The following is a 63,771-nucleotide window of genomic DNA, read 5'->3' as shown; positions in this document are numbered from 1 at the left end:
AAAATTTTAAAAGAACTTACGGTATCGTGAATTAAATCCCAAATAGTACTAAAAGTTCTATCAAGTCCAAATGTATGAAATTCTGATTGAAATCAAGTGGTATTCCAGATAAGTACCAATTATGAATGTTTTGATGTGCCTGTAGTCTCGAATGTGCTAATGAGCCTGTGGCCTGGATTGTGGTGATGTGCTAAGTCTTTTGATGTATCACAAAAATATAATCCAAAATGTTCTTGTTTAAATTCACTATCTTTCCAAACTAATGTTCCAGTCCATGAATATTATTGATGAGCACTTTTTATTTCCAGCAAATAATTTGAGGAAAGAAATCCACCTAATTGACAAACTGAACAAAACAATAAGACTGGTTCTACTTACATGTTAAGGCAAGAATGAGTAATTTCTCCAGTAAACAGCATTATATAAAAAACTAATATGCAATAAGACAGCATGGATATATTTCAGCCTTTTCTTTGAAAACATTCAAAGTTGTCAAAAAGTTTAGAAATTTCGAAGTAGAAATCTGAAGACTTAGACCAAGATCTTAATAAACATGTTTGCTTATACTGTGATCTGAATATATAATCCATACTCGTTGAGAAGTATTAGCGACGTATTATGTTGTGCACAAAATAAATGTCTCTGGTCTGAGTAAACACAATGAACTTGATTTTGGACAAGGTCAAGTACAAAATATAAATATATATAACATAATCATTAAGAGAAGTCAATAAGTAATACAAATTAAATATATATAACACTGGGCATCGGTCACCAGACATGGGCAGGGGTCTTCGGAGCTCTTGTGGTACAGATATAGAGGTTGGGACAACAAAAGAAAGAAAAAACATTTCCAGACTACCATTTCATCCCTTGGAGAAATGGGAACCGGCTTACAGATTCCAGATTATAACAAGGGATGGGTTGGCATCCCCAGCTTCTCCTTTATTCCTCTATCCTTATGGGATGTGAGGTCTTCTGCTACAGGTGAGTGATTGCTTCTTTCCCTTCATTCAATCATAAATTTCTGGACCTTGGTCGCCTAGTAGTGAGGTCATGTCTGTAGGCCATGGACTTTATTGAGGTTGGGTCTAAAATGAGGGAGGGGATAGACCTTCTACTCCAAATGCTCAAGGCAGGCTTTGAATTTCCCTAAACCAGAGGCTGCTGCTATGAACAGTCCTTTAACTCCATGGGCAGAATTAACTGGTTCAGGTTTCACCTTCCCTGAAGTCTCCATGGAACAGTGAGACATTGGGTCTTGTAGTTTTTCCTCCCAGATGTGAGTATCAAGATGTTCTTTCAGTCGTCATTGAAGCGAAAGAGTTTGATGGGCAGTGGACACTATCAGCATTAAGAGGGATCATCTGATTGCTTATGCCTTCCCACAACATGGGCTATCTCCTACACAAAATCCCACAGATTCTCCAACTTCATGATTGGTTCATCTATAACAATCTCTCCACTAAGAAAAGTTTCCAATCAAAGTTGCCAAGTGCATTATTCAGTCCAGGAGAAGATCAATGTCTCAAGTGTATGATTCCAAATGGAGAATCTTTTGTGACTGATGTAGTAGAAAACATGTCAATATTAGTTGCCCGTATATAATTTTCATTTTCTTCCTTTTAAATAGGAACAATGTTAGGTTTCTGCTTTTAAGGGCTATCCAACAACCCTTTCCGACGCTCTCAAATTTCCTAAAGGTTTCTGTCATCGGATGGATTCTCACTTAGCAGACATGATGAGGTATTTCAAATTGCTCTTTAATGGCTAAATGGAATCCCTCATGTGTCTTGTGGTCTCTAACTTACCCCACTTTTGAACCTATGGGTGAAGTTTCCTTTGAAAACCTTGCCCTGATGAGGGCATAGATCTTCTATTCCAACTGATCCTTTGTGTCTTCTGAAGATGTGAGGGTGGGGGCATAGACACTGAGGATGTTGACAGGACCTGAAGCAGTGTTGAGGCGGGTGTATAAGAGATGCTCAGTGCCCCCTGTGGGAGGCTCAACCAAGGCCAGGGGGTTGTTTTTGATGGCAAAGCCCACTCCATGCAGGCAGGGATACTCAGGTTCTCAACCCTTCCAGAAGAAGGTGTAGTTTTCCTCTCTGAGGGCGCTGCTAGAGGCAAGCCTGGTTTTCTGGAGGGCAGATATGCTAATATTTAATCTGGTGAGTTATCTATCGATAATGGCCATCGTCCTGGTGTCATCCACCTCCCTGAGGTCGTCAGAGATGCCTGTGCACATGGTGCATATGTTCCATCTTGCGAATCTTCTTTATTGGTTTCTTGCTTCTTTTGTCTGGTGTGGAATTTTCGTCTGCTTGTCATGCTGAGCAACACACTGAGCTCCAGACACACACTGGAGCAGGCAGACGATGGCGGGTCAACACCTTACTGACCGGGGACTGCCCGGTTTGAGGCAGGCAGTTGTTGGCCAGTGGGACATGATGATCCCTCACACCTTTGAAGCTGACCCGTGACGCCTCTTCCCTACGTCAGTTGGGTGGGACTTATAACCCGTAAACTGCCAGCTTCCATGTTGTTTCCTAACTCAGTAGCGAGACTGGAGTGGCCTTTCCAGGGCGCAAGCCAGGGCATGGAGTACGGGGATCCTGGGCTGCCCAGACATCAGGATCCCCTTATTGTCCTTACTGGTGGGGTCCAAAGGAATGATGAGCATGCCATTTGGCACCAGGTCGGATGCAGGAGCTGCCGGAAGGAAATCGTAGTTGATACCCAGCTGCTTTAGGGGCTCCACTCCAGACTTTCTGTCTGGGTTTACTCCTGTAGCCTTTTCTTCCCCCAAAGATATCCACAAGTCAGTGGAATCATGGGTTTGGAATTAGAGTTTCCTTCTCCTAGATGAACTGCCCGACAAGACTAACGAGTTCCATTTGCCCTGGTTAGGAGTCAAGGTTTTTCTTCTCTTAGACAGGCTGCCTGCCAAGGCTAACGATACTGCCAGGCACTCGGTCATGTCACACAGCAGGCTCTGTGTAAACAGGGAGCCCCGCGTGAAGGTGCTGCTGTGGACACAATAGTGTAGGAGAGGCCATATGTAAGTAACCTCCTGCCCAGCAGAGCCAGACAGTGGTCCCATGGCGATCACTACACCTGGAAAGGATAGGCTGTGAGAGACGCTTCACTTTCCTTTGGCGAGCGGAATTTCAGGCCCAGGACTACTGGCATATCAGTGCATTAGAAGATCAGAATTTAGAACACCACTGAAATTCATCCAGAACACTTTATACTTTTGGACTCATGATAGAAATTTTAGCACTATTTGGGATTTAATTCACAATACTGTAAACTCCTTTTAAAGTTTCACTTTGTGTTCATAGTGAATAAATTATTTGTTTACTTTTGTCAAACTTATTGGTTTTGCTTTTTCTGTTACTTTGTTTAAGACATTAGAGTCATAACACAATCTATCTTTAATGTAGTGGAGGTAACATTTTTTTTAATATGACACCAATTTTTAAACTGTACAAAGTTAAAACATTAAAAGATTTTTTTCTTCTTTTATTTCACTTGTCCTACGCACTGAACCGTTCATCCGAGATTTTAATTTAATAATAGCTTTTCTGCATCTGCACCGATTAATCCAACCAATCCCATCAAAACTTTGAAGCGTAATGGCGGGAAGGTGACTGAGAATAGATTCAGCTAATTAAAAATTATTACAGTAAGTATGAAAGTGACAACTAAACATACATATCGGACGATTACCTCTTTTTATGAAGAAATATCTTGGTTTTTGTGTATTCAAAAGTTCTTGAGGAAACACCTATTAGGTTGTCCGATATTGTCCATTGTTTGAATGGTGTTTCACGATCCCATTTCTGTGGAAAGGGAGACATATCGGTAACGTTTGTTTTTGCAGCGTTGTCGTCCAGGGTTTTGTTTGAAATTTTTCAGTTGCATATATTTCCTAAACACCCAGATAGTAGTTTGGCCAAGTTCACTTTTTTCTGACCTAACTATCTATATACAAGTACGTTGTCACCGTCGCACTTGGCTATTAAGCAAGGGGGGGGGGGGGAGGTCGTGGTCGAGCGTAAAATAATGAAGGTAGCGATAGGACAGACAAAATAGTAATGATAGGAAAGGCGAAAATAAGAAAGGGTCAGTTTACGTTTTCGTCCTTTCATCGCATGGAACATTGTAATTAACGCGGTACTTAATGTTCTTATCGATTCATATTGAAACTGTTTTGCTATTGCTGTTTATAATTTGTAGTTTCTATGACTTTCCCCCTTTATATATCTAAAAAAGAAAAATCTTTGTCAGCGGAAGTGCATAAATGTAAATTCAACAGCATATGGTGGCTGACCCATGGTGGAACAACTGTATTATCACGGTATTTGCCTAACTTAGGTATGGCAGCATGCACGTATTAATAATAAACATAACTTGCAACTTAGCTATGTGAAGCAATGTCCACGCTGGAGCTAAGAAACTCCCAAATCCACCGAAATTGACAAGATATTGACATGACAGTTTTTCTCTTCGGCATTAATAAAATTTCATCATCTGCATTAATATCCTTTCTTAAGTAAGGTGTCTGCAATATTAGCATGATTCAAGTTCAACTTAGCGATGATACATCAAGAGTAAAACACTGAAAGTATGTTTGCCCAAGTACAACATTTCTATAAATAAATATAATATTAAATGCTACCATGCATTATGGTTTGTGTATTTGTGTTGTTTACCAAGTTCACTTCTATGAGTTAGAAGACAGTGAGATAAGACTTTGAATGAGAATCGTAACAGACATTTGCAATATATTGTACATCCATAGGAAGCTAGATAATGCTCTTTTGGAAAACATGGTGAATAACCAAGTTCTATTTCAGTCATCTGTGGCCTAATTTTGGTAATTAGGAATTTTATATGGAAAGAATTTTGATTTATTCTTTGAAAATACATATTTATGTTCAATTCAAAACCAATGTTTTCGTAAGTCTGCTGATTGGATTGAAACATATTTATAAAGTAATGCATGCAAACTATAAAGTAAGTTATAAAAGAACAATTTATGAGAGAAAAATATGTACTTAGTGAATAAACATACAAATATGTTAGCATATTAATTCCTACAATTTGTCATTGATAATAATTCTTAGTCCTTTCTGATGCTGGCCATTTTTGCTGGCCCAGTTTTTCCCCAAAATTATCGGAATCCTCTGGACACTTAAAATTTAGGTTTCTGGTGCTGGTAAATCTTGATTTTAATGGTGGTGGTGGTTTTGCCAGCATAAATTTATGTACATGTCTTTATCCATTTGTGGCATAACATGCCATATTAGTTGTGGAATGGCATGTTGCTCATATTGAAGGCACTAGATGCCAATCTCATTTACTGTAAATGGCACATTAAAGATGCAGAATTTGATTTTTTATTATATTTCCGATCTCTTCAATAAGTTCAGGGAACTTGTTTCTGTCCCAATTAACAGCTGCCTTTAACTTATGGTCCATGGACTTGCTGTTGTTGTTTGTCCATGGTGCACTGATTAATCTGTTGTGTAATGGATGGTAAATGTAAATAATAATTTTTTCCAACATGAACCTTTGACAGTATGCTTTGAATACTTCAGATTGCTGGAAATAAGGTTCCAAATTCTGAGGTCTTTGTTATGTGGGTTCCACACGGTTGAGCAGTGTCTAGGCCTGGTGAACAAGTGAGAAATATGCTGCACTTTTTACTTCATTTTTGTTGATTTGGAGATTGTGGCAGAGGAAACCAGGGTTACTGTTCCCTTTTTTATATCTTGTCTATGTGCCTTTCCAAGAGAGTTCTCTGGACAATTCCACCGTGAGATATTTTGTTACCCACTTAATAGCTAGCTTGTGCCCCATAGAGTATAATTGGACAAGATTGGTGATGTCTTACTGTAAACTGTTAGGATGTACATAATTTTTTGGTATATTTTGTTTGTATTCTGGTTCTAATCCATATGGATTTTACCCTTTGTGACAAGAATTTTGACCAGCTGCAGAACCAGGTTAGTAGCAAAAATAGATGTATTTTTTTTCATAAATGCTGTGATTCTGGCATGTAATACACCTCTCCCTTGATAACTTGTGCATATTGTGGTCCAGAAACACAGACCGCACTATAAGTGAGGGCATGAGTTACAGAGGGACCTTAAAAAAAGTCCACTAGACATCCAGAGAACCGCAAGGGGGGGGGGGAATGGAGTGGGCTGTTTAATGACTAAATCCTCGTTTTATAATCGCATAGAAAATACTAGCCAATAAAGCGCTTTTTTATGAAGTTCGTTAGTCACTTTAAAATGCCCAACATCTGACAAATCGATAACATGATTCCAACTGGTTTCAACATCCAACACGGTATGCAAAAACATTTGTATATTACATCATGGCCTTTTGTTTTGTTGGTTGGTCTGGTTCCCGGAGTGATGTTTAATAGGTTTTGCGAAACAAGGAGATTACAAAGCAGGAACCAGACTAACTGTTGATATACTACCAAAAAAGTTTCCTTTTTATAAAAAGAGCACACAACATCTATTTTGTGAGACAATTGTCTACTTCGAAACTCAATTTTAGTATTGTTCAAATAGTAGAATGTTGATGCCATGATTTCATTCCAAGTAATAGTAAGACTTCTTATCATGCTTGATGATATCTGTATGTGTGAATTCAGGAATTCTCTGAAACTTGTTTTCCCCACAATAGTCTGTTTCTGTGAAACAAAGCTCTTTATTTTGCAAAGTACTCATTTCACTTGATTGCCTCGCTGTCTTTAATCACAGTTATGATTGAGTAGTTAACTTTAGGTAGTTTAATTAGATTACTTACACAATAACATTTATAACGGTGTTCGATTGATCAACTGAAATGAGTTACCCGACGTACGGTTCTTAAGCATGTAGGAGTTGCATGCCTTGTAACTTTTTTTTAATTCCACCTCTTTATTAGATTCAAAAGATGTAATTAATGTGATAATGGAAAAGGTGACCTGCTTTTTATTTAGTGCAACAATACAACAAATGCATCTGCTAGTCTGATATCAAAACTCAGTGGGAACTTAATTAGGTTCTCAGAGAAACATTTGCAGGCAAAGTTGTTGAAGTAGATTCAACATTTCACATTTAATTACAAGAGGACACATTGCATTTATGATGATTACACTTAAAAGGAACTAAAATATTGAATTAGAACAGAAATTTCACTTGATAAAAAATTTATTTAATTGGTATTTATTTATTAAAGTACTGCCTCTACTAGGAGTGACATTTTAATTGATTGAAATTTTCTTGAATATCGCTAATTGCGATGTACTATGAATGTTGTTTGGAAAGAAAATGTAACAAATTAGGTGACTTCTTATTAAAAGCAGGGTTCCCACGCTATCGGGAAAAAGTCGGGAGAAATTATAATTTTTTCTCGACCGTGAAAAGTCCTTGAATTTCGCAAATATTTATTTAGGCCAGATTGCTAGTTTTTGATATATAAAAAGTATCTGACTTTTATTTAATGTAATTGAATATCTGTAGATATCACATAACTATTGGACTTCCTATGTTGTCTTTCGAGATTTGTGAAGTTTTTTGACTAGTAATGGAAATGGCGATTACAGGGTCAGGTTTCGTTTATGCCATAGTTTTGTCTAGTCTGTCAGCAGATTAAAGACATAACGTTTATAATGTCATTTTTGAGAAAATAAATCATTTTCTAACGGTTTGATGTAGGTTTGAGTCGATATAACGTAAGTTTAAATTTGCTAGGCCCACTATTAAGCAACTACCATATGTTGCTATGCACGGTGGCAACAATTCCAAATTTTCGATGTGCAGTTGCAATGATCCCACACCCCAACCTAAATGTCCAAGTATGAAAAATGTGGTGGGAATATTCGGAGGAAACCCAGATCAGAAAATGGACTGCTATTCGTTTTAAGCCCAGTTTGTAGTCCAAATTGTTGAATCTCGGCTGAAATGAGAAATTGTCATCCCTTGTAATATATATTTAAAAACCTATACGAGCCCCTGTATCAATACAGGCTCACTGGTTTAATGAGTTACAAAAGGACAAGTTGATTCTACAGAATATTCAGTCCTTGTTTATATAACAGTACAATTTTGAAGGTCGTTTGTCAAATTTTATTTTATTTCAACCCGTTTGAAAATGTTTTTTTAAATGATTGATTTTTAAGCAGATCGTCTCAAGGAGATTATGTTGTTTGAAAAACCTAGTTTGGGATTTTATTGGTACAGATAAATTTAGGGTTAAACTCTTTCCGTTGCAAGACAAGATTTTAATTATTTGCTTCTTTGTTTTTTATATACTGTGATAGGAAATGTTTAATTTCTATAAGATGCACACACACACACACACACACACATATATATATATATATATATATATATATATATATATATATATATATATATACACACACACACACACACACACACACAGACTTCTTTAATATTAAAGGTTTGAAAGGAAACAAAACTAATTTATGGTCATTAAATTGTTCCCACTTGGCAACATAATGCAGGTCAGCAAAATAATGGTAGAATTTTTATTCTGTACATTGAAATGACTTTACATGCCAAGTTATAGGAATATAATCAAACTTGTTTTGTGTGTTACATTTTGTGGTTTTGTACATGATCATCTTTTCTGACTTAGATGTTTTGGAGAGTCTCGAAAGTGAAACATCTTTAGATTTAGAAAATACATGTTTTACCATCTAAAATGTTCTTTAATTCCATTCAGCAAAGGTCATATGTGAACTGTGAAAAAATTTATTTCATCCTGGAAATTTATCTTTAGAAAAGCATGGGAACCATGTGAAAGTCGATATTTCATAATGTTGAAAAGAATTCAATAAATAGGGATACATTTTTTGGTATTTTTTTGCTTAAAAATGGGATCCATGCTTGACCCCACATTATAAGTGGGTTTACAAGTTATCAGGGTGCGAGTTGTCGAGGGAGTGGTGTATATAGAATACACTTTTTATGCCCAAATTATGTTTTTTGCCACTTACAATAGTAATAATTATGCTTACACCTCTCTGGGAATTGGGGGAGGGGTTATCACAGGGGTGGGCAAACTATGGCCCGCAGGTCGCATGCGGCCCACCAAGGGTTTACATGCGGCCTAGGAACAAGTCATCATTCACACTGACTCTGTTTATGTTACTCTGTTTATCAAATAAATGTGCTTCTTTTGAAGTTTAAGTTTTCAAATATTAATAACATATTAACAACTGAAAATTAATTAGATGTTATTTAGAAAAACCTTTTGTTTTTGCTGTTTCAAATATTAATTATTTTACTTAATGAACTATGCGGCCTGTGACAAGGTGTAAATTTATGTATGCGGCACTTGCACTGGAAAGTTTGCCCACCTATGGGTTATCAGCAAGAAATCTGAATTACTCGTGCTATGTCAGTTGCCCGGTACTTGGTGAAGGAGAATATTGGTTCTCTAAAATTTGGTTTACTTCTGGATTTTGTTGACTTTCTGGGATGTTGTTGTTGGCATCATGTGATTGGTAGGAAATGCAATATGTTCATGAAGGGTTTCTGTAGAGGAAGTTCAAGACACTGTTTTAAGATTGGCCAGAGGAGTGACTATTTACAGTCCATGATTTGGTTCAGTAATGGTTAGTGTGTTGATAAAATACTTTTATCAGAAAACACAAGACCTTTATTTGAGTTTTATGTGTTATATTATAATAAAAAAGAAGACATGATATACTTTTAATGTACTTATTATACCTGCTCTTTTTTCAATTCATGGACGTTTTCTTAACACCATACTGGAAGGCCCCTTTTTTTTAATACAGATTTTGTGGGGGCAGGTACTCAGATTTATCAAATCCTAGATGCTGTTGTTGTTGTTGTTGTGGGGTTTAACGCCATTTTTCAGCACGATGGGCTATACATGGCGGCCAGTATTAATGGTGGAGGAAGAACCCGGAAAACCCCGGAAAGAACCACCGACCCACGAGAAGCTACTGGCAAGCTTTCTCACATGCCCACATTGGCTGAATCTTAGACTTGAACCGCCGCAGACAGAGGTGAGATGGCAGTGATCCGTAACGAAGAGCGCTTTAGACCACTCGGCCACTCGGGGCCCCAAATCCTAGATGCAGTCCAGTGAATGCAACTGTTATAGTCAGAAAACCACATCCAGTAAAACCTGTTATGAGAGACTGCCCCTTCTGCTAACAAAAAATGGTCTCAAGACAGGTGGTCTCTTGCAACGGTTTTTTACAAAAAGACCAGTTTCTAAGTCCAGTTTGAGAACAATTTAAAGAAAAATAACCACAATCACTGTACATATATTCTATTCTTTATTAATAGTTCTTAGTAAAATATTTTATGCATTCCATCTGAAAACAGTTCCATAGCAATAAGGATATACTTCTGTCATTAAACATGAACTCATATTTACATGTGAAGATCACATGTGTATGTATTAGCATATGAAATGGTTTTGATTTCCTCCTTTTCCTTTATAACACCCTAAATTTGTTTTTCTGATGTTTAAACCGCTTTTTTGCGAGTGCTCTGCTCTTTTTCACTTCTTTCTGGGAGATATTTTTGAAAATTTGGACTCCTGTCAATCCTGTTTGAAGAACTCCACAGTACTGTTTAAGGGGTCATGTTACCAGGTGAAGTGGGCAACACTAAGTTGCCTAGAAAATGAAAACTTCGCTTTATTCTGTTAGGAAGGTGAAAACGATTTTGCCTTGTTATCTTTTAGATGTACATGGGGTGACCATAGCTTTTGAGGTTATCCCTCACCTTTGCCAAGATTTCGTAGTTATGTGTTGTAGCTCAAGGCAAAGTGTAGGCATCAAGCTATGAAATAGCTGGTATTTATATAAATTGCGTCAATAAACAAATTCTTGCACATTCGTCGGCATGTGTTTTGATAGCTCATTTACTATTAATCCTTTCTGTGAACTGAATAAGGAAAATATTCAGTTTATAGAAAGCAAAGTCCAAATATTATTTTATTGAAGATTTAGCATAAAAATGCAATGCTGTGTTGTGGAATTTGAGAAGCACTGTAAGGTCAGAGTTGTTTAAACTCATTTTCATGAAAATCTGGAGAGAGAAAAGCAGCGAAACGAATACTGTTTAACCAATGCCTGATGTTGCAACATGTATGTAGACAAGTAATAAAACCATAAATTTGCAATCCTATCAGTGGACTGTTGTTGCGAAGCGAGAATAACATGGAAAAAAAACTTTCTAAAAATAGATGCACTCACATGTTGGCTGTTTCAGTTTGGTTGGAAAGAAGGTTTTAGTTCATTCATATGCAGACTTGTAATGCTTCACTGTTATCTATGAATAGTTTCAGTAATGTTTTATCAGCAACAAAGAAATTGGGATAAACAATATGGTGTGAAGACGTTTGCATTTGCTTTGATGTACATGTTACAGGGGTTGTTTCGAACTTGTTTACAAATTTTTCAACTACCATTTTATAATGAACTTTCATAAAGTAAAATAAAAATGAATTCTTGTTTAAGGGTGGTTGACGAAGCATTTTTGCTAGCTTGCAATTACAATACTATAATCTAACTACTCCTATCAGTTAAAATTCATCACACTGTATAGTTTATGCAGTGCACTTTTAAAGTCATAATGCCAAAATACAATGCATATGAATATGATAATTTTATAATGTACAAAATATGTTTATAATATACATTCAGTCAGGCCCAGCCCTAGGGCAAGGTGAATGAGGCAACTGCCTTGGGCCCCATGCTTTTAGGAAATCAACTCCGCAGTGCAAGTTATTTGCTTGGGGCCCCACTCATCGCTTACTGTCATGGGCCCTGCATGCTGCCTTGGGCCCAGCACATCCTAGAGCCGGGCCTGCTTTCAGCGATTTGAAAATAAAATATTGCTTAAAACCAGTGATAAATGCAGACATGCATACTGAGAAATACAGGGCATAATTCAAATAAGAAAACAAAAAAAGAAACATATTACATATCTTGCTTTTCTTCTGCTTGTCCCTGTTCTTACTTCATCTAGTTCTGTCTTAAAGGAGAAGTCACTTCTCCCTAAAACACAAGTATAGCTTGAACCCTGCTTTTTGTTGGGAAGTAAGGCAGACACCACCACCATCATAAAACAGCAGATATTTATTGATGCCATTTTATTCAGTTGATTAATTTGAATGATTGATATAGACACTAATGATAATAATGCCAGTGCATCATACATGATGTTCAGCCATATGTTGATTTGCAATTCCTTATTATACATCTAAAGAACAAGTCTGTACTAATTGTGTTCTTGGAGATTTTTCATTTCATTTGTACTTTCATGTGATAGTTAAACATTCAGTGCTGTTTGAAACCTTAAGGAACTGTCTGTTGTGCTTGGTGGCCAGAATTTCTTTATGCTGGTCCATAGTCAATCCCAGCTTCTTTCGAATTGTCTTTGTTAATTTAATATTAGATGTCATATTTAATAATTATAATCTCTTGGTGGTTTTTATGGGACTAAAAAAAGAAGCCTAAGACCAGATTTCCAAACAGTGGCAAACTGGATATCTGCCTGAATTTTTGGTGGTGAGACCATTGTTTTAAATTAAGAACCTACATGGTATAATGTTATATTATAATTGTTTTGGGATGGAAATCAGCTTTATAACAATTTGATGTAACTATTGTAATGATTATTCTTTCCTCTTGTAGCAGAGGGCACCTAGCTTGAAGACGCAGTTTTGTGTATCAAGATGATGCGGAATTTGTTTGGGAAGATGTTTTCCTTTCTAGGTTTGTATACATAAACATGTGACCAAATTGCTCTAAGTTATTAAAATGCACCATGAATACTTCTATAATGGAAGACAACAGATCAAAACAAAAGAAACAATTTAAGCACATTTTTGTGAAACCGATTCCATCTTGGGTCACCTAATGGCAAAAGAAGAAAATGTTAATGACCTCTATCGAGATTGAATGATTGATCACTGTTTTTTGAAACTGTTTATTATTATTGGTAGTAGTTGTTGTGAATCTTCTTAATTGTCCATGATCAGAAAGTATGTCGCTTATTCTCTGCATGACAAACAGGAAGTATTGGCAGAGAGTAACTGTGGTTCTAACTTTAATGAAAAATAAGAATTTCAGTTGTATCTGCTGTGGATGATCAAGATAGGCTCCATTGCCTTGTTTGGGCAAATAGGTTTTATTTGGCATCCTCTAAAGGTACAAGGAAGAGTGTGAATTGTTAAACCCACAACATCCAACCTATCAGCTGATTCTTTCTTCCTCCTTAGGGTTCCACTTATTATTTCAGTGACCACCATTTCCAGATTGGTCATCCTCATTATCCATCAACATTGAGAGGGACCTCTCTCTCTCCGTAGAATTAAAGTCCATGGTGTTAGGGCTATTGCAGACCCTCCAACCCTTACAATTTTACTGTAAGTCATACAGAAATGGCCCTTAAAATATGGACTAAAAACAAAGATCACGGAAATACAGTGGTGGTAAAATCTAGAAGTGTTTTCCAGCTTTACAATAGCTGTTTATGATATTTTATTACACCTTACTGAAAACTGGTCGAACTTACACAAAAAAAAATCAAGTGCCTTGCTGATATGGTCTCATCAGGGTTGGCAGGTCTGAAGATGTTATTTCTTAGAATTTTCTAAAATTGTTGTCCAACAGACAATACAATTTCAGGACAAAATGGACATTGAGACTCATGAAAAGTGTTTAAAGTCAGTATTGAAGAATTAAAAATGAATATTCATGTGGAAAAACATTGGAAGGTTGACAGTTACATGTGTTGGACATCATGTGTTGATTTGACTATTTCTCATGGTGGGAAAGATGATTGCTGTCGCCAAGAGAAATTTAAATTGTTTAAAGGATTACATGAAGTTGCAAGATTGCATGAAGTTGTGAGTTGGCAAGAAGTTGTGAGATAGCAAGAAGTCATTGAGCTCTGTAGGGTTTGGAACTGCATTTGATGGAGGTAATTGAGGTCCAAGTATACTTTGACTTTTTGACTGTTAAATTATGTTTTTCATCTTGACTATAGTAGTATACCTTTCCATCGATAACTTGCACACAACGGGGTCCACAAACACAGCACTATAAGCGTGGCACGAGTTACCAAGGGACCTTCAAAAATTGAGGGAAAAAATCGCTTTGATATCGAGAAAACCATTGGTGGGAGTGGTGTTAGGGAACTGGGCTGTTGAATGGCTGAATCCTCATTTTGCAATCATGTCGATAATAATTTTTAATAACACGCTTTTTCTAATGAAGTTGTTTGTTCTGTTTAAATAACATTTATTTTCATAATGTCCAACATATGAAAGATTGTTCCAACTGGTTTCAACAACCATCACGTGTACACGAATAATCTGTGTATTATGTCACTGCTTTGTATTTTCTTGATGAGTCTGGTTCCCGTAGTGGTGTTTAATAGTATCTTGCCAAATCGGGTGTCCACATTGCAGGGAACTAGACTAACTGTTGATACATTACCAAACAAGATTCCTTTTTTACAAGAACATGTGACATTAAATTTGTGAGACAGTCGTCTACATCGAAACTCAATTTTTGTATTGTTCAGTTAGTACAATATTGATGTTTTCATTGGAAGTAATAATGAAACTTCTTATCATCCTTGAGGATATCTCTAAGTGCCAGTTCTAGAATACTCGCTTGCCCACAATGGTCCGTATTCGTGAAATCAAGCTCTTTATTTTACAAAGTATTCATTTTACTTGGCTGCCTTGTTATCTTTGATGACAGTTATGAAAGAGTCTGTTAATTTAAGGTAGTTAATGTTACATACACAATAACATTTATAAGTGTTCTATTTACCAATTGAAGTGAGTTCACCCAACATACGACCGGGACCGCTAGATTTTTAAGTTTGTAGGATTTTTGTGCCTTTTAACTTTTCTTTTTTTCCACCGCCTTTATTTGATTCAGAAGACATAATTAACGTGATAATACAAAGGATGCCAGCATTTAATTCAGTGCAACAATACAAAAAATGCTTCTGCAAGTCAGTTATCAAAACATGGTCGGCACTTAATTAGGTTCTCAGAGAACGCTCATAACATCAGTTACAAGACTAACTAAAACGCAAAACAGATTCCCAGATGGGGGTCAAGAGTTCATCCTTCTGAAAAGAATAGAAGTTTGTTTACTATGACCTTGACTCAACTTAATGATTCTTACTCTGAGAGGGGCCCCGAGTGGCCGAGTGGTCTAAAGCGCTCTCCATTACAGATCACTGCCATCTCACCTGTCTGCATGGGTTCGAGTCTCGGATTCAGCCAATATGGGTATGTGAGAAAGCTTGCCAGTAGCTTCTCGTGGGTCGGTGGTTCTTTCCAGGATTTTCCCAGGTTCTTCCTCCACCATTAATACTGGCTGCCTTGTATAGCCTATCATGTGCTGAAAAATGGCATTAAACCCTACAACAACAACAACAACAACAACTTACTCTGAGAAAGAATTAAAAAAATAAAAGAGTTGTTTACCAAAGCTGTCACTGATTTTAAGGTCAGCGACAAGATACAATGTTTCTTTTATTAGGTATTGACATCAATGAAATAAATTTTAAAAAATCAATCAAGTCAAACAAAATTGAACTTAATTCTGAAAAATATCAAATCCAGTAAACTATATTACATTACAATAACATGTGATGGAATAAAAAAAATATTTTTAAACAAACACAAACAATTAATTTAAATATACATAACACTTACCTTCATAAAAGAAAAAGAAAGATTTATATAATAAAGCTTTCTTTTTTACCATAGGTTAATTATACATGTGGTTTATTAAAAAAATATAAGAAAAAGATCTTATGAATGATGCAAAGTATACATGAAATAATATATTTCTTTTCTATACATGGAAAAGAGCATCTGCCATTAAATTGTCTTTCCCTTGATGTGTTTGATGTCAATATTATATTCCTGTAACAACAAACTCAATCTTAGCAATCTCTGATTTGTATTTTTCATCTTGGCAATGAAAGTAAGGGGATTGTGATCATTAAACACAATAATCGGAGGAGCTGAACGAATGTAAACTTCAAAGTGTTGTAATGCCAGTATCAAAGCAAAACATTCCTTCTCAGTTGTACAGTAAATTCTCTGGTATTTTTTTAATTTCTTAGAAAATTAGCACACTGGATGATCAACACCATTATTATCTTCATGAATCAATACTGCTCCAACCCCAACATCACTTATATCAAGAGACATTTTAAATGAATGGCTGAAATTTGGAGCTGTAAGAACTGGTGCATTCTTAAGTATGACTTTTAACTTTTCAAAAGCCTCCTGGCATTTTTCAATCCAATGAAACTTGGTTGGTTTTCTTACTCAATAAATTTGTTGTGGGTTCAGCACACCTAAAAATTGCATCAGTTGCTTTTAACTGAGGCACAGGGAATTCATGGATAGCCTTGACCTTAGTATCTATAGGTTTAACTTGTCTATGTCCCATGATACGTCCTAGAAATGTTACACTAGCATGGCAAAAATCACTTTTGGATAAATAAATTGTCAAATGTGCATCAGTGTCTCTGTCAGAGAATTTCTGAATTGTCGCTAAATGTTCTTTCCAGGTGTCGTTGTAGATGATGACATCATCAATGTAAGCATCACAGTTATCTAGTCCATATATAATCATATTCATTAAATGTTGAAAATTGTCGAACCCTTAATCCCAAACAACATCACTTTATATTGAAAAAGTCCATATGGAGTCACTCACGCTGAAATTTCCTGTGCTCTGTCAGTAGAATTTGCCAAAATCCTTTGAGAAGGTCAGATTTGGTGACATATTTTGCATTTCCAGTTTTATCAATGCATTTATCGATTCTTGGTAATGGAAATTAATCTGTTTTAGTCACACTGTTCACCTTTCTATAATCAGTGCACATGCGGAATGTTTTATCTGGTTACGGAACAAGTATACCTGGTGAACACCAGTCACTTTTACACGGCTCTATGAAATCATTTTCCAGCAAATACAGAATTTCTTTTTTCAAGTATTCCTGTTTGAGAGGGTTCGTCCTGTATTGGTGTTGTTTCACATGTGTTGAATTTACAATTTCAGCATCATGGAAGATTTTGTTCTTGTATGATCATCTGGAAATAAGTACTCATATTCAAGTAACAACTGTTTAAGTTCATTCCTTTCTTGATGTTGCAATTGTGAAAGTTTCTGGTCCAGATTATTCATTATTTCAGAATTCCAAAGATTTGTTACTCCAAAATCATTAGTCTGATTGCATTCATTTGCTTAAATCCTCACTGAGTGGGACAGGTACAACTAAATTAATTGCATGATTAACCTGGCTATCTCTCTCTCAACAAACTCCTTTAACATATTTATGTGGCAAAATTGTTTTTGTTTTTGCCTCCCAGGAGTATTTATGATATAATTTATATCATTTACTTTCTTTCAACTGTGTAAGGACCATAATACTTGGCCTGAAGAGGATTTTGTAGTATGGGTGACAGCCAGAACTCTATCACCAGGCTGAAAACTCCTTTCCCTTGCATTTTTATCATACATTAATTTCATTTTTGACAGTGTGAGTAGAGTGCAGATTAGCTCTTGCAACCTCACAAGCATTTGACAACTTATACTTAAAATTAGAAACATAATCAAGAAGATCGATTTCAGTATTTTAATTAGAAAGAAGGTTCTCTTTTAATAACTTCAATGGTCCATGCACAGTATGTCCAAAAACTAGTTCAAAGGGACTTAATCCTAAAGATTCTTGAACTGGTTCCCTAACAAAAAACAAAAGTAAATTAATGCCTTCATCCCAATCTTTACCTGCGTCGAAACAATGTGACTGAATCATATTTGTTAAAATTTGATGAAAACTATCTAAAGCCTCTTGGCTCTTGGGATCATATGCATTAGATTTGAATTGTTGAATGCCTAATTTGTACATAACTTGCTGGAAAATTCCAGACATAAAATTTGACCTTTGATCAGATTGGACAGATTTGGGAAGGCCAAATTGAGTAAAAAAAAACTTTATCAAAGCTTTTACTGTGGTTTTAGTTTTAATATTCCTCAAAGGAATTGCCTCTGGGAATCTCGTTGAAGCATACATTATGGTCAACAAATATTGGTTACCTGACTTGGTCTTAGGTAAGGGACCATCACGATCTACCATTATTCTGCTAAATGGTTCGGCAAAAGCAGGAATAGGTTGCAGATGAGCCTTATGTGTCTTCTAATTTGGGTTTTCCTACCATTTGACAAGTATGACAAGATCTGCAGTATTTGCGAACATCACTTTTAATTTTTGGCCAATATAAGTGATTCACGATTTTGTGCTAAATCTTATAAATCCCTAAATGACCAGCCAAAGGAGTTTCATGGGCCAGACTAAGTATTTCCTGCCTGTACAATTTTGAGCTACAATTTGATAGTTCACTGAGCACTTGTCACAGCAGGTACCTCAGGAGATCCCCATTTTCTCATAAGAGTCCTATTTTTAATAACAGACAGGTATTTTAATTGCTTCAATTTCACTAATGGTCCTTTGAAACAAACAGGAGATCTTAGGATCTTTTTCCTGTTCGGCGACAAGTGATTGTCATTTGTCACCCTGATTAAAAATAAAGAGAATGAGTAGTTAAAAGAGGATCACTGATTAGTACCCATTGATTGATCCAAACAAGGAGTGAAAGTGACCTTGTCAAAAGTCTGACCAATACATTTGTCAGTTAAAGGAATACTTTCCTGATCAACATCATTGTCAAGAGCTTTCTTTGCCATAGCTCTAGTAACTGCATAAGCTGGGTATAAATCAGGGAATTCTTTTTCAATATGATCGACTTTCTGATCCAAACAAGGCTTGTCAGTAACAAATGGATTAATCACAACCTTATCTTCAGCTAGGTTGTTGCCTAATAAATGAATGCCCTCAACGGATAAAGCAAGTACTGTTCAACTGTCATGGGTTCTGAGGCTAAATCTGATGACAAATTTACACAATGGAGAGGAACTTTAACAAAGCCACACTCTATTCCCTGAATAAGAACACTTTCATTAGAAGAAGTCAAACAGAACTGAACTTAATTCTGAAAAAATCAAGTCCAGTAAACAATGTTACATTACAGTAACATGTGATGGAATAAAAAATATTTAAAAACTAACAGACAAACAATTAATTTGAATATACATAACAGTAATTAGACTGGGATCATATCCTTGTAAAGGCTGTTATACAAAAGATGTCATTTTTGCCTGGCTTATCTTTTGGGATGCTAAATTCCAGAACAGAGAGAACCCAGAATCAGTCTGACTGTTGTGTGATTAGCTAATGCAAAATACAGTACTTCATATATACTTGTAATGCTAAGTCATGTGGGGGCCCCGAGTGGTCTAAAGCGCTCTCCGTTACAGATCACTGCCATCTCACCTCTGTCTGCATGGGTTTGAGTCTTGGATTCAGCCAATATGGGTATGTGAGAAAGCTTGCCAGTAGCTTCTCATGGGTCAGTGGTTCTTTCCGGGGTTTTCCCGGGTTCTTCCTCCACCATTAATACTGGCTGCCATGTATAGCCTATCGTGTGCTGAAAAATTGCGTTAAACCCTACAACAACAACTAAGTCATGTGTGTTTACCTCTTGGGAAATTGCCATGATATCTGGGTTCCAATTCATTTTTCTGCAGACTATTCAAATTTTCCATTTTAATTGATTGAATATCAAGTTTGTGCATTGTTTGATTGTAAAATTAGCTTTTGTAGTAGATTATGGGACTTTCTTGCACATTCCTCCAGCAGTGTTCTTTATTGTTCTTCTCTTTCCCATACCTGGTGCTTGGATAAGTAATTCCTCATGTAGTACTGTATATATTTGCATGTAAGCCCATTCTCATGTAAGCCAAATACCCTGCCCACCAACTGAATCGGTAAAACTTTAAAAAGTACATGACCCACACGTAAGCCGACCCTTAAATCCAGTCACATTGAAAAACTTATTTCAGTATAGGATGTTGCGGGGGTTAAGGGTAAGCATGTGATCTTGTCTTTGGCAATCTGCAGTAACAATAGATGCTGGTAGTCAGTGAGAAAACTTATGGGTTTAGTTTAGTCCTTTAAATAAGCTGACCTCCCTTCTTCAGTCTTTTATTTTTTTTCTTAAATTATTTGGCTGATATATAAGGTTAGATGGTAGTGCCAAAATTTTATATAGTTCTTGCATCTGTGGTACTTTTTTATTTTCTTTGCCTTATATTAAGTATCACTACCTTTTTATCAGTTTTCGAATGGTTTAATAGCATGATGCATAGGCCACATCTAAATCCAGTTTGGGCACCCTCCTGTATTCCTCCATTATTCCAAGTGAGTTGCTTTTTGGGATTGTTCACACAAAACCCCCAAATTCTTCTGAGAAAACTTCAAAATGCCGATAAAATTTGGAAATTTATTTTCAAGATGCTGAACGATTTTACAATTAATATTTATCCACATGTATGCCCCTTACTCCTATGAACATTGTCTGCCTATCATACTTCTTTTGAAAGCTGTAAACTTGTACAAAGCAAAGCATGTGACCTATGAATGGTAAACAGATTGCCTGGGTTACCTATAATTAGTGCTCATTTGGCTTCATCATACATGTGCTTCTACTGGAGGTAGGACCAAATACTGTTTAGGTATTTATATGCATCACAGAATCCAGCCACAATCTGCAGCAGATGTGGAGACCAACAAAAATGCGAGGGAATGCCATTTTCTACCAGAAGCTCTATGAGTGACAAGAAGTATTTCCTTCCCCCAGAATAGTGTGCAAGGGTACTTCCACTATACCCTATTGCAGGATGTGGATGTACCTATAGGAGGGACCATTCTCACAGAATGCCTATTGCCATGGGTTGTCCCACCACTCCCCCCGATGAGTTGTATGATGAGGATATGCCCCCCCCCCCCTTTTTTTTTTGTTGTTTTTAATATAAAAGAGTGAATGAGGCTTACCTCCCCTTCTCCTTTGGTTTGTGTCCCAGACATTCAGTAATTGAGGACAATAAAATCCTCCCCAGTTTGGACAGACTTAGGGACTTCATTACAACCAAATCTCCTTTTACTCATTCATCCCTGGTGAGGAGCTTTAACAAAAGTTTTCAAGATGCCTTGAAGTCTCAAGGTAACATAATATGTTGCCTTGAAGTCTCAAGGTAACATAATATGTTGTCTTTTATCCTCTCTCTGCTACAACTGCTGGTTTCAGCATCCAGCTACAAGGTTCACTCTCCTGCTTGGCCTATAAACACCTTCCTTGAATGTTGGGGTTTTGCAAGGGGATTTCAATAAGGACCTGGGTTCACCTTCCAGTCAAGATGCTGAATGTTCAGGAGATTAAAGAATGTACACTAGCAACCATTTACTTGGATGTTGATCTTTGTTCGGAATCCTCCAACTAAAACTTTTGAGGCATGCTTTATCATTATTGAGGGATTTTGCTGGACAAGTCTGATATCGTACTGGATCACAAGTAAAAACCTTAGGTCTTCTCAGTTAGAGGCAGAGACTCTTTTCAGAGGTCTCATTCCCTCTGGCATCTTAGGACCTGAGAAACCAACTGCACCAGTCTCTTACTCATCCTGACTGCCTCTCAGAGTCTTTCTTGGAGTTCTTTGAAAGGATGTCACCTCAAAAATCCAGGGATCAGTACTAATTCAGACATCCTTCTCAGCTGAAATTAATTAGATGAAGCATTTTGAAGGGTAATGGAGGGAAACTTGTACACTCACCCCCTTTTCCTAAGGGAAGGAGGGGGGTAGGCCCTAGGTACTCGATCCCTCTCCAGCCATGCATCTATTAATGAGTAGAACCTAGTGTGTGGACATATATCCATCTATTAATGAGTACATGTATGGCCATACATCCATCTGTTAATGAGTACATGTGTGACCATAATGAGTACATCCATATGTGTGTTGACATACATCCATCTATTAATGAGTACATCTTTGTTTATGGCCATACATCCATTTGGCCATACATCCATCTATTAATGAGTACATGCGTGGCCATACATCCATCTATTAATGAGTACATCCTTGTGTGTGGCCATATACCTATTAACTCAGTAGCCCCTGGAGCCGTTTTTCCATGGCAGGAGGTAGTAACCTACTGCCAAGCTTTGTAGCATCAGGGTTATGTATGATACGCTAAAGTGGGTGGTATTATAGAAAGGTAGACAGATTTAGCTCTAAAATGATACCAAATAATCTGGATGTTTTAGTTGCACTACAAAATACAGGGAAAACCCTAATTTTTTGGATCTGATTTTGTGTCCGGATTTTAGACTTTTTGGCCATGGATCTAAGGCAAACCAGTCTGAACTGCACACAGACAGGTGAACCTTTGCATAAAGTAGGATACAGTGGACATTTGGAATAAAGAGTGGTCTTGATATGAAAACTTTTACCCTTCTGCTCATGCACAAGCAAAATAGCCAATGGAAAATTATTTTTCTTACACAAATAGCCATTAGGCTAATGGAAAATCTATTGGAAGTCGATGTATTAGGATGTATTCAAAAATAGCCCCCAAAATGTGTTTCCTATTCGCATTTCAGGCGAAAACAACCAAAAAATTCCTCCATTGGTTAATGAGTTAATGGGTGCATTTTGATGACATCACCAAATTTGAATATTCCTTGTGTATTTAATCAATTGTGTATAAACATTGCACATAAATTACATATTTAGTCATTCCTTGACAATTTGTAAAAAAAAAAATCACAAATCTTTGTTAATGAGTATGGCCTTGTGTTTGGCCTTACATCCATCTATTGATGAGTATATCCTTGTGTGTGGCCATACATCCATCTATTAATGAGTACCGGTACATCCTTGTGTGTGGCCATACATCCATCTATAATGAGTACCGGTACATTCTTGTGTGTGGCCATACATCCATCTATTAATGAGTACATCCTTGTGTGTGGCCATACATCCATCTATTAATGAGTACATCCTTGTGTGTGGCCATACATCCATCTATTAATGAGTACATCCTTGTGTGTGGCCATACATCCATCTATAATGAGTACCGGTACATCCTTGTGTGTGGCCATACATCCATCTATTAATGAGTGCGTCCTTGTGTGTGGCCATACATCCATCTATTAATGAGTATGTCCTTGTGTGTGGCCATACATCCATCTATTAATGAGTACATCCTTGTGTGTGGCCATACATCCATCTGTTAATGAGTATAACCTTGTGTGTGGCCATACATCCATCTATAATGAGTACCAGTACATCCTTGTGTGTGGCCATACATCCATTTATTAATGAGTATGTCTTTGTGTGTGGCCATACATCAATCTGGTAATGAGTACATCCATGGGTGTGGCCTTACAGCAATCTGTCCAACATTGCATCCTTGGGTGTGGCCATAGATCCATCTGTCCAACAATGCATCCTTGGGTGTGGCCATACATCCATCTGTTAATGAGTACATCCTTGGGTGTGTCCATACATCCATCTCTTAATAAGTACATCATTGGGTGTGCCCATACATCCATCTGTCCATCAGTGCATACCTGGGTGTGTCCATGCATCCAACTGTCCATCAGTGCATCTTTTTGCATGGCCATATAAATCCATCCATCCAACTGTCAGTCTCTCTCATCTTGTAACTGGAACTACATTTACTCAGATTGAGTTATGTAACCTTTTACTTTTACCATGTTTCTCTCTCTCATCTTGTAACTAGAACTACATTTACTCAGATTGAGTTATGTAACGTTTTACTTTTACCATGTTTCAGGAGAATGATAAGAAGAAAATGATTTATATTTGTTAATACAAGGTGTGAAGAGGACAGGGGAATCTGGTGGAAGTTGAAGTTCATGACTTTATTGATAATATGGAACTTAAATTTAATGTCATCACCTCTATTTCAAGAGAATGAAAAGATAATAACTAAGGTTACAGACTTAATTACAGATTATGAGTTCAACCCAATGGTTGGGGTGGAGGTGGGATGAGAGATGGTGGATGGAAGTTAAAGACAAGTTAAAGTGTTACTATTTGTAATGGTTTTTCCATACTTGGGTACTTAATTTTGTAATAATCTTTTTCCCAGATTCAAAAAGACAGCAGGTTTTGACTTGTTTACATTAATCAGGGTTCATACTTTTAATTTCTAGGAAAACGAGAAGAGACAGAAAACCAGTCTGAAGCAGAACCAAGCCAGTCTGCTCTTGAGTCATTGATGTCCATGGCAACTGCAGAAGCTAATGTCAACAACTCGGCTACTGTTGGTGATGATGCCACTATCATTGAACCTACATCTCCCAATACGCCAGACTGGGAAAATGTTCAGATGGATTTTGCTTCCAAACCTTCTACAAGTGAAGTCCAGTTTAGTGATGAATCCCAGCCTTTGATGGAAGCACAAGGAAAAATCATTGGTAAACAAATTAAAGAAGCACAACAGAATAACTTGGAGTCTGCTGATATAGGCATTCCTCCAAATGAATTTCTGCAGCAGAATCTAGACATGTGGGAAGAAATTGCACCTAATTTTGTAATACAGCAAGATATCAATAGTTCTGGGAAAACCTCACATCATGATAAAAGTGGCAGTGTTAATATCCTTGAGCACAGTTTTGTGCATCAGTCTGAAATAAATAGCCAAGAGGTGATTCCAGCTCATGATTTTCTGCAGTTAACTGTTGGTGGTCAGAGTTCCTTTAGTGAAGGTGTGAAAGTAAATCTAGATGAATCAAATAATGATTCTGAAATTCAGCCTCAGGATTTTTATATGTCGATTGCCGATAAAATTGAAACTCTTTATGACCCACACGGTAATCAGGAGGCAGGTAGTGAAATTGGGGTCCATGCCTTCATACAGCCAAATATACTGCAGCAAGATTGTATGGAAAATGCAGAAATTCCACCTCCAATTTGGGCAGTGCTGGGGCAGGAAACCAGTGTTGCTACAACAACTGCTTTTGCAAACGATGCCACACACAAAGGTACTTTCATGGCTTATGTACACTGGAATGCTTGAGACTGCATGAATGTTCTGTACACAAAATCTGATACACAAGTTTATCAAGTTTTATTTTGCTGCAAATAAACTAGAATTACTGATTGTCAGAGATTGAAAGTTAGGCTTTACTGCCAAGAACTTTAAGTCAACCCTTTTCATTTGCATTTTGGTGATACTGACATCTCAGGATTTGTTGAACTTTGTTCTAACTCTGCTTGCACTCTGGTTTGCATTTGTTGCTTTATTTGCAATTACTGTTTCGCATTTTTGCATAGTCTGGCTTTTTGACATGTGGCATATAATGACAAAAAGTTATTCAGTCCTTGGTATTGAATGTTATACCTGAATAAATGTTTGCTTTTTTTTTTAAATTTATTTTTAAAAATCCTTTTTCTAAGCATTTAGGATGTACATATGCTTTTAAATGAACTGATCATGTTAAAAGAAGAAAAAAAATGTACACGGTTTATTACGTTGAAAGATTAGCCTTGATTTATAACCTTCAAACTCAAATTCATCCCTAGTACTCAAACATTTGAACACGGTAAATGATGTAAGATCCCTATAAAATCACTTTCTTATGAATGCACTTGAACATTGGAATAAGTGAAGGCTGTTCATTTGAACTTGCCAGGAGGGCTTGTACACCAAATATCCAAACAATAATAAAGGAGAACACACTAAAGGTGTCTACGTTTATTTACAGATGGCTTGCTATAGCCTCAGTATGACACTGTTTAGTTGGCATTATTCTTACCCTGGCAGTTTACATGCCCTGGTGAACTTTGTGTTGTTAGTAGCAGCTGGCTAAAAAAAATATACAGGCCACAATGGTTCAGTGACCTACTTTACCTGTTCGTAGATGAGCACAGGAGATTACCACAACAGCTCATAGGTTCTCCATCCTCATGCTTTGACTGATCTCAAAGTGATCAATTCACCTTGAGCAGATTTTAAGTTAGGTTGTCAAATTCATTGCCCAGGCTAGGAGACAGTCTACTTCCAAGGTTTACAATGCAAAATAGAGACTCTTGCACGATTGGTGCAGTGGGTAATGCATTGATTCATGCTGTCCCCAATGAACAGAGTTGCATCTGTTCTTGTCTTCTTTTTCAAGGAAAGAGAACATTCAGTTTATACTGTTAAGGCACAGATAGCACATCCATTTCTAACAATCAAGTTCTCTAGCTGTTCCATCATTGTAATCTCACATATCTTCGAATTTGCCACCCAGCTATATGAATGATTAAGCATTGACCTCTATGATCAAGATGGATTTCTTGTACCAGTTAGGGTTTTAAGGTTTTATTTGGTTGTTCTTAAGGGACAAGGAAGGGTCAGCATCTCTTCATACCTCTCAAGGGATCCCTGATATTTCCAGGTGAATTGTCCTTAAAGCTGTACCCATTAATCGGCCATACTCATAATCAGGCCGATTATTGGAACAATCAGTATAATCAATATCGGCAGAAATAATCTGTGCCAATGTAAGCCAATTTCCAAAATATAAATTTAATCATAACATTCATCTTGACATGGCATTATAGTGGAAATTAAGGAATAAACATTTGATTTGGGGGTTAATTGAAAGACAGTATATTTTAAAAAGTAACTACTTTTTAACACACCTGCTGTAAACTATCGCTGATTGTCTTCTCACAATAAATTATCAATACCATGCATGCACTCATCCCAATCACAGCAGCCAACCAGCCAATGGGGCCTCGTGTGGCTGTTGAACTTCCAGCATATACATTACAGGGATGGTCCTGGCTTTTAAAAAGTTGTTGCCAAAAAAAATTGTCAATCTGTATATTTTGTTGCCAATTTTCAGAAAATGTCGCCAGAATAAGTAGTGAATATTTTTCCAGGACTATTAATGTAAAAGGTAGTGAAAATTCAAAACTATGGGATAGTTATTACTTTATTGACAACAAGCAATACAGCCATAATATTACAAAATAAATCATCACATGACTGTTTTGCACTACTTCCGTGGTCTTTGCATTGCGAATCACCATTAGTGAATATGTCTAACTGTTGTCACCTGAAATAAATACATTATCAAATGTAAATTATCTACTTTCCTACAGTCTCTCTTTTTTTAATAGAAACATCAGGTATTAAGCAAAACAATATTATATTTATTTTCCAAGAAACTTTATTTAGATAATGACAATTTAATAGTAAAACCCTTTGATTGTACTTTGCAATGTAAGATAAGTGACGTATAATGCTACCGTTGATTTCACGCATTCAGGAATTAAACCCCCCCCCCCTTATGGTTAGCTTCACAAAGTACATCTCCGTCAACCAGCAGTTCAGAAATTTATTTTTGCCATGCTTTACATGCTTTGCTTGTTAGTGAATTACTTCCTAAATCCCAGGAATGATCACTGAATGGTGTAGATTTTTTCTCAACAAGCAAATTATGATCTTCATTCCCACCAGTGAAACTTGAACAAGTCAACTTGACCTGGCATTACTGTACCGTATATATAAGCAGTGATCAATCTACAGTTTTATCCCTAAGAGTCCCAGGACTCGCATATATTCAAACAATGAGTCCCGCTCAAATGTAATGAGTATAATGATTCTGCTAATAAATGGCAAACACATTGAGATACATTAATTTTCTTTATTTATAATACAGAATTATTGCAAATAGGTCTTTGGACGCCTCTACAAAAGTCGCATTGAAGCGACTTTTGACGTTTCTACAAAAGTCCCATAGAAGCGCCTTTTGACGTCCGCTGTAAACATCAGCCATTTTAAGCCGGTTTTCGTAGCGCCACCTTCGAGGAAAACCCCTTATTAGATACTACATTCATTTCTGTGAATGACAATTACGTCAGATCACGTGGTCACTGTTTATGTACTGGTCGATATCTGCTATTTAAAGTAACTGGGTCGTAATCTCCACTCTCCAAAATGGCGGTCGCGGATTTCATTCAGTACTTACGAAGTTTTCATGATTAGAATCACAACTATGAAAGATTCAATAACCTAGGTAAAGGCTCTGATATTGATATAGGCTGCAATTAGTTTTTATAAATTATCAAATTTAGATGACTTAGTGATGTAGACACAGATGAAAAACTTGTAAATTTCGAGTATGAGAAATGGCAGCTCTACGGTTGGTCACACGGCCTCACTGACATGACGGTGAACGAATTCTCTCCAGATTTTAAAGCACATAACAAATTCTTCCGTGATAAATAATTACACAGCTATAACAATCGGACTTTACTCTTAAATTGTTCCACATGTAATAGATGTGTACCAAAAATGTAAAATGGTTAAAATTGCTGTTAAACGTAACATACACTACATTGCTTAATAGTTCACAGGCAAGCTATGCATATGCGGTCGACTAGGTAACCTGTGTTCTGTGTATACCGAGCTGCACTTTGTCACTATGCTCTATGAGGTAAAGGGTTAAATACCACAGTTTACACATCACATCTTGTGGGTACTTCTCAGCCAGAACTACTTTCTTAAGGAAAGTCCACTCTATTTTTGCCTTAACAGAGACAATAACAGGTTCTGATGTTTTTTCTCAATACTTTTGCCACTTTCCCATTGTACAGTTTTTGCTTCTCCATAATATTTACACAGTCTGTCAATCTCTTCATCTCCGTATGTATCCACTTATGTTTTTGACATCATGCTGATCAGTTGCATAGCAAAAATACCAAAGCTTGTAAGTAGGTCATCTGCTGGAAATCTAGACTGAAGGTTCTCAACTAATGAGTCAGTGAAGAGTTTAGTGATTTTCTCCAGGATGAAGTTGTTCTTTGTGATCTGATGATGCTTCTTAAATGTATTGCCCTTCAGGTCGTCCTGGAGCTTTTGCATGTATGGAGTTTCAAAGCTACATACCTTCTGCAGATCAGCAATACACTCATCAGTTTTCACCTTCACAAGGGCCACGTCCACATTTTCTTTCTGGAAGAACTGGCTGAGAATGGTTACAGGTGCCATTGCATCCATCATCATGTATGTTGTAGAAATAAAACTTTCAGTAGCTATCTTTTTCTTCATCCTCCAGCTTTGTGATCCGTGTGACTGGCTTCAGCCAAGTAGGTAAACAAGCTATCAAGAGTTCTACATACAGCAGTCAGGGCACCAAAGTAAGACAGCCACCTCACTGAATGGAGCTCCTTATATATGAGACATGGATCATCTAAAACCTCATGTATGGCATGTAGTCGAGCCTCGCGTTGATTACTTCCCTTAAAATAGCAGAAAAGATCAGTCAGTACTTGCTGATGCTTTTTTAACGATTCTATTTTCTCTGCTGCCTGGGAGGTACACAGTGCCAACCTGTGGGCAACATGGTGAACATTATGCATATGAGGATTTTCCCTTCTCAGTATTGCAGCTGCTCCTTTTTCCTTGCACGTCATAGCAGATGCTCCATCTGACCCCAGACTCATTCTTTTTGCTATTGGAACACCCTTTTCTGACATTTCTTCCGTAATGGATGCAGTGATTCCTTTCCCAGTGGCATCTAAGCATTCAACATTGCACACATAATGACACTCTGGAATAAAGTCTTCATTCAATGTCTGAGCATACATGACCAGCCTTTTCCTGTTGGAAATATCAGTGCTCTCATCTGCAAGTAATGTTACCACAGGAGTTTTCTTAATTTTAACCATTAAAGCATTGTTAGCAAACTCTGCTAATGACTCCAGAAGCTCACTGGCAGTCACTGAAGATTCATAATTGATGTTACTCTTTCGGAGAATGTCAAGATCTTGAATTCCCAATTGATGTAAAAGATTCACAAAAGACTTAAATTTGTTCAATGGGATGTCTTCATCTGCCATCCATTTAACAACCTTCAGTGAGGCAGCTATAGTTTTGTCTTGATCTGACATGAGCTTTGCACTACATTTTTCAAAGTTATTTCATAACTCTGGGGCTATTAGACATAATTTGTGGTCAGCAAGATCGGCATGTCTGGTTAATGTTGAATTTTGAAATTTTCTGTTCCTAGCAATCTTGTTCATACCATTTACCTTTTTATTGTCTTTGCATATCTCACAATACATAAAGTCCTCATTTTTATTTGCACAGCCATTGTCATATAGTAACCATGAGTACATTTTTAAACACTTCGGCTGAAACTTTCGAACTTTTGGTAATTTATGCATTACGCTAGAGGCTGAGCACACGTTTGCATCCTGAACATCAAATGAAGAAACCAAATGATGCTGATCAGTGGAATTTGAATCATGAAACAAAATATCCAATGTCCATTGCTTAGGGTCAATTTTCATCATCTTTGGTGGCATTTTAACCGGGAACATGAGGGGAACTGATGACATCCCATAATAGTATACTGTTAAGGAGTGAGTATCACATGACCGCTGCATAGATAATATTTGCCTAGTAAAAAGAAAGTCCTGTTAAACAAAAATCACAGTAAGCACGTTGTTGTTCCATTAAAATTTCTTGCATCCAAAGGAATGCACATATGAACAACTAATGAGTCCCAACCATTTTTTTGTGCATGCTGGACATGGGACGCAGGGGTAGATTAATCACTGTATAAGCATTGATTACCATCATTAAATTAAAAGAAGGAATGAAGAAACATATCACAGAGCATATGTGCCCCCAAAAAACTAATTCGGAATAAATATGTTATTTAGTAAAGAGTTTTATTTGCATATATGACTTAACAATAAGAAATAAGGTGGGATATAAAATGTAGGAAATAGTTATCACATGTATGGTAGCTTGAGACCACATTTAAACTGTTAACATAAATCCAGACCTATTTTAGGCATTTTTAGTTATAACAAAAATAGAGCATGGTTTACTTGTCAGTCAAATGCTAGTGGTTTCACTAACTGTAGAACTAGCAACCCCAGTCAAAGTTACAAAGTCTTCATATTTGCATTTTAATGACTGATTCTTATAGAACTCATTCAGACCTTTTAAGAACAGTTTTAGTTTTTGAAATATTTTGATTAATTCAGAAGTTATGACTATTTGAATCATGGTAAAAAATTGTCTTTTCAGTGAATTTTTGCCTTCTTTAAATGCATGTTTAATTCATTTAAGTCGCGGACATGACACATTTAATAAAATAAGTATTTCCATCATAACTTTTGATCTAAAAAAGATATCTCCATGAAACTTGGCAGTCTTATTGCATTTTTTTCTGTACAATTCAGATATATACAGTAAATTAAACTATGTCCACTAGATTTTTCAGTGTAGGGAAGAAAACAAAGGGTTAAAATCTTTATTTATTCTTCTACCAGACAATTCAGACACTGGGCAACATATTTCGTAACAAGTCATTTAATTCAGAAGAAAACATTGGCATACACTGTAAACAGTTCATCAAATTTTCTATGCTCTGAGAATGCCCACTGATGTCCAGAATTTAGATATTCTGGAAGCCTTCCAGTCACTATGACAAATTCAGGCTTAACTTCCTGAACATCGTCTCTGCTGGGCCATATAAAAACTCCCGCTTTCCTACATGGTGCCATGAATTTAACTATCAAATTATTATTATTGTTGCTTTTAATTTCATGAACACATCCAGGGTACCAAGCATCCTGGTATGCTACGATATCATAATCACTTTCCTTAAGCTGGTCTAGAACAGGCAACCACTGACTGTATTGAGTTCATCTATTTCACTTTCATAGAGTTCATCATTGTCATTCGGATTTCGTTTTCCCTTCTTTGGTGGCAGTTCACTCATTTGGTCCAATATTTCATTGCACACACGTCTCTGGTGTTCTTTATGTTTAAGACGCAAGTCTTTTCCACCATGGCGTGCACTCTTCTACAATTACTCTTTTTCTGTGGGAGTCATACTGTCATACCACTCTTTCATTCTGAGACTGTTTCTCTTGAGTAGTTGAATGGAGGAGTGGTGGTACAAGGAGGCATTTGGTCTATGCTTCTGACTGCTATCAAGGTCTCCAAAGTGGTGTTCACAGCCATGATTGGTCACTTGCGCGAACCATGTCCTATCATTGTCTTTGGATCTGCTGCTTCACTGTACTGCCCACCAGGCAAGAAATCAGAGAGTTGTTTTTGAATAGTTCCTACCATTGACTTACACATAGAAGTAATAACTTAAGTAATTTTCTGTCAATCTTGATAGATTTTGTCACTTCATACAAGCGTTGCTCAATTGCAATGTCACACATCTCTCCCAACCAATGTTCATCACTTTCAGTCAGTCTGGGTTTCTCCGCACAGTCTTTTAAATACTTCAGCAAGTTTTGAATGTATATATACAATTCTAAGTATGGCACTTTTCCCAATGTAATGAGTTCCCAGTATGGGCCAGTTACTCTAACATACATAAGCCCTAGGGCTAACAACATAGTCACAAAATGGCCAGAGTTTAAATCTGCATCTACAGATAGAATTTTTTTGTTGGTGCATGTACAGTTTTGATGACTGTCTGGAAATCCAGGCGATGTACCAGAATCTCAGCCGCTGTTTGCAATAAACTATTGCTCCTATTGTCGCGATAGTTCCCAACTGTCGACTTGATTCCTGGAATAAAATAATTGTATCTTTAAATAAAAAGTGAACTGAAGTAAAAAAAAATAAAAGACTGAAAAGCAGTTATACCAATTATTCCCAGCATGTCAATTTTCGATGTTGCATTTACCCAAAAATTGCAAAATATAGAATAGTCAATATTAAAATGACTGAATTAGAAGAAAAAAAAGTTAATATGCACTGCAACTCCAAGTTCAAGTTTTTGGTATGATTAAGCATAATATGGTCACAGTGGACTGTGGATTATAGTTTAAAATGAAAACTTTTCTCCAACTCTGATTAAACAATATACCTTTTTCAGTACAGTAGGCTTCCCATCGATCACACAGGTGGTCACCAGCTGGCCCAAAAGTGTCTGATGTCATATGGACAACTTGCTCAATGATGGTACCCACCTTGGACCAGAATTTAAAAATCGGCAGGCTGTCTCGTCCTAATGGACCACACTGGTCTACCAAAGATTTTTCCAGTACTTTAATGTTATCACATGTATATCTATGAAAACCCAACAAGACATGGGCCATACAAAGAAAGTTTTTAACAGACTGTTTGTCAATGTCATTCTCACAACTTCTTAACATTTCATCCCTCCTCTCATTTAAAAGTTTGTCAGCCAGCTTCTCATTACTAGCATGATCACTCATTGTGACTGCAAGCTTAGCAAGGGAATTAACAATAAAATCCTCATTAGGTTGTTTTCTGAATGATTTGGTTCATATGTCAGCTATTTCAATGAGGTTTTTTTTTTGTAATGTCTGTGATGATTTTGGCTGTTTCTCTTGAAACGTGGGTAAATCCCAGACTGGCAATCTCACCTTTGTCTAGTGTTACTGCTGTGTCGATTATTTTCTGTTTATGCCTGGTAGTCCCATCCCGATTAAGACCCCAATTTTTCGCAATGAAATGTCCTTCGTCTATGATTGTTTGCACCGTTGTACTATTTGGTAACTCCTTTTTGTCAAACTTTTTTCCAAAAAGTATTTCTGATACAACTTCAGTGACAGGTGTCACTTTCTCCGTGGCAACTTCCAGACCTGCCAGCTGCATTACACACAACTTTAGTTTATCACTGTAAGTTCCATCTGTATGTTTTGTTTTGATTTGACTTTCATTCATTTCCTGTAAGTGTTCAATTTTATCCTGTAACTCACACACCATTAGGTCTTTTTCTGATAACTTATGAGTCAATGTAGCTAGTTTCACATTTTTGTCTCTTTTTTTTTTATGTCATATTTTTCATTGTGTTACCATATTTCATTTCAGATATAGACTGTTTATTGTTCAATAGAGACACTTTGCTTCTGAGCTTACTGTTTGATTTTTGAGCAGTTACTTTTTGAGACTTTCCATTGTCCATTTTTTTGGTGAGCAGTTGATGCTGCTCTTGAAGTTCCTCAAGGTCTTTTCTTAACAATTCTATTTCCTCAGTGTGTTTGCGACAGGCATCTTCCGCTTTGTGAAGCTTTGATGTTGTTTTTTTTTGTAAGTCGCTGAAGTTCACGAAAACGATGATTATTGAGTTTTGATGTGCAATCTCTTTTGTTGACATTTTTGACAGAATAGTGACCGATTCAAATATTAATTGAGTCTAATTTTTGTCTGTATTGAGCATCCTGGTTTTTTAATACATTCAGTTTTCTTGATTATTTGTTGCACAAATACTTTTTCATGTTCCACTGTTTTGTGATGTCATTTTGTGTTTCATTTTCAGTTTGTATGCCAATATTTTTAGAGCTATAAGCATAGCTGCCAACCCTCATGAATTTGGTGTGAATTTCACGACTTTTTCAGCGATTTACGGATTCACACCGCAAGCCAAAAATTCAATTCTCCAATCCTCAATTATTTTAAATCTTTAATAAAATAACCGATTTCCTGTTAAGTGCTAGTCCTGATATTCGCAGTTGCCGAAACGGTCCAGTACTGCTGGTCGTGATATTAGTAGATCTACAGCCGATTAGTACAGTTAGCCTGGTAGCAAGCATTTTAGCCTGTTTTAATCTGTATGTATAAGAGTAGGTTTACAAATGCTTTTGCGAGAAGCTGGGGCCTAACTGGAATTTTGCTCCGCGCATGCGTCACCAACACTGATTTGAGTTACGGTTAAGCATCACATGTACGATTTTGAAAACGTCTTGACCACTAAGAAAAAAGAACTCTGTTACTCAAAAAGTGAAGTTTAATTTGGAATATATCAAAAATTGGCCGTGCATTCTGACATTAAACATTGATATTCATCATGCTTTTTGCACTCAGTGCGCCATCACAGAGACAATGTGAGGAAGCATGTCGGTTGCAAAAAAACACGTAGCAGTTGGGAAAATTAAGAATTCGCAGATTTCAGCTCTGGAATATTTTAAACAGTTGGCAGAAGAAATGTAGGCTACTAACGCTGAAGCATTATTTGTGAGTTTTCTTGTCGAACACAATCTACCTTTATCAGCTGGAGACCATGCTAAACATTTGTTCTGACAGATGTTGCCGGACTCGAAAATCGATTCCAAATTTTCCTGTGGAAGGACCAAAAGTGCTGCAGCTCCTGTGCATTCCTCACAGCAACAGTGCAAGCGAAAGTGTATTTTCTCTTGTGAGGAAATATAAGACTTTAGGGCCTCTTTAGCTGCAGAAAATTTGTCAGTAATTTTAGTCACTAAGATCAACCAGCCGGCAAGAAGTCTGAACTGTTTAGAAAACAAATTTACGATCAAGCAGTTGACGAAGTTCAAGTCTGCTACAGTATCATGTCTTGATAAATAAATATTTCTGCATATATGTAGTGTTTTAGTTTTATATTGCGAACTTGATATAGTGTAGTATTGACGGTCAGAGTGGTCAGAGTGGATGGAGTTATTGTCATGGTATTTTTCACGAATTCTTGTGTAAATTCACGACTTTTTATCCCTATTTTCACTAATTGTGAGCCTGGAAGGTTGGCAGCTATGTACAAGTAATATATGGCAACTAAACTTAATTGCTTTGACACGCTGTATCTGACTCTTTCTCATTGCAGCATCTGTTTTCTGTCACATGATATGAATTTTTTATTGGCACTGATGTCTTGAATTCCTTCCCTAGAAGTTCATCAATGTTTTTTTTACACCTGGCACTTATGTTTTTACTCACAAGTTTTTTTCTTCTGGTCAAGTACACTATTCACTCTGTTGGAAAGAGTAGACTAGTTAATTGACTGACACCCATCATTAAGTAATGTTACGGTGTCGCAAAATTCAGCAAATGTTTGATTATTTATCTTATAAAAGTTGAAAATTTCAGTCACAATACAATTTGACAATTTGTCTATTTTTATGCAAGATTTGGAAGCTACTGTATCAACACTTATTTCTGCTTTTTGGCAGTAAGGACCAGGAAAATCCATACTCATATTTCTACACTGAAAATAAAAAAAAAGTTTTAGGTACATTTAAAAAAAAATACATATTTCATCATCTAAAATTGCAGAGCAGTACTTTATCATGGTACAAAACTTCGATCGGTAATCACGTTTTCGTACTCTATTTGTGACTTATTGCTTGAATTTTGTTTACATAGATTTCATTTTATTATTAACATGTTTGAACATCATATGCATACAATAATTTGTATTTAGATGCAAGTTTTGAAGAAAAGTACACTAAAATAATTTGAGAGTAAAGCTGTCAAATCTACATACATGTCAACATGAGGGTGATCATTTATGATACAATTTTTGCTATATTTCATGAAATATTTAATAAATGAACAAATAAATATACAAAAGAATTACTTACCGATACAAAACATTCCAACAGTATAAATAAATCACAGCATTTGTCTTGTGATCACCGATTTTTCACATTGATGTTATGTTTATCGTGAAACAAATATGGTGACTTTGCCCGCATGTCTTATGGAGGTCAACTTGATGAAATGCGTACTTTTGAAATTAAATGCGGGTACTTAAATATTTATTCCAAAAAGCAAATTTGGTATCGAAAGAAAGATTAGAATGTGTATTTTGTAATGATATATCAAAAATTTAAATTAACATTCGTGAGTTGAGAAAATTTAGAGATACTTTAGGGACTGTTTTCTCAGCACATGGTCATCATATGCAAATTTTCAATTCACCATCGGAAATGTCATTCATTCACCATTCAATTGGCGAACACCTCATTAATATTCACTAGGTTTTTGTGACCCGCACTTGCAAAATAAACACGCTCGTGTCAACGCGCGCACACAGGAGATAGCAATTAACTGAGAGCCGTCACTTTTGGTAACTGATTGATAATTACATGACCATATGGTTATGCAATAAAAAGTACATATTAATGAAATTTATATGCTTTTGTAGATAATTTAAAGCCCTTTTAAATAAAGTTTATGTCATAAAAATGTTTTATCAGTATTGTGTTTAATACAAATTTAGCGCACACAGTACAAGAAAAAGTCGATTTTCACCCAGTTTACTGTTAAGGAATAGGCACTATCAGGGTTGCTAGTAGAACAGGCGGTTTCTTGAAATAATCGGTTTCATAATCGGTATCAGCAATTTTAATAATCGGCAAAAAGTGACATCGGTACAGCTTTAATTGTCCTCACTATCAAGAGAGCTTAGTGAGAGGGACCTTTTTTTTCCTGTGACTCAAAGCCCTAGGGCTAGTGCTACATCTTGGACCTATTTGAATCACTCCCTTTTGGATGATGTTATGAGAACTGCCTTTTGATGATCTCACGCTACAGTCTCCTTTTTTGTTAGATCTTTCAGACATTCTCCATTTTAAAGCAGAATTCCGCTTTTCTCCTGACAAAAATAAACTCTGATTCTTCATGTAGTCCATTTTTTATATCATTTCCAATCCAGTTTGTAAAAAGAAGAATGGTCTGTCTGGTCCCATTTGCAATGATCCTTGTAAAGTATTTGTTCCATTATATTAGTTAGCACACGATTGTTGTAAAGAGTATTTGGTTTGGTCAGAAATTTTTACTCATCCAGTTAATCTTTGTATAACAGAAACTGATAGAAATGGAAAAAAATAAATATGCTTGCAAAACATGACACCTTTAGTTTTCAAAAGAGAAAAGAACACAAAAAGTTTGGATAAATGTTTGAAAAATGAGTGGAAATGGCTATGGCGGAAGCAGAAAGTTGATGGAAATGCCGTTGATCAGCTGATTAAAATACTGAACGCCAGAGAACTAACATTTTGTGATCTTCAAAAGAAAGATTTGAATTATACTTACTGCATAAATTTGGAAGAGTTTGGAGCAGCAGACGGCACAGAAGCTACACAGAAATCGAATATCAGAAGCATAAATTACAGCCACTGCAAGGGAAAAGAAATCCTTGTTGTAAAAAAAAGGAAAGATTGAACACTGCGCCAAAAACTTTAGTGGCTAAAGAAAGGAAAGCAAAAGAAATCTTCGCCAAGACTGACATATCAATATCAACAAGTTGTGTCCAGTGGGGTGAAAATATGTGATTATTTCAGGGTTCCCATGCTACCGGGAAGTCGGGGGGAAAACCCGGTAATTTTCCGCCACCTCTTGATGCCCAAAACAAATACACAATTGAGTCATAACTAAACTGATCGCGAGTTAAATTTATCGAGTTATAACCAGAATATTTGCAGGTGTAGTATGGATCATTTGGGTGCTTGCAATAAACATATATGCTGAGTCAATCCAAACACTCAGTGGATTAGGTTCGTTTTATTTTCAAAGTCAGCTTGATATCTGTATCTTTCCTTACATAGAAGGTATGAAAACCAGTCTATCATCACAAGAGGCCAACATGGTGGCGGCAAAGCATCGCTGCTTACCGGATGGCTTAGCAAACTTTAAACGTTGTTAGATTGAGTGATACATGCATGAAATCGATATGAAAATTACTTATTTTCTCAGCAATTGTATTAAAATCGTTAATGTCTTTAATCTGCTGAAAGATAAGAGAAACATTACAGCATTGATGAAATGTAACATGGTACTCCTGAATTGCATTGCTAGTTGCATGAGTACACAAATCAAACAACCAACATTTTCAAATGTTGTAGAGAAAATAACATTAAATGAAAGTCGTATACTGGTTGTAATAAAAATACAAAAATGAAAGAACGTAAACTTTTCCATATTTATATATTCCGAGAGCAGCTTCTGGAGTTTAGTAGAATCATGTGACTACCATGTTGACATTTGCTCTCTGCTTGATATATCAGACTGGCCAGATTGCTGATTTTTATAAAAAGTATCTGACTTTCATTTAATATAATTGAATTTATGTATTCCAACATTAAAAAGGAGTTTGTTGTTGATAGCACATCACTATTGGACTTCCGATGTCGTCATTTGAGATTTGTGAAGTTATGTGACTAGTAAGTCAAATGGCAAGTACCGGGTCAGGTTTCATCCATGCCATAGTTTCGTCTAGTTTTTCAGCGGATTAAAGGCATAATGATTATAATACTTGACATTTCTGAGAAAATAAATCATTTTTCTATTGCTTTCATGCAGGTATAAGTCGATATAACATAGGTTTAAATTTTCTAGGCCCACTGGTAAGCAACTACCATATGTCACTACCGCACGGTGGTGGCAAATTCCAAATTATTGATGTGCAGTTTCAATAAACCCACACCCCAACCTAAATGTCCAAATATGAAAAATTGGGTGGGAATATTCAGAGGAAACAGATTAGAAAACAGACTGCTGTTTGTTTTAAGCCAAATTTGTAGTCAGAATTGTTGACTCGGAGCTGAAATGAGAAATTGTCGTTCCTTGTAGTATTGATTAAAAAAAGATACGACCCCCTGTATAAGTACAGGTTTGGGGACTGGTTTAACAAATTACAAGAAGACAAGTTGATTTTACAGAAAATTCAGTCCTTGTTTATACAACAGTATATACATTTGAAGGTCCTTTGTCAAAATTTAAAGCAACCCTTTTGAAAATGTTTTTAAATAATGTATTTTTAACCCGATTGTCTTAAGGAGATTAGGTTGTTTGACAAATCTTGTTTTGAGATTTTATTGGCACAGATAAATTCACGGTTAAACTCTTTTCGTTACAAGATAAGATTAAAATTATTTGTGTTTATTGTTTTTTATATATATACTGTAAAAGGAAATGTTACTTTCTATGAGATGCATATCTATATCTATATATATATATATATATATATATATATATATATATATATATATATATATATGCGAAAGAATTCTTTAGAATTAAAGGTTTGAAAGGAAACAAAACATAATTTACATTCATTATGTTGTTCCCACTTAGCAACATTATTCAGGGCAGCCAAGTAAAGTTTGAATTTTCTGTACATTGAAATGTCTTACATGCCACTTTATAGGAATATAATCAAACTTGTTTTGTGTGATACCTTTTGTGGTTTTGTACATGATCATCTTTTCTTTTTTAAATGTTTTGGAGAGTCTTGAAAGAGAAACATCTTTAGATTTATAAAATGCATGTTTTATAATATAAAATGTTCTATAATTCCATTCAGAAATGGTCATTTGGGAACCTTGAAAGAATTAAATTCCTCCTGGAAAAACCCTGGAAATGACCCGGAAATTCATCTTTAGAAAAGCATGGGAACCATGTTGATTGTATATAATTAATGTATATGGGTGATTTATTTAACAGATTTTATTAGAAAAGAGAAAAGTGTAATATAAAATATTTGCTGCAAATTATAGACAAATTGTGACTGAATTAGTGTATGAACACCGACATGCACATATAATAACTTCAGCATTGATATTGTTGGAGAAAAAGTTGTTCTAACAATGAACAGTCTGAAAGTATTCAAGTATTGTTGAAAGTTTTATAAAATAATTTTTTAAAAATGATATTTGAATGGAATGAAGTAACATCTTGGTGATATATTATTATAATAAGTTCCATCACGATCAGTTAAGTGTACAATGCATTTTTGGCCAGGTGCCTTTGAACCCCTAAACCCCTTAGATCAGAGTACCACCCCTTGAGAAATTGGGGGCGTACCCCTGAATCCCCCTGCACATTTATAAAAAAAAATGTTATGGCGGTCCCTTAAATCATGTCTGATCTTTGGCACTTCAGAGCAGAAGGATATTTTTCTTGTGCCCTACAGTAATGGCACAACAAGAGGCCCAAGCTTCCAACAGCTTACAGTGGTGAACACTCCTATCATAAGGATAAGTACAGTTGTTTTCTATACCAGATTTCTTTAGGTCATCACCCTCACTCCTAGCTTGTAAATTCAGCAATGCATCAGTAACAGGTAATGTAGTTTTTTTAGGGGTAAAAATAATCCTAATTACATAATACTTACCTGCCTCAATTGCATGGATTCTCTCTTTCCATCCAACTTGAGGTCCAAGTCAAAAGAGGATGGTATTCTGTATGTTGACTGTGTCGTAAGAGTCAGACTGAGATCCAATGTACTAATTGGAGGAGGGAATAATATGCTTCAACTGGGGATTAGAGGCCAAATAAAAAAAGCAAAAGTAGTTGTAACAGGCAAATATAATTAAAATTAGTTTTACACCCACCTGCAAAAAGATCTACTTTTGCTTTGTATTTTGTTTCTAGCTAAGAACTTAATTTCTTGATAAAATTACTAATTTGTTTCCCTTAGCCCCAACGAAAACCTGGTTGATTTGGGGATTATTATCTCAAAGTTCAAAGTTACTGTTACTAAAAAATAGTTTTTCCCCAGTGTATTTTATTCTAGGATGACAATATATTAGAATAATCTGCAGTGTATCTGTGTATAGTCTTGGTCTTTTAAATCTACAAAGTATCTTCGAGTTAATCTTGCTAACTGCTCTTCCCACACAAGTAGGTTGTCTTAGTCTTTTAAATCTACAAAGTATCTTAGAGTTATCTGCTCTTCCCACACAAGTAGGTGTCTTAGTCTTTTAAATCTACAAAGTATCTTAGAGTTATCTGCTGTTCCCACACATGTAGGTTGTATGTCTGGAGCATAGATATACCTACAGGATAATATCTCAGTTGATAGGAAATTTTACCACAGGATTCCGACCATAGGTGAATTTTCGGTAGAAAAGTCAGGTCCAAAAAATGAGGTTTTTTATCTGTATTTTGTAGTACAACTAGATATTCCAGATTATTTGGTATCATTGTACAGCTACATCTGTCTACCTTTCTATAATACCACCCACTTTAGTGTATCATGCATGACCATGATGCAACAGAGCTCGGCAGTAAGCTACTACTTCCTACCCCGTTATGTCGTCGCTAGGGGTTAATGTGTTAAAGAAAACAACTGACTTTCAGTGTTTGCTGTCATTATGTACTTTCTGTCCTTTATCTGATTGCATTTTGGGAAGTCGTTAACACAATCTGAATATTGTAATGTGGGTAGCTAAATTTAGAAGAGGTGTATGAATGAAGTTGATCCACAACGAGGGCAAAAACAAGCAGCTTATAGTATTATGTTAATAACAAGGTCAGAAATTATGCTAGAAATAAAGATTTCTGTGTATCTTTTACTTGCCTTGATCTTTTTATGTAGCATTTCTTGTTTTCATTCATTTGTAGACTACTTTACCCATCTATGAATTCACAATCTTTAGCTTTGGCAAACAACATCATATACATACAAACGATGAGCATTCTAAAATCAGTATTGAATAAATTTAGAATGCAATATGTTTAACATCATTAATTGTTTAACATTCGATGAATTACTTCATTGCACAACTTCAAAGAATCCTATGTAATAGAGAAAGTTGAAGACTAAATTTTATCTCCAGCCAACATGGAGAAAATACGATTGCAATAGTTCAGAAAAGTATTTATTGCAGAGCAGGGAAATAATATACAGTTAAAGATTTTACTTGTAATGCAAAGACATGTGCAAAGTATTTTGTTTTCGTGTAGGGAAATTAGAATTGTTTCAGACAATTACCCCAAAGAACCTCACAGGGCAACATGCTATCTATATATACTAACTTTCCTGCAAGCTATATACGTGAGTTGAGTTGTGTCAGTAAATTGCCATTACATATTATAACAGCTGTTTGAGCCTTACATGGAGTATTATTAATTTTTTGTTAAATTTACACAAGTACAATTTATTTTTTCCTTTAGTGCTTTATGCTTGTTCCTCTTGCGCATGTCTTTGTTTCTGTCTTTCTTTCTCCTGTCACAGATGTTTCATAACTGTAACCATTATGTATCAGTAGATTTGTAAAAGCTTACAATTGACCCTGAAAGCAATTTGTTTTAAAATACTGTCATTTCAACTGGGTGCTTATGTTTGTAATTATCAATCTCATTAGTGTGCTTATCATTGCACTGTTACCTGATGCTGATTAGTACAACTCTTTTGCTTGTGACCATTCATGTCTGTGTATATGCAAGTGATAGGCAGACAGACAGACAGAAGCTAATAAGAATGCAGAGAAAAACTGGAGATGACAGCCTTTTGAAATCTCCTTTGCATCCTTGCTAATGTCCATTTGCTGGATTTTTAATGTCATATGCATATTTGTATCTTTAAACCTAAAATATGTGTGTGTGTATTTGTGCACATGCATGCTTGAATGTGTATGTATTCTGGTTATATATGGATACCATTTGATACACATGTAAACCATATTTTGATATTTTTCCCCTGAACTTTTGCTTATTTTCCTGTTTAAATTGTTTACTCTGAAATTGATTAAAAGTTTTATACGTCTTTTCGAGGTTTAGTCATATGTTTACCTGCTTTCAAGAAGACAAATGTCAGTTTGAAATTCAGTGCCATATGACCTTGTTTGTTTCAAGTACATGACGTTTCTGAGTATAAACTACATGCTAAAATGAGAAATTTCTATGGTGTATATATTATTTTGTGCCAAGGTAATAGGAGTAAAGTGTCTTGCCCAGGGATACACCACAGAAGCTTACCTGAACTGATATGATGGTAGGATTAGAACCCACACAGTTCAGATCACTAACCCCTGTGCCTCCTTGGTTCCCACAAATATATTAAGAACAATTAAAGGAAAATGCAAAACCCAAAAAATGATTTGTGTAAAAAAAAATGAATACTCACTGTTCATGACGATGCCATTTGCTAATTTTCAAAACGTGCAATGGTTTATGATATGCTTATGCTGTTGGCTGTAAATAACATTGCATTCTATTAATTTTTTTCAGATGAAAAGTGTACAAAATTGTCATATAAGAGTCCAGTTTTACAGGAGGAGATCATTAATTTTGAGAAGCAAGATATAGAGATGGGCAGTAAAACAAAGAAGCAATCAACTGAGCCAGAATCTGCATCTAAAAGCCCTGAATCAGTGGACAAGCTCATTAAAGAAAAAGACATCAAGAATGATGACTCAGTCAATGTCAAGAGAGAGGGCAACAATTCAGACATACAGACTGGGGCCAAGCATGGCAGGAAGAAAGATAAAGATTCAAGGAAAATGAAAAAGGACAAAAATAATCGAGGACAAAGAGGTCAAGATCCAGAAAATTGGAGGAGCCGAGAACCTGAAGACGGGGAAACTGCAAGGACCACTATTCCAAAAAAGGAGTCGGAGGATTGGAGAAGTAGAGAGAGACAACCTTACATTGAGGAACCAAAGGATCTTGGAGAATATCTTTCATTTGTAGACAAAATGACAGAAATAGGTCAAAATGTTAAAGCCAAAGATCTCGTCTACAAGCTGGGTTTTCTGAAAAATGTGGAACAGTCCAAGATTGAGGAGGCAATACTGAGGCAATACAGAGTTGCAGTAGCCAAAAAAGTAGGACTTAAGAATATATCAACACATTGTCTTTTCTTGCCAGTAACATGATTAGGTATCAAGACAGATGTTCAAGCAGAAATGCCAGTAGCATATTAAAAATTTTAAATCAAGGGGACATCATTGCAGCATTATATTGTGATGGACAGATGACAAGATACACTGTGGAATAGACCAGAGAAGCATATGGGATGGCCTGTTGTCCATCATTGATGTTTTGTTTGTCTGTTAGCACAAGTATGTTATTACAGCTCCACCTAAACAAATTAAAGGACTTGCATGAAACTGGACACACACATTCATCCCAAGGTGAAGCTGCTTATAAAAGAAAAGGATGCCGCTTGGACAGTATAGCTGCCACAATGGCCATCTTGAAAAATGTTTTGCTTTTCCTGAACAGATGGTTATATTATAAATGGGTTTTCACTAAAAGACCTTTTTTATCGTGTACCATTAGACTGCAATGTCAACAATACATATCTGAAATCCAGTATGGCACAGTGGTTGCCATCTTGAATTTTTTTCAAAATTGTAACTCCTGTACAGAGTCATATTGATATGGGATTTCACCTGAAGATTTCTTATGAAGCCTGTCCTGTCTGACCTCCAATATGGCTACAATGAATATCCTATCACTACTCCTGAAAGGAAAACCATATTTACAGAATGCTTTTATCAAATACTTCTTATGATGCCTAGTTGCTTCTAAATGAAATTGCTGCTGATCTGACGTACAGTATAGCCACCGTTGCAGCTGTTGTTAAAATCTTGTGATAGCTGTTTCTTCCTTAACCAAAAACTATATCACTAGAATTCTTATGAGGTCTAGGTAGTCCTAAAGGAAAATGGTGCTGATCAGTATGGCAGTCATGGTGGCCATCTTGAAAATCTTGTTATTGCTACTTTGGTCATATCAGCATGGGTCTTTTGCCAAAATATTCCTTATGATATCTAGTTGGTTCAAATCTGACATGGCTACCACAGCAGCCTTCTCACTTTTGTTATTGCTACTCCTTCATAATGGAAAGTTATATCAGCATCAGGTTTTCACCACAAATTTCTTAAAACAATCTCTGGTTGGTCCTAATGAAGATAATGTTGATCATACATCCAATAAAATCTAAATGCTACACCTTTTTGAATAGATGGTCATATCAACAGAAAGTTTTTGCCAAAAGACTTTTTGCTGTGTCTTGTTGGTCCTAAATGAAAATGGTGCAGATCTTACATCCTGTAGGCTACAGTGGCCTTCCTGATAATCTTGTTGTGACTTCAGAATATCATAGATGGATTCTAGGACATTCTTTTCAGCCAGTAGGAGGGCATCAGTCCCTTCAAGGGACTCTTGTTATTCACACCAACAAAATTTGATCTTGGGAACATATTTGGGTTATGACTCATTTATGAACTGTTGATGTTGTTGTTGTTGCCATTTAGTCGATATAATTACCTCAAAACACAGACTCAAATTAAAAGTCTTGATTTTATGGACAGTTTTTTTTTATGTATACAAATAATATAACAAAAACTTGGATTTCTTAAAAAGCTTTTGACCATTAAGATGTGACACTTCTTATGCAGTATAAGTTTAATTTTGGTTGGCATTGTTCTGTTGTTTATATTATATTTAATGATGACATTAATATGCAGAATAATTAATAGCAAAAAATTACCCTATGTTCTTGTGCTTGTAAGTTGAGTCCAACTGCAAACTGCAAAGACCCAGATCTGCAATCTTGTAAAGTGACTAGATTTGGTTTTTTGCAGTTTGCTTGGGGTAGTCAGTGAAACAAACAATGTAGACCCAAATCTGCTGGTGCATTTTGTGATATGTGTACATTTGGACTCCACTCATAAGCGATTATGTACAGTAGATCACTCGTTTTTTACTTTCAGAGTACCGGATGGATTAAAGATGCACGGTACTTTTGTGAGATCCTGTTTCCACAAGACTGGATTGATGAGTAAGGCACATTCATATATAATACACAGCAGTTTTGAATCTTTTTACGTAAGAAAAATTTGAAGTTTAATAATTTTCCAACTTTCATTCAAGACATTAATGTGAAGGGGAAAAAAATGCACAAAAAATAAAACTCTGCAGGGATAATTCTGCAGTAATCATAATGCCACCTGGCAGACCCATTTCCATTGGTGGCCCCAGATGTGTTTGGTTTTTAAATATCCCAGTTGAATGCTGGTGAATTGTGATTGCCAGAAATTTTCCCTCATTCCATTCATATCATAACATATGTTACTAGATTAGAACCATAATTTTACTTGTTTTTCCTTACCAGAAGTTATCTGAATTATACAGAAGCTTGGAATTACTTTTATGTGCATCTATTCACAGACCTGCCAACTCTTACAATTTTGCCGTAAGTCTTATGAAAATTACCCTTAAAATACAGACTTACAGCATACTAGGAAAAACTACGGAAAAATGATCGTTGCCAAAAAATCGGGATAGTTGGTTCATCCATGTTCTATTTGGATCCGGGTTTCATCTTAGAATTAGTGAAATTAGTCTGACAGGGAACCAGACTAACTTTACAGCAGCATCCCAGCCACTTTAAACTGCACCTATTTGTTCATGCAAAGCGTCTGCATGATCAACTGTTGCTTATAGAATTTTTTAAAATGGCGTCCAGAAAGTGATGCGTGTTTAAGATGAAAGGGAAAATAAGCTTCTAGAAAAGTGTTAATAATCAACACAAGAATAAAAAGGAGTATTCAGATTCTTGTGAATAAAAGCTGGAAAGGACACAGTTACGTTTATTGGATATCACATGCCAATTTGTGCATGTCTTGTGTCGGGAGATATGATTTGCTGTCATCATGTGAAATGGAAAAGAATTTCCAAGAATTATGTCAAGTTGAGAGATAGCAACAAACCGTTGAACTGCATAGGGTTTGGAACTAGAGTTTGTGCAACTGTACTAGTGGTAAATAAAGTCAACACGTACTTTACAAACTTTTAGTTCAACATAATGTTTATCGTCGCTGCGACCACTCCAGTGGCCTAGTGGTTAGAGCATCTGCCTCAGATGCGGGAGGTTGTGGGTTTGATCCTTGATCGAGTCATACCAAAGACTTACAAAAATGGTACTAACAGCTGCCCTGCTTGGCGCTCTGCATTAAGAGGTTAGTCTTAGGACAGGTCGACCTGGTGTCAGGTTAATGTGACTGGGTGGGTCATGATGCTACATGTCTGCTGCATGATGCCCCAGTGCTAGATATCACTATAAACTGCCACATTGCAGACAATATAGTGATATGACTGAAAAATTGTTAAAGCTACATTAAAAATCCAAATCACATCACAAACATCACCCATTGTAGCGGAGTCGAACTTTTAATTATGTTTTCCAGCTTTATAATAGCAGTTATTAATATTTTGTTACATCTTAGTGAAAACTGGTCAATCTTACGGAAAAAAATCAACTGCCTTACTGAGATGGACTCGTCGGGGTTGGCAGGCTTGTATTCATCACAAGTCAGGGTCCAGGCTGGACCCTAATACTTGAATGAAATTATGTCTACAGCGAGAACAAGGCTACGTAGTCAAAAATAGGAAGAAATGGTTGTATAAAGTTCAATACCTGCTATAGCATGAAATGCTGTTAAAGCAACTTGTTTGACTACTTCTAATGAACCATGTTTTATATGACATACTGTTTCATGCTTTATATTTTTTTGGCTGAAATATAGTTGTATATACCAATCATTATTAAAAAATTTTGAGGAGCCACAGTGGCTCAATGGTTTGTTGATGAGCTGCAGTGGCTCAGTGGTTTATTGAAAAGCCACAGTGGTTCAGTGGTTTGTTGAGGATATGCAGTGGTTCAGCATTTTGTATGCTGCACTCACAATCAAAGTGTGCAGGTTCGAAATCCTACTGTCATTATCAGCCCAGGTCAGCTACTGTGGTGTGTTAATCTGCAACACACATTAGTCCAGTTGCCTATGCCCTGCACAAAATAATTGTGTTGCTGTGCCTTAAAACACTTTCTCAAAACAATCTAATTTGTCGATTTGTGTCATTGTGATAAATATGCAGCAGAGATTCCTATCCTGTAAAACAAGTTTAATTTGATGTAAAGCTAATGGTGTCATATAATCAAAGGGCACCTGTATTCCACTAACACCTGCAAGTAATAAAATATTTACATTTACATTAGGTTAGAAGAATAAACATAAATTTGTTTTTTCTTGCCAAGATACAACAGCATCTTCAACTAATACTTTTATTTAGAAAGGACACTTCTCTGTAAAACAAGAATAAAATTATATAGCTAAGTTTGGCTTATTTTTTTAATGTGTTGTGAAAGGACATCTGAAAATAAGTTGCAAAGAAAATTGAGGATAGGAGGTTAAAAACCTTAAGCCTGTGTGTTAAAATTCCCCAGTATACTAATTTTGCAATTATAATATCCCAGTTTCATGGAAGGGGAACCCAAATTTTGGGGGTTGGAATTATCCATGCTCTGTTACAGCTGAACCTGTTAAAAATTAAAAAATTTCAGTGACATAAAGAGACCAGAGATAATTTGAGTGATTGGATCAAATCGTTGCAAGTTACATAGTTTGAACTTGCATTTTTACTCACCTCAGGATTACATTCAGAATATTTTAGTCTTTTGAATTTATGGTATTTATATTTTAAAGAATTGTAACAACATACAAAAATTATCAAAGATAAATAATTTTCACAAGGAAAGAGTGTTAATACATCTGCTGTGGGGAAACATTGTCACAAATCATGAAATTATGTCAGGGGTTTACATTTCATCAGGCCCCATGCAGTGATTACAGTATTTTCTTGTCACTAAAACTTATGTTTTTTATGTACCTGTCTAAAATCATACTTATGATATGGCATTGATATCTATTTGCATTTTGATGCCCGACCCTTAACTTTGTAATGGCTGGAAAGATTTTTATGAACCTTTGTCTAAGGATATGATATATCATTACTAGACATTACATGACATACCAGTTATGAACTTTTGTCCAGGTGGTGGTGTTTTGAGTTTAACACCATTTCATAGCGCAATATGGCTATACATGGCAGCCATTATAACTGGTGGAGAAAGAACCCAGGAAAGCTCCAGTAAGAACCACTGGAATGATGGGAAGCTACTGGCAAGCTTTCTCAGATACCAACGCAGGCTGAGTCTAAGATATGGACAGGGGAGAGATGGCAGCGATTGGTAAAGATGAGCACTTTAGACCACTCAGCCACCAGGGGCCCCTGGTTGACTTGTATATCGTGATTTGACAGTACATCAGATGTCATAGCTGTGTCCACTTCCTGAGGTTAAGTTCACCACAAGGGCAGATGTAATTCTGTGACTTTATCATTGTCTAGAGTATAACTTTTAAACCACTTCTTCAGTGGAATGGAACTAAAGCCAGTTATATAACATATATTGACAGTATAACATACTACAGCTATTTCCCAAGCCTCACGCTCAGGGTCACCACAAGGGAAGTATTAAATTCAATGACTTTGTTGCATCCTTTTCAGCAGTTTAACTTTTGAATCACTTGGTCAGAGCTGTTAGCTGCAGTTTTTTCACCATGTTTCAATGGAAAATATCACAAAATTTCTTGCTTCACTTGAGGTATCAGTTTATTGGCAAAATATTTTTCTGCAGTGATATGGCATGCCAGAATTATTCGAATAATCAGACTCTTCATTTGTTGATGTGCTTGAAAATACTAGATTGTACTACGTCCAGGCATCTATAGGACTTTGAGTGGGGTGAAACCCATTATTTTCATGTTGTGAATGAATTGTTGACCAGAGGAGTAAATCAGTGGGATTAATTATCACCGTAACGTATGAGATGGTTTTAGTAATGAAGGTATGCATCCAAGTTCGAGATCACTGACTAAAAGAAGAACAATGGTTTATGCTCAGACATTTGTTATCAACTGTGTACCTTTTCCAAAGTTTATGGATGACTTGCAGGTTTAGGTACAAAAGCTCATTGATTTTGTATGTCAAAAGGTCAGTAGTTAAGATCAACTGACTAAAAGAAGACAAATGTTTTTGCTTGCATGATGACTAGGACCTTGACGGACTTAAGGTTTGGATACGGCCTTTTGAATTTGAGGTCAAAAGGTCAAAGAAAGATGGTGTTTTGCAGCATAACTTGCACCAGTGTAAGTTCTTAAAACTTGATAGATGGTTTGCATGTAAGATGATTAAGAGACCTTATAATTCTGGGGTCTATAAGTCGGTCACGGACATGACTAATTAGAAATTAATGGTTTATGTGCATCAAGTTTTGTTCAGTCTGCATTCCTTGTCCAAGGTCATCGGGACACTTTTGTCAATAATCTCCCAAGTTCATCCATACCCTACTACTTCCTACTTAGGAGATGTTTAAATATGGGATAGGCATACACTGACTGATCATGGTTCTCGTTTTTTTTTTTCTTTATAGAAATCTGGTTCCTCTTGATGGAAAGAAAGATGGCAAATGGAAAAAGAAGCCAAAAAAGCCACAACAGAAAGGTGCATCAGAGTAAGCTGTGGTATTATAGTTATGGAAAAGTTTGCTTATTTTTAGAAATTTTTGTGCATAAATGGTTGAAACATTATGGATGATTGATTTGCTCTTTCATTTATTGTAAAAGATGGCATTAAACCATCTACTGATTCATGTATAATGTGTACATGCAAGATTAAGGTTCTGTTTCAGAAAATTAGAAACAAAAACTTTTTTACATATTTAAGATTTAAATTCACAAAATACATGTATAGAAACATGCCAAATGCAGAGATATTAGGCCCAAGATATTGAAAGTAAGTACTAAACTCTGGCACTTGACGTAATGGAGCTGTTTGGTTCTAAATTATTAACGTCATTTTATAATTTAGATAAATACTTTTTAGAAATCAGTTTTTATTAAATTGAGTTATTGTTATAACCATGTGAGAAGACTATCAACTTCGCTCAAAAAAGTTTTCTGTGCTAATTAAATGTTTTTTAATGTTCTCTCTAGTTTCTCTTTTAAAGTTTCAGACTTAATAGAAATGAATTCATGAAATGTATTCTTTTAATTTTTCATAACTTGTATTTCAGAGGAGAATTTACTCATCTCAGTTCAGGGGAGATGTGTCGTGATGTCCGCCTAAAATGTGATCCCACTTTGACTGTTATCAGAGCAGATATGGGATCTGGGGACAGAGAAGGTCAAAAGTCAGAACAGGTACATAGTGGAATGTTGACCAAGCCAAGTACTTGCCCAAGTCCGGTTGGTAAACGAGGAGGTTTGCAGGATCTGGAAAGGTTGGAGAATTTCGTGTCTGGAATAGCAAGCAATTTAAATGAGAAAGCTGCGGTCAGGATGGAGGAGGAGATGTTTGAAGATAAAGAAAATGCTCCTCTTGAAGTGGGTGTTTGCAGAAAGGAGGAAACTTGCAGTGAGGAAGATCCAGTACACGAAATGAAGTTGAAGCAAGATGAGGATGGGATCATTCTAACTCCCAGGAAGAGAGGAGAGGAGCTGGCTATTGGCTTCAATTATCACTCTGATGTCCTAGCTAAAGAATCAACTCCCTTGAAAGTTGAAGCTACTGATAAAGATCTGCCATATGGACATGGGGAACCACTTGAAAATGGACGGAGAGATGACAGTTTATGTAATACACCTGGGTCGAGAAAGGCTAGCAGTGACCAGCTGGCCATAGGATTCAGCTACCACTCAGAAATCCTTGCAAAGGACTCTTCTTTTTCTGTAGAGAAGGGAGAGGCAGAAGTTTATGATTTAGCAGAGGTACTTGCATCAATGGTCCTACAAAGACCTTTAAGTCCTCTAAAGGGAGAACAAGCCATTGCCTCATTTATCCAGTGTGAAGAGGTTCCAGAGGGGTGTGTTTCTGAAGATCAGATTGCTACTCCCTCAGAGAGCTCAAGCGATGCTCCAGCAGGGAGTTTATGGTAGTCTTGTCTCCTTTGGTAGATACTGTGTAACCTACCTATTCAAGTCGTGAATGGGACCAGATTAGACAGTTATCCAGAATTTTGTTGTAAATCAGATATTACTTAGGTAAGATAGACACAAGCTTGATGCTGAAATAATCTCAGGGAAAGAATACTAACATACCAGAATGGATGGGCTTAAATATATTGTATTTGTAAAGAAGCACTAATGGAGCGTCTGTTCAGAGTTGGCCAGCATTATTATTACAAGCAGGAATCCTAATGGAGCTCCAGCAGAGGAATCCTAATGGAGCTCCAGCAGATGGTCCCCAATTCAGGGTTTCATTTAGATTTGTGTATAAATCGTATTTAAAGCATGGGTGTATGTTGTTAACTATTTAAAAATACTCAGTTGAAGTGTATTAAACACATTTTACAAAGCTTCATGTATAATTGTCATCATCAGTGTCATTGATATCATCTCCATCTTCTTTGCCTCTGGTACTGTAATATCACTAATTATATAAACTTTTATGAATGTGCAAGAGGGATATAATTCATCAGTATTAGATTTCCACCACAGCAGGTCCTTGTAACCAGTATGTTCAGATGCATTTTGGTGTGTATATTGTCCAATTGTCATTGATAAGCATTTAATGGGTTTGGGGCCATCCATTTAGTATGTATGCATGGAGGGAGGCGTGGGGTTAACCCAGCTGCATATGCTTGCATATGGGGGGCTCTACTGATAATGTATGTATGCAATGGAAATGGGGGTGTGGGGGTGGGGGTAAAAAAAAGTATGCATGTGTACAGGGGGAAGGGGACAAGCTTTGCCAGATTTTTGGGTAGGTACTAAATGGATGGTCCCTTTTGGCATGTCGGGTTGATGTTGATAGAGTGAGGAGCCTGTCAATTAACTTATACCTTGACATGGAATATTGCTTATAACCAGCATAGCTTAGGAGCTAATCAATATATTCTTAGGCAATTTGAAAGAAACATTATCCCAAAGACCTGTGTGTCTTTTATGGATTTAGTGTCATTTAAGAGAGTTTGTACCCCTAATTGGATTCAGCCAAATTTGGCATGTAGCTTCATATTGATGAGACTGTGTAAATTTGATTTTCAGTGTTCCACAGCATCATTTAAAGGAATTATTGCCCTTGACTGCCCATCCTCCTTGTTTTGGTTTCCATAGCATAACTTTACTAAGCTTTGTTGCATTTCAGACAAATTTGGCATGCAGTTTTATACTGAGACCTTGAACAAGTTTAATTTCAAGTTTTCCACATTATTATTTAGAAGAGTTATGGCCCCGATTGCCATTACTCCTCACTTTGTTATCAACAGCATACTATTACTAAGGAATAACACACTTCAAGCAAAGATATGCGCCTTTACATTGACAAGATTCTGAATGCTAATCTCCCAAGTTCGCTTTTCCAACAGAAGTTTTCTTTAAGGCTGAGTTAATTGTAGACACTGGTGCCATCTGCAATGCACCCATCACCTCTTGCTTTATTTTTGACACTGTACATCGCCAAGTCTAAATGTACATTTAGTTTTTTGGATGCATTGTTCAGCATGTTTATAATATAAAAGGTTAATGGATCTCCCACCCCTTTGAAGAAAAGCAGTGAGCACAGTAACCATGCTTCTGTTGGTTGGTCTTAATATCCTTCTATCACAGTTTCCCTTCTGTTTTATGTCTTTTAACATAGTATATTAGGGTTCTTGTTTTCTGTATCATGATCACTGCTCAGTATTTTACATTTCTACAACTTTAAAGACATTTAAGATGTAGGGATGAAATTTGGTTTACTTGTGCATCATTACTAGAAGGTCTGTCACACACCACTTTCAGTATGCTGTCATCAACATCAACGTTCAGTATTTAGTTTTTCTTCACTTTACCTTCTGGTCTACAGTGTTAAAGTCATTTGAAAATAAGGCATGAAACTTTACATACTTCTACATAATTACTAGGTGTGCTACATACCACATTGGTGGTGCTGTCTTTAAGACCATGGCTCAATGGCTTTGCTTTCCATGCACTTAAATCTAATCTGTAATCAGTTGAGACAAGGGATGCATCTTTGTATACATCTCATCATTAACAGGTCTGTTGTGTGTTGCATTGGGGATCTTGTGTTTGAAGTCAAGGTGTTGTCTGTTAAATTTCTCTACAACACTTTCCTTTCCACATTTTAATTCTGAGCCATTTGAACAGAAGGGCTCAAACTTTGTTTATTGGGGGTTGTATCTCACAGGTTACAGTCACACACATGTTCTGCTTGTTATCTTAAAAGTGTTTTAAAATCAAGGGAGAAATCTTGGCATACATGTATGTTGCAACTAAAAGATGTTTCATGGCACATTTGGGGTTTTACCCATGGGATAAAGTTCACAACTCCATTATTTATTTTTTGTATATTTATGCTTTGTATCATTAACTGTTTGAGGTGCAGGGATGAACAGTGTTGTGCACTTGTGCTTGACAAGATTCCATTTATGACAGCCAGGGTTTTGTCTCCAGGGTTAAGATCACATATAAGATTTGTACACCATTTCTGCAGTTTTAATGATCTTTAAGATATGGCCTTGAAACTTGGTTATTTTCAGTGCCTGCTCAATAACTTTACAGCTCTCTTAAAGTTAATAGACTTCATGATTGTGAACTTTAATGATCTCACCATGGTAGGCCAGCAATTCAATGAATTTCCTTGTAAGTGTCACATATTAAGTAACATAAAACACTGTACAATGTTACATGGCACTGCCATTCAGTTTTTCATATTCCGCAGTAATGCAATATTCAGTTTTACATACTCTGCAGTAATGCAGTAAATTAAATCTCACAAATGTGTTTATTTTATGTGCAAATTTATTAAAGTTGTTGAATAGTTAAATGTACCAATCACTGCTTGCACATAATATAATTTATCATATTCCACCCACTGCTGGAACATAACACAATTCAGCATGTGCCACACACTGCTTGCCCATGATGCAATTTTTTCTTTATTTATGTCTAGATAAAAGAACAAGTCCTGCTTTTATTGCACGTCTTTGATGCAGTTGAACATGAACATATTTATCTTGTGTTTTTTGTAGTTTTGTTGCATAAAGTTTTGTTCTGGATGTTTGCATGAAGTTTTCATAATGTTTCTGATTTCTTTTTGTAGCAGAAGTGAATGATCATGTAAAAGGTAACGTTATTGTGGATACTTATCATTTGCAAAAATATACCTTTCATGAATTTCTGTCTAATCCAATACCTATTTGAAATTCCATCAGAGATGTGTTGTGATAATTTATTTGTATTCTAGTATGGTGATATGATGACTTGTCTCATTTCATTCAATAAAATTTGAGTTGGAACTCCATGTATTGCAAGTTTTGTATTGTTCACTATTAAAATGATCCCAAATAACCATGACTATTTATGTATACAGAAATAGATGAGGTGTGGAGATTAGTAAACCAGATATCTTATGGAGTTAAAATTGACAGCCAGAGTAAGGAAATGGAATTAAATTATCTTTCGAGAACTTGACCTTGAATCAGGGTGCATGGCTATTGTATATGACGCGATATAGCATTATCCCTTGAGAACTTTGACCTTGAAGCAGGGTGTCTGGCTATGGTATATGACACGATATAGCATTGTCCCTTGAGAACTTGACCTTGAAGCAGGGTGCCTGGCTATGGTATGTGATGCATGATATAGCATTATCTCTGAGAACTTGACCTTGAGGCAGAGTGCTTGGCAATTGTATATGACACATGATATAGCACTGAAGCATGGTGCATGGCTATGGTATATGACACATGATACAGCATTGAAGCATGGTGCATGGCTATGGTATATGACACATGATACAGCATTGAAGCATGGTGCATGGCTATGGTATGTGACACATGATATAGCACTGAAGCATGGTGCATGGCTATGGTATATGACACATGATACAGCATTGAAGCATGGTGCATGGCTATGGTATATGACACATGATATAACATTATCTCTTGAGAACTTGACCTTGAAGCATGGTGCATGGCTATGCTATATGACACATTATATAGCATTATCTCTTGAGAAATTGACCTTGAACTTGGGTGCATGGCTCTGATATATGACACATGATATAGCATTATCCCTTGAGAACTTGACCTTGCATGGCTATGGTATATGATACATGATATAATTTGGTAAAGTTTATTAAAGTATCTTGAGTAGTTCAAAAGTTGTACACCAGACAAGTTACAAGATCACATTTTGTTTTACATGCTTGATGTTGTTGAGAGAGGTGGAGGCATGGCTGTGATAATCATAAAATGTGAAGTTTTATTAAAATCTCTCCAACTCTTACAAAGTTTTGAGAAAAACAAGCCATAACATAATGCACCTGATGTAAGACATAACTGAAATAGTTTGGGGAAGCCTAATGTAGACCTTGTGGTTGAGTATTTTAGGAAGATTCTCATGTACAACACACCAGGACTCAAGGTATTGTTAATGCTGATGGCTTGGAGGGTTGAAGTGACACATATACACAAGATCAGATAAAAAAAAAAAACATCTCCAGAGATATTGCTCATGGTACTTGTTACCATCATAAACATTCTGCTCCAAATAATCTATATATTATTATTCAAAATTTTCTTTTATGTATCACTAGAAAATTTACATTAACATTTGAAAAATTGAGTTAATGTTTTTTCCTGGAAAAGCATTAATTTCTTTTATTTAAAGTATCGCCATCCATAGAATAATATCCAGACGAGGTGACTACTATTTGCCTAAATTTGAGTTGCCTCTGAATTGATTTGAAAGGCCACTAGATCCATATTTTGTTACTAATTTGAGTAATACAGTACAGTTTGTTACTAATATTTGGTGAAAGGAAATGGATATTGTGCTATAAACATCGAGGGATTGAAACCTGTTCAAGTAAAAAAAAATAGCAAACATTTTTCTGTTAGGACATCATATAGTTACTCTGGTTCCAAAAGCTCCACTTAGGAATACCATTGGAAAGTTGTAGTTGTCTGTTTTTGGTACTTCTTTATGTTGATGGTTGTATTTATCTTTGGGGAGTGGGGGTGTTCTACCATGCTGTGCAAAAATTTGGGATATTATTGCCTACTTTTCATGTATGAAAGTTCTGTCAATTTTGCTTCTTTATTATACACCTGATATAAGGAGAAGTATATCCTGTTACGACCATCATTTATCTGTTCCTCATTTCATTTATGGACAATAATTTGAATTTTCCACCCTCTACAATTACCAAACATTGTTAAGAAGTGTGCATAAAAGAAATCAAAGGTCACAGTGACTGAAAAACAGAAAGATTACCACACAGTAACTTGTATACTTTGTACCTTGACCACACTATGTAAATGGCTGCCATTTAAGATATGTACCTATTCATTTTGGGATCAAAGGTTACAGTGATGCTAAGAAGATGGGATCTTCATGATATCCTGAATTCTTAATCACTGTTAACCAAACCTTGTGGCTGGTTTACATTTGATACATGGCACCTATTTTGTGGTTCAAAGTCACAGGGAGGAAAAGTATAGAAGACTATTTCCACAAAACTGCTTAAACTCAATATTTCATGCCTTGACTAAACTTAGTAGATGGCTTGCATTTGAGTCATGGTGGTTGTATTGATTCTGGTGTTCGAAAGTCAAGTCACCAACCATTTAAAGAGTGTTTTACATAAAAGAATTAAAGTAATACTATTAATCACATAGTGAGGATACATTTTTATGGTGCTTTTGTGCTAATATGGTTTTTGTCTAAAGTACATCAAGTTCAAAAATGTAAAAAAGAAATCTGAAAATTGCTAATTTTAAACAAACTTTTTTTTGAAGGATAGACATAAGCAAATCTTGATCCTCCACTCCAATACAGTGGGGCATATAAAACCTGAAATTATAAGTAAACAAAGCATTCTTAAACATTTTTATTGATGAATCTCAAAATGAACCAATATAAATGGATGGAGTTTTTTTTAGATGCTGAAATCATTTACATGTATGTACAAGTGTATAAATAAAATCTTTCAACATTTAGTTCTATAAAACTAAACAAATTCCTTATTTTTTTTAAATGTTCCATAGTTCATAAACTATTTGGTCTGGGGATTTTGTGGTCACTGAAAAGGAGTACTTTGAATCAAATCATCAGTTTTGCTATCACTGTCATTTGTAACTTTCACAGGTATAGAAAACTCTAGAAACTTTATTTTAATATAGAAACATAAGCAAAAGACTGTTTTCATATTTAAGGGGCTCTTTAAACTATATTTAACAGAACAACCTGTTCTTTAATACTGTTTGATACATTGTACAAAGTGGAATACTTTTTGTAGAATTGATTCTTTGTTAGAAATTACCTGGATTAAATTGTTCACTTCCAGTTGCAGAAGACAGAATTATTTAAATATGGTTGATATGGTTTCAATATATATTTACAAGTATCACAGATAAAAAGACATATTACTGAAAGAAAACAAATGTGCACAAAAAATAAAGTGAAAACAAGTTAGAAAAAGAGATATTTTACAACAATTACCAAACCAAATACCAATCCACATTTGTTTGGGTTATCTGACATACCAATTTATTCTAAGATGTTTTCTGGAGAAAAAAAAAACCTTCTTAACCAGTCAAATACAAGGGATAGTTGTGGTAACTTTGAAAGTGAAGAATTCTCAAAGAAAGTTCAAAGATTTCCAGAGGTGATAATAGTGTAATAAAAGACATCACACATAACATTATTTAAAATTACTTGGCACAACAATATACAAAATGTGGTTTCAATAACTAGAATGCATTGAGAAGATCATTTCTGCAGTTTTGTATAAAATGGAACAATATCATCATATATTGTTTCTATTGCAAATTTCTCAGCAGTTCATTGTGCACATGCAACTTGTGTACATATCTAAGTGCTTTACAGTTCTGTTGAATTAAGTTCTTTTTAAGGCCTGAGAGATTCTTGAACAAAAGAAATATTTTAAAATTGTGATCAGCATATAATATTTGTACAAAGCACCTGCAGAACTAGAGAAAAAACCCATGTCTATACCTACTTGAGATATCCTTTCATAAACAAGATACCTGTAGCTTTTATTTGATCTTCTGATCTTTTCATCAAAGTTACTTTATTTTTTGACAAATTGAAGTAATTTTCTACATTTCTTTGGCAAAGTTACATAAGTTTTCATCCAATTATAAGATGAAATGATATTTTAAAAAAGTTTTGGTACTTTTATGTCAAATGTAATATAGTATCAAACTGTAATCACAGACAGCTTCTCTTTCAAGGAAAAGTATATTTATTTTACAGACATAATATGCCGTAAAATTTAATACGGTCTGATCGTTGCTGAGAGACCCCTCAGAGCCCACCGTGAGGCTGAAATACCCTCCCTCCGAACATCCATTTCCATAATTGACTCGCGGGTTGCAATTCGAGATGGATAAACTGGACACTGGTATGTCTCTGAAGCTCTGTTTGGATCCTGAAGAGCTGGTTTCTCACTCGCTAGCACACATGTGAGGTGAACAACAGGAAGTGTAGCATATCCACTGCGTGGGGGTGCATCCTGTAGTTCTCCAGTTGTTTTCTCCCAGGCACATCCCCACATATATATTCCATACACAAACATACCTTCCTGTGGTGGATCACGCAGCTGAAAGAACATATAGAATTTAAACTTAATGAGTACAATCCAGTCTGGTGAATGAAGAAAATTAGACCCTTCATGTGCCTGGGATAAAAAAAGCCTGGATTGCACAAATTGTAAATTATAAACAGGTACAGTACTAATACTGACTTTTGATTTTGGTCACTACAGGAATTTACCAACCCCAGAAGAATAATAATGGCAATGATGCTGCATTTGAATTTTTTGTGGGGGGCAATAATTAAAGAAAACGACAACAAAAAACAAAACAAAAATTAGAAAAGAGAAAAAGTGCACAAAAAAGGAGCATCACAGTTCATTATGTAAAATACTTATAAATTCACCTTATCATTGGCTATAGAATAAATATGCTCTCTTCCCATTAAATATATTTTGTAAGCTTTCACCGAAAAGCACAAATACAGATAAAAGAATGAGGCTGATGGATGTACAAACAAAACACTTTTATCAATGATTAATAAGCCATGATGCACACTCGAGTAGAATTGTATGCAACCACTAGCTACAAAGGCACTAAGATGGCAGCTGAACAATGGAATCTTTTAGTACAGATGTCTGCACATCTGAGGGCGCTATTATTATCTTGCTGCTGTCACCAATGGGAAATGTTCTCCTACAGTGTTAGCACCCTTGTCTGCACATGTGAAGGTGTTATTATGTTACTGCTTTCTCTTCTGAGAGCAATTCCTGTAGTGTTTTTTTAAAGTGAGGTACAATGTCTGAGCTTAAGCCAAGGCAACATATGCCCCTGCAGGTCAAAGGAAAAAGCAATTTTAGATTTAGTACATCAAATGCAAAGTAATGTCAGCATGTAGCAGTAGTGCCTTTGCCATGAACAGGTATAATTCCCAGAGTAAATTATAGCATCCAGTCAGGAGAAAATCCATACTGTCCTAAAATAGATCCCTCAGATCAGCAAACCAGAACCAAAGAACTAGTCATATGATTGGTTTTAGCAAAGATGGAAAGTGGCAATTTCAAGAAATCTGAGTACAGCAAACTTTGAACCTGTACAAGAATGTCCTATCCAAAATTTTAAAGACATCAGATAACTTAGCCATGCATAGTATTTTCAATGAACATTAGTTGTCACACAGCTGAATAGTAATATTTTCTTAGAAGTAATTTTTCTTTCTCTGTTTTGCTGTTAATTGATGTAATTCATCATTTATTTTATCTTATATGCTTGTAAGTTTTATCAACTGCAGACTCTTTTTCAACACACTCTTTGCCAGACTAGAGTACCATCCCCTTCAACCATCACCCAATAATTAGGCTTTGTTACTTTCGTGTCAGAAAGCAAATTCTACAAACTAATTTTTAGACTTCTGCAAAATTTGTTATAGTATACATAGTGTGATTTCAATGGAAATGCAATTTTTTTTATAAAGCCAGTTCATATGTAATATTTTCGTCTTCATTATCTAAAATCTTGAGCAAAACAAGAATTTAGGAAAAAACAGTTTATGAGAGTCTCCAATCCTCTTAGAGGAATTTTGACAGTTCCTCAATATAGAAGTGATTTCACACTGCAACTAGAGTAATCCCATTTATCAAGCTACACAAAGGACTGGATTTGTGATGAATAAAAAGTATGCTAACCTTATGGCAAAAAAATGCCCAAGAATATTCTATGTAATTTTTTCTTGTGAGATGTTGTGAGAATTTGAAATTCCTATGGATGCAAATTATTTTAATGGGATGTGTGTTCTTGAAATCTGATAGGGAAACTATGCCATAAAAGAAAGTTTATCTGTGCTTTGATTTGCTTAAAATAAAAATAAGATTTCTCTCTCTATCCAGTGTAATGCTACTTAACTCTCTTTCCCTCAGACACACATCCATATCCTTTTAGTTTGACCTTTCCTCATATCAACCATTTTAAAACGTAACTGACGGGTTCTAATAAAGGATAATGTTATGTTAATCGTTATCATATCTGTTTTAAAAAGGACATTTTTAATAGCAACTGACACATTAGCAAAATGTGAATCAAGACTCCTCAGTATATAGTGAAATTTCATGAAAACTGGATAAAACAAATTGAAGTCTTAAATGGCTGAATTTGTACATGTCATATAGTATGTTGTCTCTACCCGCTCTGCTTGACTGCGTAATCTTTTATAAGGCCACCCGGTTATATAGTTCACAAATAGCTTGCATTTGAATCTGTATGCAATAGCTGATTGACAGATAACATCTGCTGTCATGGGGTAAATTACAGATAACATCTGCTGTCAAGGGGTCGATTACAGATAACATCTGCTGTCATGAGGTCAATTACAGATAACATCTGCTGTCATGGGTTCAGTTAGAGATAACATCTGCTGTCAAGAGGTCAATTACAGATAACATCTGATGTCATGGAGTCAATTGCAGATAATGTCTTTCAAGAAGTCAAATGTTGAAGCCTGAAAGAGTGAACTAAATTAGACTGTAATTACATGAGTAAAGAGGTGTGAATTAACTTTGACAAGACTTGTCACTTACATGGTCTTTGTCTCGTGAGGTGACCTCTGTCTGGAAGACAAACTGCTCAAAGTTTCCGGATCTGTCACCACAAAATTGTCTGATGCACTCTTGCTTCATCAGAGCCAGGAGACCACGTGGATTGAAAAATGCACCCAGCCAATATGCTGGCATCTTTTCTCGGCCCTGTGAGACAGAACATAAGAATACATTGAAAAAATCTTTTCACTGATAGTCTTGAAACAATATGCACCCAAGGTTTTGTGCCAATGTAGGTGGGAAAAATGTATCCCACCACACATGGTACATCCTAAAGTCAATGCTACATGACAAGTTTCCATGAATTTAAACTGTGGATGACAACTTGGTAAATGTGCCATCTATGGTAAACCTAAACAGCCTATATCATGTAAGTTTTCTAAGAAAATGTTTGGAAAGAACATCCTAGTGAACAGATTTTTGTCTTTTCAGCCAGCAAAATAATTTAGGAAGAAATGTAAATACTAATAATGAAGGTGCAAGATACTCCAAACTATACATAATAACACAAAAGATACAAAACTGAAATAGCAAAATTACATAACAACTGCCAGAAAATCTATGATAAAAAGTACATTTGTAACTAATTTTGTCACTGCAGATGGATAATACTTCAATTGTATTACATGAATAGGTTAAAATGGTCAGTTCATAGTTTTGTTCAAGAAAAAAAATTCCCCATCACTCACAACTGTGGTATTTAAGTGAATCAGTAATCATGGGACACCTTTTTTTAAATTATGGAAATAAGCACTGTAACCTGTAAATCAGTAATCATGGGACACCTTTTGTTTAATTATGGAAACAAACACTGTAACCTGTAAATCAGGAATCATGTGATGATTACTGAACTTACCAGTACAAGAATCTTCTCAAAGTGGTGACACCTGTTTTGAAGCTCCGTTAGCCACTGTCCCAGGCCCCATGTGAGGGGAGGGGCAGAGTTACCAGACATGTGACACCATAATGCTGGGATCCTCAAGTGGAATAAGTCATCTGCTATAGATAGCACACTGTCAGAGACCTGGTCACCATATGTATTTGTCTCACATGCATTTTTTATCATCTGAAATGAATAATGTTTAAATTAAAAATCTGCAGCATTCACGTAACCTCATAATGGTACAGAATAAAATTCTGTAGCAAACAATACTATGGATATAGAATAAAATTATACAGCACACAGTATTATGGCTAGAATAAACTTCTGTAGCACACACTGCCATGGCTGAAGAAAGAAAATTCTGCAACA

The 63,771-nt window shown here is 35.9% G+C and overlaps 2 protein-coding genes and 2 pseudogenes across 3 annotated transcripts in view; 1 reads left to right on the top strand and 3 right to left on the bottom strand.

Annotated features, from left to right (window-relative positions):
* Nucleotides 1-3,619: 3,619 nt before the first annotated feature.
* LOC149786067 (uncharacterized) lies at nt 3,620-55,666 on the top strand. Of its 2 annotated transcripts, none has more exons than XM_089976359.1 (7): nt 3,620-3,688; nt 12,716-12,796; nt 24,208-24,471; nt 43,749-44,344; nt 46,241-46,308; nt 50,800-50,880; nt 51,442-55,666. In XM_089976359.1, exons 2-7 carry the CDS (start codon nt 12,757-12,759, stop codon nt 52,301-52,303), a joined length of 1,911 nt encoding a protein of 636 aa, XP_089832485.1. In that variant the 5' UTR covers nt 3,620-3,688; nt 12,716-12,756; the 3' UTR covers nt 52,304-55,666. The 2 variants fall into 2 exon arrangements, with proteins under 2 accessions (XP_089832485.1, XP_089832483.1); XM_089976357.1 differs by having other exon boundaries at nt 24,208-25,038.
* LOC149786069 (zinc finger protein 862-like) lies at nt 28,429-30,358 on the bottom strand (annotated as a pseudogene).
* Nucleotides 31,491-33,764, bottom strand: LOC149786068 (uncharacterized; annotated as a pseudogene).
* Nucleotides 55,667-58,247: 2,581 nt separating the features above from the next.
* LOC149786066 (dynein axonemal heavy chain 5-like) overlaps nt 58,248-63,771 on the bottom strand; it is a 101,608-nt gene continuing 96,084 nt past the window's right edge. Inside the window, exons 26-28 of the mRNA XM_089978111.1 lie at nt 63,376-63,585; nt 62,502-62,666; nt 58,248-59,996 (exon numbers count right to left, since the gene is read on the bottom strand). Of these exons, the coding sequence (XP_089834237.1) occupies nt 59,670-59,996; nt 62,502-62,666; nt 63,376-63,585 (702 nt within the window). The 3' untranslated portion in view covers nt 58,248-59,669. The remainder of the gene's footprint in view (nt 59,997-62,501; nt 62,667-63,375; nt 63,586-63,771) is intronic.

This window comes from Sinohyriopsis cumingii, chromosome 12 (assembly GCF_028554795.1).
Source record: "Sinohyriopsis cumingii isolate HCF-2022 chromosome 12, ASM2855479v2, whole genome shotgun sequence".
NCBI classification, from domain to species: Eukaryota; Metazoa; Mollusca; class Bivalvia; order Unionida; family Unionidae; genus Sinohyriopsis; species Sinohyriopsis cumingii.
This window is presented reverse-complemented; position numbering and strand designations above follow the sequence as displayed.

What these genes read in the sequence shown, in the direction of transcription:
- LOC149786067 (XM_089976357.1), top strand. Translation starts at nt 12,757, where the DNA reads ATGATGCGGAATTTGTTTGGGAAGATGTTTTCCTTTCTAG. An exon ending in GAAGATGTTTTCCTTTCTAG is followed by an intron (nt 12,797 to 24,207) that starts GTTTGTATACAT and finishes TTTAATTTCTAG; the next exon opens with GAAAACGAGAAGAGACAGAA. An exon ending in CCACAAGACTGGATTGATGA is followed by an intron (nt 46,309 to 50,799) that starts GTAAGGCACATT and finishes TTTTCTTTATAG; the next exon opens with AAATCTGGTTCCTCTTGATG.